The following is a 68,289-nucleotide window of genomic DNA, read 5'->3' as shown; positions in this document are numbered from 1 at the left end:
AACACAGACCCGCGCGGCCGAATGCGGGAGCGGCCCAAGTCCGGGGCGGGGCGGGGTGGGGTGGGGAGGGACAGACCGCGCCGAGCAGCAGTCACCACCGAGCCGTGCAGGCCACGGACTCCGGCTGGAAACCAGACCAGCAGCCACGCCGAGAGGCATTTGCGTCCCTGTGTTGGACGAGGCAGTGGCATTAAGACGCCCGGACGTCACCATGAAGCCGCAGGCGAAAGACCCGAGACACACGGCCACGCCGTGTCTGAGTCCGCGCAGGGAAAGCCCGCCGCAGGCCGCCGAGGGCGGCTGCCCCAGGTGCGGCCGGGGGTGGGGCGGGTCTGGAGGGGTCAGCCCCAGGGGCAGGTGGAGCCCAGAGCAGGACACGGGACTCCGTGGCGTGGCGGTCTCACGGACGCGGCCCGGACTGCGCACAGATGACTTCTGCCCCTCCCCGTAGGTGTCACACGTCACAATAAAATAAGAACGAAAAAATTAGAAGAACGTACCTTGTCCTGTCATTTGGTTTATCCTGCTTAACTCAAGGCACAAATCAGCGGCCACTGTCACCTCTCCGGGTCCCAGCCTTGGGCATCTCCGGGCGTTTCTGGGTGAGGGGGCCAGCCAGCCACAGCCTCCGGGGCCCATGCCAAGGCTGTCACGCCGCACGGCAGGGCCTCGCTGGGCGTGGGCCGCGGCCACCCAGCCAGCGGGGGTTGGGCTCTGTGGCGGGGAGAGCGCCGGTGCCCCGGGGGGCCTGCCACCCCGCGCATGACGACCACCATGTCGGCGCCCTCACCGTGTGTCTGGGCGCCCCTCCCACACACGCAGAGAGGGGCTGACTAATGGGGTGTCACTGTCACCCCAGGAGGCCCCCTGCTCTGCTGGCGCCCGCAGCGGGAACCCCTTGTTGGCCGACAGGAAGCAGCAATCAGGCCCGTGCTGAGCTGATCAATAATTAATCTGAACATTAAAAAGCATTTTCTTTGCCCGACAGGGGCCGACTGCTGATGTCGTCCCAGAGTCGCCTGTCATTTTTCTTCCCCTCCCTCCCACGAACACACACGGTGCCCCCAGCCGCGGGGAGACCCCGGCCTGCAGCGTGGGTGGGGGTCCTCACGCGGCAGGGGCCACCGGCATCGGGGTCAGCATCCCCCCACACACAGCCTGGTGCTGGGCACCCCCAGCCCCTCCGACCTCACACCCCTCAGGCCCCCTCCCTCGCAGGGGCTCGGTCCACACCCCGAGCAGGGAGCTAAGAGGCCAGGGTGGCCGCTCCTCACAGGCTTCTTCTAGACCAGTCCAGCAGACACCAAGCCCCACAAGGCCTGGGGGAGGCTGGCTGGGGGAACCCATGGGCTCCCCTGGACCTGCCTTAACGAAGCAGACCACACACGCTCCGGGGAGCAGCCGTGGACCGAACAGCCTGCCAGACCAAAACCCACACCTCCCAAGGGAAAACCACGGACTCCAGTTTCTACAAAGTTCACTCTGCACTAAAAAATTACTAGGTAAACCAAAGGATGGAAAAATTACCTTCGAAATAGACATTACAAATATGTCCAGGGTTTAAGTAAAAATATCAAGTGATTAGTTACGGAATCTCAGTTGAAAAACGAAAACTATAAACAAAAACGAGATGGTAATTCCAAGACTCAAAAATACATCTGAATTTTTTTTAATCACTGGACAGGTTTAATAGCAGATGGAGATTACAGAAGAGTCAGTGAACTTAAAGGTGGATCAATAGAGATTATTCAATCTGAAGGGTGAGGAGATCAAAGATGTTTCGAATGGGAAAAGCATCTGCATGAAACGTGTCTTTTTATTCTGATGCTTTGATGTCCGGGCTCTCGCAGGCCCAGGAGAGACCCCGCCCAGGGCTGGCCGCAGCGGGGGGACAAGAAGTGACTCAAGCATATCTTTCACATTCGAACCAGCCCACGAGAGTGATCAGGCTTTCGCACCCTGATTGGGCCACTCTCCGTCTGCCCCAGCCATGCCAGCGCCAGGTCCCAGGGACCAGGCACAGTGCCTGCCGAGGTGGCCCAAACGAGCCAAGCCTCGGCCCGCGGAGCCTGCCCGGCCTTCCTCACGGACACCACACTGAAGGCTCTTCCCAGGCCGCGCCCCTCCCTGCCTGCTGAGCGCCCCGGTGCCTCCCCGGGTGGCCCTGCATGCCACCCCATGGCCCCTCCTTTCGGGAACTGCATGTTACAAACCCCCTCTTCACTGGTGCCGTCTCCTGACCTGGTGGCCTCGCCGTGCCACACTTTAAAACAGAGCTCCAATGTCCTGAGGTGCACGGGGATGTGCACGTGGAATCAGGAAGGAAGGAGAGCGGAAAGCGACAGAGGAAAGCTCGTGAAGGCCCGGGGCCCCGACGCGTGTCGAAGCGCCGCCCGGCGCACCTCAGCCAACCCCGGGCGGGATGAACGTGCACGCACACGGCTCAGCACGTTGCGTCGGACCCCCGAGACCAAAGGACGGGGAGGAAGTCGTAAACAGGGCGAAAAACACAAGCACGTTGCTCCTGCACCTCGGCCGCTCCCTCCCGCGGTTCCTCCCGCGATGCGTTCATCTCACTGACCAACCGGCATGTGCTCGCGTTTTCCTCCTTCCTACCTGTGCACCTCATCGGTGTCGCCCCATTTCTCCACTCGCCTTCCTTGAAAGGGGTCACCTTCCGAGACGGTGACAATGATGACGATGACGTCCATGAGGGCAGTGACCACAGCAATGACAATGATGGTGGCGATGGTGGTGATGGTTATGGTGGTGGTGATGATGATGGTGATGATGATGGTGATGGAGATGGTGATGGTGATGGTGATGGTGATGGTGGTGATGATGGTGACTGTGGTGACAGTGATGCTGATGACGAGGACAAAGCTGATGATGAAGATAATGACAGTCGTCTTTGATTGGCATCAACCGCTTACTAGTACTTACTATACATCAACTTATTTGATTCCTTTAACCATTCAGAAAGGTGAGCGGCATTTCCTGCTTCTGATAGCACCAAAGTGGACAGAACCGGAGCCGCGGCCAAGCTCGCGGCCATGCCAAGCCCTGTGATGAGCACCGGGTGTACAAAGTACCTTCCCCGTTCTCTCACTCTGAGATTTCTCTTGGCCAGTCTGTTGCAGGTCCATTTTACAGACGAGGGGAGTGGGTCCCGGGGGCTGAGCGACCCAGCAAGGATCGGTGCTCCCTCAGTGAGCGGCAGGTGTGAGAGGCAGGTATGAGAGGCAGGCGGAGGCCGAGACACTTGACAGCTGCGAGCCGCAGAATTGCAGTCAGGGCCACCCTTGCCCATGTGCAGGTGGCTGGGGGTGCTCGGTCAGTCATGGCTCTGCCTCCGGCCATGGGCACCAGGTTCCCAGCCCGGTGCCCCTGTCCCTTCTGCCAGACCTCCGGGTACGTGGATGGACCCAGGCCGGAGCATCAGCATAGTCCTGGGAGGAAGGGACGAGGGTGGCCTCCTTCGTCTCCCGCCTGGGACAGCCCAGCTCGCCCTGAAATGGTTAAGACCTCCCAGCCCCACAGAGTCAGCTCATTATCATTTCTAATAGGATCAATACTCGCCAGGCATCCGACAAAGCCAGCTCTCCCTGCCCTCCACAACATGAAAGCCCGCCACGCCTCCGCCGCCCCCTCCCGGGCCTCATATCCATACCGCTCTGAGTCAGATGAGGGGAAAGATGCGAATCGATAGACCCCCATTGATCACCCCTTCTCCCCTCTGTCCCACTGACATTTCGCGACCCCTCCCCCACAGCCGGCCAGGCGACGGGGTCCCTGCCTCCCATGGAGGTGGGAGCCTCTTGAAAGGCCTTGATGGCTGGGGCCCTGGGCGGGCGCAGCGAGCGGCTGCGGACAGGAGTACGCTGCCCGCCGGCCGGCTTTGTCTGCGATGCTGGGAACAGGCTTCCTCTTCCATTTCCGCCCGGTGCCCAATTCATCAAGCCTGGTGCTGCTCGCCCGCTTCCCCCGCCGGCGGCCGGACCTGGGGGACGAACAGAGACGCATCAACGCAGAATGACTGCGATCGGATCTCTGGGCCGGGAGCACAAGCCGCGCTAGGCTCTCACGATGCGTCTCCATCGCCGCAGAGGTACCAACGGCAGGAAGGCAGGGGCGGCCGAGTCGCCACGCTGCAGTCCTGTCGCCGTGGGAGATGGAGCGGCGTGCAGCACGGCGTCCCAGGCCGGGTCCGCTCCGGCCAGCCGCCCGCCACCCCGTGCCTCAGTTTCCCTTCAGCGACTCCTGCCTCACAGGCTGCTGTGGGCGCTCAGAGCGAGGGCACGGGGCTCTGTGACCGGCCTGGGCCGTGGCAACTGCTGCATAAGTGGCGGCCCGCGTGGCTGCGCTGCACGTCTCGTCCCAGCGCAGACGTCACGCTGATGCGAAGCACAGGCAACGCTGGCGGGGGGCGGGGCGCTCCACGAGCAGCCCGTGCGCATGCGCCCCGCCCACGCGCCCCGCCGGGAGGCGCCCTGCAAACTGGTGGCCGCGTCCGTGCAAGCTGCCATGCATGCCAGGCAGACGCCCGCGTCGGGAGTCCCCGGCGGCGTCCTGGAGCACCCCAACAAACACTCCAGGACAGGCGGACTGCACGGACAGCTGGACGCCAGTCACGTATCGTAAACACTGCGCGGCCAAGGCCAGGGCGACACCACCGCCTGGTATAAGCAGCCTCGCCAGACCGGCAGCCAGCGTTTCATGCCCCCTCCCCGCCCCCCCCCGCCCCCCGAGACTCGGCCAGACCCGCCTGGTGACACCATGCACCGTGGATTAGCAGGTGGCCTCGGAGAGAAAGCAGAGGGAGCGGGCTCACGGTGCAGGGGGACGTGGCCCCTTGGGAAGGGACAGGGGCTTGTCCCCCGTTGGCACGCAGCGGGAGGCTCTCCCCGCAGGCCACTCCCAGGGCCCGAATGGCCCGCCGTGGACGGCCCCTGGCCCCATGGTTCCTCCTCAGAGGGACAGAGGGACAGGCCTCCCTGCGCAGTCCGGTCTGAATGTAGATGCTGGTCCCGCAGGAGCCCGAGTCAGCACCTTATCGCCGTATGCGCCCTGCTCCAGCCGCAAGGATGAAGGAGCCAGGCTGGGGCAGCGGGGGTCCCGCCCAGGAGGGAGGACCCCTCCTCACGCCCCTGCCCCGTGGGGCACCCTGTAGCTGCTGCTCCCTGCCTCCTCGCAGGGTGCCGGTCCGTGTGGGCCCCGCCCTGCCCCCTGCCTTCCCGGTGGGGGAGGGACTCTCGGATGATGGCTGGAGAGTCAGGAGCACGGCCACCCCCTCCAGCCCGCAGGCCGCCTCGGGCAAGGCGCTCGGCCCCTCGGGGCCTCGGTGGGCATCCCCGTAGCATCCTCTCAGCGCTGCCCGGGCCCTACCTCGTCACCCTGCTCAGCCCCCGCGGGGGCTCCAGACCGAAGTCCGAGGCTGCGCGGCCCAGCGCCTGGCCTCCTCCCAGACTGCCCGCTACCCCGTGGCCCGGGGTCCACGGTCCACCGGCCCGCTCTGCCCGAGCCAATCCAGGTCTCCATGCGGCTCTCAGCGTCGCTGGCTCCGGCCCTGCCGGGCGAACTCCTGCTGTCGCTGCAAGGCCCGGGGCAAATGCATGTTTTATTGTTATGTCTTCTTCCTTCAGGCCCCCGGGGACTCCGGGCTGGTGTCCTTCATCAGGCTGGGGCCCAGCAGACAGGAGGCACGCAGGGGTGCGGACAGGACCCCGGCCGAGTCCCCAGGGGCCTGCGGGCTGTCACTCACCCTGCACTTCCGGCCCGGCCCCTCTAGGACACCAGCTAACGAGCGAGCGGCGTGGGGACCCCGCGGCTGCAGCTCATCCTGCGGCCTCGTTCGAACAGAGGAGCCGGTCGTGCTCTCCCTGGGCTGGCCGGTTCCTGGTGGCGCGGTGGTGTCCGAGCCAGCCCTATAGGTGGCCCTTTCGTCAGACCACTGGCCCCAGCAGCCTGGGTGTCCCCGGAGGAGCCCCTGCAGACGCCCCCCCACTCCCTCACCCCCTGAACGTGAGGGAGCCAAGGACCCCCTCCCCGTCCTCCGGCGCCACTGGAGCTAAACCGTCACGCTCACCAGGGTTCCAGCCACTAAATCAAACACCAATAAGCTCCCCTAATTTCTCTAAGACAACATTAGCCGTACAAAATGAAACGTAAATGTTCATAAGACACGCTGTCTGGGAGCCCAGGGGAGGCGGACTGCGAAATGGTAATTTACTGAGGGTTTGCCAGGCCGGCTGCGCCGGGCACACGCCCCAGGGAGAAGCCGCGTCCCCAAATTAACCGACGTCCCCTTAAAGGCACAGCGGCCTCGTGAAGGGGGAGAATGAACCGGCCCCCACAGCTGGCGGAAGGCACCGCGCGGACATGTGGATGGACGAGGTATCCGGGGCCGCGGGCCAGGGCGAAGTGCCGGGGGAGGGGTCACGTCACCGACGCAGCTCGAGGGGGCGGGCCCGGCACTCAGCGCGTCTGACCCCAGAGCCAGAGGCCGGCGGCCGCCCCGAGCTACCCGCGCCGGAGCGGCCGGAGCGGCTGGCCCGCCGCGTTTGCTGCGACTGCTCTGACCCCACCGCGGCTCCATGTCACCGGCACAGTCACTCAGTTCACGGTGAGGAGGCTGAGGCTCCAGAGTGTGAGCACAGCCCCAGGGCTGTGTCAGGGGCCAATCCGGCACCAGCCGGCCTGACAGCCCCATCGCCTACAAGCCCCTGGTCCCGGGAGGAGACACAGCAGGCGGACGGCCGGCGGAGGGGCCCCAGGGCCCTGGCACGCTGGCACCCGTTGGCAGTGGTCAGGTGGTGCCCCCCACCGCCCCACCTCCGCTTAGCCGTACTTGGTCAAGAAAAGCCAGGAGCGTCGCCCAAGGTCACACAGCGAGATAGAGCTGCCCCCAGCCTCAGCCTGGTGCCCCTTCCTCATCCCCAGGCTGAGGGGCTGGTCTGGGAGGGTGACTTCGTCCCGGGATTTCCCCCGGCCATCTGCAGAACCCTCCAGCTTCCCGGACGCGTCCTCTACCCCGTGCGTCCACAGCTCTGCGGCTCAGCACGCCCGTGACGTCCAGCCCTGCGGTCCCGAGCTGGCCCCATGGGGAAGGGGCAGGAGGATGCTCAGGCCAGTGTCTGCCCCTCCCCCTGCCTGGCTGGCACCCGCAGCGTCCCCAGGCCAGGCGCACGCCTGGCAGGCAGGACTTGGTCACCCGGCCAGCAGGGTGGCCGCTGCAGAGAGCCGCCGCTGCCCACAGCCCCGACTTCCCCAGCCCGCTGCAGGGGCCCCTGGAGCAGGCCCTGCCTGACCTGAGCAAGGTCTTGTCGTCCCTGAGCCCCTCCCTCCCTGGGGCTGGCGTGAGGGTGGGTGAGGCCTGGTCCGTGCAGGGTCAGCCATGCTCTCCGGCCCCATCCCAAGGATGTGACCTTTAGGGGGCAGGTCCTTCCGTACCCCGGAGCCCGTGTGCCCCAGGAGCCCAGCCCCCAGGAAGAGAGCCTCAGCCAGCACCAGCTGGGGGCCAGCGACCCTGACGACAGTCCCTCCCAGCCCTGCCTGCCCGCAGGCCCTGCCCTGGGAGGCTGCTCCTGGCCCCCCGGCCTCCCCCCAGCACCCCCTTCTTGGGCGGGTCACAGCGAGCTTTCCCACCCAGGAGTCTGCGTACTGCTGGTCACACCTGCCCCGTCCCCTGCCCAGACCGCTGGGCCGACGCCTCACAGCCAGACCACCTGAGGCAGTGGACCGAGCCTGGGGCCTAGACCCTGGAGGACCCAGGCCTGATCTGGAGACCCTAGACCGGAGGCCGGCCGTCATGGTGTGACTGGGCGGGTCTGAGGCAGGGCACCCCTCAACCACGACATGGGGGTAGAAAGCCATCTCGTCAGTTAGCAGGGCTCGGCAGAGGGTGCACAGCCAAGCGGCGGTGTCGGTGGACAGCCTGGGTCCCAGCCATGCATCTCGCTGTCCCGGGGTCACCCCAGGCCGCACGCCCCTCTAGTCAGCAAGGCGTCCCCTTCTGCAGCTGACATCCTCCTCTGAGTCCTGCCGGCCCAGACACCCCTTCCCCCAGACTCCGCTCCAAAGACTAGACAAAGCCACGCCCATGGGCCTTCCTGAGGGCAGAGGGCCAGGGCAGGGTGGGCTCCATGACGGGAGACCCCCAAGTCCCATCACCTCAAGTCGCAGGAAGGAAATGGAAAACGGGCTGCAGAGCAGGGCCAAGCCGGGCAGAGGCCACGCCCCCGGCACGGAGCGGCCACGGGGTGTCCCAGGCTCTGTTCCCCTTAACCGCAGCTTAGCCGTGAAATGGCCCCACATCCTTCCAGGTGAGACGAGGTGAGGACGTCCAGCCCGCTGCGGGGCCCCTTGGGGTGGGCACAGCGCCCCGTGGAGTCCCAGGAGGCAAGACCAGGTGTGGGGAGCGAGCATTGCGTGTGGGTGGCCGCAGGCCGGGGACCCTGCCGCCTCCGCGGCCCTCGGCCGGCACCAGCCCCCCGCCCGTGAATCCCGTGTGGTCTAATGAGCACGCTGACCTGCTCCCCCTGGTCCCCCCGAGAACCACGGGGACCGTCCAGGTTCCACGCCACGGCCCACCCACGCAGAGCCTTGGGGACCCCACTTGTGAGCCGGCCTGTGTGCTCGCTGCACTCACGTGGACCCTCACCCCACGCTCGCTCCGGCTGACAGGTGTGGCCCAAACGTAAGCTCTGCCGCCACGCGCCCCCAGGCCTGCTCGCGGGACCCTGGCCCCAGCCCCCCAACACCTTGGCGGCAGCTGCTCCCAGGCATGGCCATCTCCACCGGCGGAGGTGAGCTTGGGGTGCCCCCGCGCCCCCAGGGGACGAGACTGCATCGGCCACGTGTCACCATTTCTGCCTCTTCCCTGTGGGCGCGAGGAGGCAGCTCTGGGGGGCCCCACCCACCTCCGGGGAGGCAGACGCAGCAAAGCAGGGACCCAAGTGTCCAGGTGCCTGGGCAGGGGCGTCGCGGGCGCCAGGCCTGACCCTGACGGCTCTTCCCAAATTCAAACCCGCAGCAGCCGCCCACAGCCCGGGGCCTGCAGACGGCCCTCTCTCGCCTGCAGGGCGGCGCCCGCCTCTGCCCCTGGCATCCCTTGGCGCCCCCCCCGCCCGCCCCCCCACCCAGGGCCACCGTGCTGTTCCGTCCCCCGGGTTGGCCCACAAGGTGCCCCCACACGCTGCTGCGGGGAGTGTGCCTCAGGGGCCCAGCTGCCTGAGGTCTCTAAGTCGGCCCCAGATGGGAACAGTGGGGGGGGGCGGGGGGCAGGCAGTGAGCTCAGTCATGACCCCGCTGCAGCCTTGGACTTGCACCTGCCTCGAAGTGCAGCCAGCTCCCCGGCCGACGCCCTCCCCCTGCACGGCACCCCACAGAGCAAGGATCTTGCAGCAGAGGCCCCTGGCCCTCCCTGGGGGCGGGGAGCCTGGCCGGAAGGGGCACGGCAGCATCCGCCCCTCGCACGGGACCCTAGCCTGAGCCGATTAGCGTGGAATGGACTTCCTGTCATCAGCCTGGGCCGCTTCCCCCTGTGGTCCTCCCGTGTCCTGGAAGATGAACGCAGCTGGCCGGAGAAGGCCCCCGGAGGCCTTGGGGCCGCCTGCCTGCGAGGGAATGTGCCCAGGTTCCCCTCAGCCCCCTCAGAGGGGCAGTCCAGGCCTGCTCAGCGCGCCTGGCCCCGAAGCCAGCACCCCACGGGGCTGAGTCAGTGGGCCCTGCCCTCTGGAGGGCCATGTGTCCCAGCTGGAATGATCTCGTGTATCAGAGGACCCGCTGCTACCCCTGCTGCCACCCCCCAGCCCCGGGCCCTCTGGCCCCTACGCGAGCAGAGGGCACAGGGCCTGACAGGTCACCAGCCTGCCAGGAGCCGTTATTTATTTACAAACCCAGAACCCAGACCCAGAGACAGCCACAAGTTCACTCCCTCCTGCCCGCCCGCCTCGTCACCCCGTTTATCCAGGGCGAGGCAGGAAGCTGACTCGGCACGTGCGTCTCGGGGCTGGAAGCTGGCACCGTGCCGCCTTGGTCACGGCGGCACCAGGTCTCCAGCCCCTCGGGCTCAGCAGCTCTGTGGATGCGGTGGGATGAGCTGCTCCCCCCGAGGCTGGGCCTTCCGGGGGAACCGGGGGGGGGGGGAGCAGCCACCTGTGTTCTAGCTGTGTGGGGGTGGCGGCAGGGCGGTCCCCATTCAGCGACACCAGCAGAGCAAGCCTGCGTGCCAGGGCCCTGGCGTGTGTCTGTCTGTGGGGCGGGCTGTTTCTGGGCCGCTGCTGAACCAAAAAAAACGCACCTTCCTGCCGAGTCCGAGAGGCGACCTGCTGCCGTCGCGGGACAGCCCCGCACGCAGCTGCCCGCCCCCCGGAGGGGCCCCTCCCCCGTCCGCGCTCGGCCCCCCAGCCCTGCGGCCCTCCCCACCATCAGCCCCTAACTGCGCAGCAGCCAGCGAGGGCTTTGTTAGAATTCGTTGCCACACTCCCCAGTGCCCGGGCTCCAGGCCAATCGCCGGCCACCGTGGCTGCAGCGAGGAGGCGACCTGTGAGCTCAGGCACCTGCAGAAGCCTCTGCTGCTGTCACGTTAGAAGGGGCCGCAGAAGGATTTGCCACCGATAGCATCCTGCGGCCTGTCATTAAATATTGATAAAAGCTGAGAGGGGACAGCGCTATGCAAATTCGGTATTGACCTTTCCAGGCAGGGCTGGGATAATGAGGGCCCCAGGAGAGCCGGGCGACCCCGCGCCAGCCTGCCACAGACGGGGCCCGGGGCGGCCGGCGCGGGGTCCGGGCCCCGCAGGAAGGGCGGGAGGGGCAGGGCCCGCAGCAGACTGTCCAGCTGTCCAGCATCCGCGTTTCGGCTGAAGGCGGGCGCCGCGGCCCCGGCCGCCCGGGGACAGAGCCTCCCACACACGGGCCTGGTCCTGGCTCTGCGGCCCACGTGTCTCTTACTATGTTTCTAATAGAAGCATTTGACCTTTTTTTAACCTTAAAACAATTTGCATAGTAAATGTCTAAAAATTAGTGGCAACATACATATTCTCGAAAATCCCCTTTGGCAAAAAAAAAAAAAAAAAATCTCAAAGAACTGAATTATCCATGTGCTTTAACGGACGGCAATGCTCGACTTCTCCAGGAGGAGCAAGAGCTTCTCCGGTCCCGGCTGGAAAGGCGCAGCTGTCGGGAAGGAACGGCGGGGAAGGGTGGGAGCTGCCGGTGCAGCTTCCCCGACACTTCCCACCCTTCCCAGAGAAGGGCGTGCTTCCGGAACATTCCGATGGCCCAGCAGCGTTGCCTCGAGGTGGCACTGGGCACCTCCACGCTTGCGTCATGCAGGGGGACCCCTAAGGTGCAGTGCCTTCTGCTAAAGAAACGCGGGTCCATCCTTCATTCTAGAGAGATTCTGATGCGAAATGGTGTCCTCTGGAAAGGAGGACCCGCCCCTCCATCCGGGGCTGCGGGTGCCTCCCGCCTGCTGGCCATGTCACGCACCTGGAGACCCAGCTGGTGCGTGTGGAGGCTCCGTGTCCCGTGCACCGTGGGGCAGGGGACCCACTCTGCAGAGAGTCCTTTGCTGGCTCGAGGCTCAGTGGCCGGAGTGACAGGTGGCAGGTAGCACCGCCAGCCCCCAGCACACCCAGCAGGGCCAGCTCGGGTCCCCGCACCCTCCCAGCCTGTGGCCCCCAGCTGATGGCAGTACCTCTCCCAAGTCATTACTGACCCGCCACGCCCTAAAACCCAGCCAGCCCCTTCCTGCCACCCTCCCGTCCCTCTGGCCCCCAGCCCTGGTTGGCGGGGGCGGGGTGCCCTCCGAGGAGGAGCTGGGGTTGAGAACAGTGGCCCCTGAGCCGCACCCCAGGACAGTAACGGGGGTGCTGTGTGTGGCCCAGTTTTGCTCCCCTTCCCCTGGTCCCCACACTGGGGTTAGCTGCCTGCAGGTCTGGCCGGCAGCTGCTCCGCTCGCATTGGCTCATTCCGAGGTGTTAAGAGGCAGCTCAGCCGGGGAGTGTGAAAGGCTGTCCCCTCCATTAGCCCCCTCCCCCACGCCCCCCCAACGGCTCCCCCAGCCTTTGTCCCCTTCCAGGTCCTACTGCAGAAATGATTAACTCACAATAGCACTGACAACACCGGAAACCCCTGTGGAAAAGGGGGCTCCGGGAACAGCCTGACCAAAGCCTTCGGCTCCAGGCTCACCCTCCAGTCACACTCACCGAGGAATGTGCTGGAAAGTCACGACCAGGAAGACTTCCGGGACTCACAATGCAATGTGTGCACAGGTACACGTGTGCATGCGCACACTGACATGCATGTGCACACATAGATACAGACATACACATTAGTGTGCATGCACACATGTACACTTACATGTGCATCTGTGTACACACATGAACATGTGTGCACTGCTACATACAGAGGCATGTGCACACTCACGTGCACAAATGCGCACATGCACATACAGAGCTGGCATTCCCCAGTGGACAGACTGTGGTCCCAGGGTGCACAAGGGACAGCCCCACCCCCCGACCTGACCCATGTGACCTGTAGGCGCCCCCTCCTCAAGGGTCTCCACGTGGGGGTGGGGGCCGGCAGCTGAGCACCCCGAGCACCCCCGCCTTGCCCCGCGGGTGGGAGGCAGCGTCCCTGGCGCTCCCCTAGGAAGCCGCCCCTGCGGCGGCCGACGATGCCGGGGCAGGCGGGGGGCACGGGGGGCAGGGCGGGGGGTCAAGCTGTCACTGCACCGCCCGCCCCGGACAGCCCGCACAGTGAGACGGGGCCCCGCGTCCCCGTCGCCCGCGTGATTTCCGGCGCGTTCCACCCCTTCGGTGCGCTCCGCCTGGGCTGCCAGCGTGAGGAGGGGGGGCCCGCCCGGCCTGACCATTTCAGCCTCCGCGTAACACTCATCCGCGCGGGAGCACGAGAGCATTGGGAGCCTAACACCATCTTTAGGCGACAGGCCCGGCCCACGCCATTCGCTTCCCCGATGCAAATGTCCCGTTTTTATCTGCGGCTTACAGGCATGTCCAAATGGCATTAGAAAGCCATTTCGTGAAATGGAAACGAACCAGATTTAATGGAAAAACTGAAGACAACCCAAGACCCATTTTTCTTTCATGATATTCCTGGCAAGGAGATACTCCTGAATCACCGTCCGGGTCGCACCCCTGCAGGGGCTCCTCCCCGCCCCCCGTCTCCCCCCAACCGTGGGCCAAAGCCAGACAGAGCGCAGGGGCCCCGGTGGGGGCAGCATGGAGAGAAGACAGGGCCGGCCGCCAGCCAGCCCGGAAGCCATCGCGCAATTGATCCGCCCGTAAAAGTCACTTAACGGCTCTGCTGGGCCTTGGTTGCCATGAAAGCCTTAGTCCTAGCCCTGGAAGTCCGTCTGGGGCCGTCTGGGGACCGAGCCAGGCATGCTGGAGCTGCCCCGTGGGACGTGGAAGCTGGCACGTGCCCAGAAGGGGGGCCCGTGGCGTGAGGGCCGGCCCCGTCCGCCCTCCGTCCAGTGCCCTGGCGCCCCCAGGCCCTCACCACGCACCTGCAGCCGGCCCCGCTGCCTTTCCCCCTTCCTCCTGTGGTGCAAAGGGAGGAGACGGAGAACCCCAGAATCTTTCACTGTGGCTTTGAGGGAACCCCCAGCTCACCCTGCCTGTGGCCAGGCTCTCCCGCCCTCAGGCCCCTGACCCCCAGCTCCACTGCCTCCAGGCCATCTGTCCCCTCAGGCTCCACAGCCACCCCCAGTCCAATGCATCCTCATGGAGCCCGTCGGTCCCCTGTTCCCTAGATCTCCACTCTGGAGAACCCCCTGTCTTCCCCCCAGACCCAGGAATGGCACTCAGCTCCCTCTTTCCCCACATCGCCAGGACAGGTTGGGCTAGGTGACCCCCGGCCCCGCACCGGGGCCACCCAGGAGTCAGGCGGCTTCCAACCCAGGCAGCCTTTTCACACCTAAAATAAACACTTCCTCAAAGTATTTGTGCCCCCAGCAAACGGCCGGAGGGCGGCAGGAGCCTGGCTCCTGTGCCGCCCCTTCATTGGGGACACGGGACGGCTCCCCCATCGTTGTGGGCTGCCATCCACGGAGCGGCGGAGTGAACGGGCAAAGGGCTGGGCGTCCAGAGCACGGCCGCCCGCTGCCCCCGCGTCCCCCCCACTCCCCACCCCCGCCCCCCCGTCAGCGGCCAGAGCTCCGCGCTGGGGCTTCCATGTCTGGTCGGAGACGACAAGTCCCCGTCACCGGGCCCCACGGCCTTTCGAGTCACGGACACGCCTGGGTGGACAGGGCGGGCGGGGCGGGGGCAGCCCAGCCCCTGGGGGTGAGCCGGACGCCCCACAGTGTTCTGGTCAGAGGCGGCCGAACAGGCTGAAGGCTGGGAGGGGCCAGCAGATGTCGGACGCCGAAGGCCGCCTAAGGCCGAGCTGGCCACGAGGAGGCCGCTAGGACCTGAACTGTGACCCCCATGGTCACACGTTGAAGCTCTGACCCCCAGGCCCTCAGAATGTGACTGTATTAGGGACAGGCCTTCAAAGAGGTGACTGGGTTAAAAGGAGCCCTTTAAATTACATCCTAATCCAGGCTCACTGGTGACCCCGTAAGGAGAGACTGGACACAGAGACACACTCCAGGCCACGCGCAGATAGAAGGCCACTCAATGGCATGGTGGGAGGGCGGCCGGTCTAAAGGCCAAGGCGCGAGGCCTCCGGAGAGCAGCCCTGAGCACCCCTCGGTCTCGGCTGCCAGCCTCCAGGACCTCGAGAACGTGAGTGTGTGTCTGAGCTGTGCAGTCTAGGAAGCCTCATGCAGCCCAGCATACTGACGCGGACCCCTGCTGAGCAGAAAGGCCGGGCCGGGCCTGGCCGGGTGGCAGCCCTCAGCTCCTCGGCCTGGCCCGGGCCCTGCCCCCACCCCACCGCCCCCGCCCAGAGCAGCCGCCACCAGCCGGGACCAAGCCCCTCCCTTCCCCAGCCCACCCCAAAACAGCCTTTTGCCAAACACAGTCGATAAATTATTCAGTTTGCAAAATGCCATTATGTGTGAGTTTACTTAATTGAATAGAATAATTTATGGGAAAACCTGGGGAAAGAAAGATCGATGAGGAGAAGCGCGGAGGAATGATTGAGTTTCGGTGAAGGCAATTTGGTTTTTAACCCTCATTATAATAATGTTAGGGGCAGCATCAGCTCGGGTCGGAATCAAGACTGGCAGAGCGGCGGGAGCGCGGACTGAACTGGAGGCGGCCGGTGCGCCCAGAACTGCCGCCTCCGCAGCGGGGGGTGTGGCCGCGGATGTCCCCGCCCACGGAGTCGGAGTCTGGGGCACGTGCGTAACGCCACCGTCACGTCGGCTTCCCCGCAAGTCACCCCGGAGACAGATGGCACCAGGTCCCCGTGACGCTTCCTCGGGGCCCTGCGATAGCGACTCTCGGAGCCCACGCCAGGCCAGGCTCTCAGGCCACGGCCTCCTGACCGCCCTGCACCCCTGACTGGCCGGCCCGGCCCGTGGCAGACGCCTCGGGGGGGACCGCGGAGGCTCGGCCCCCTGCCAGGCCTGGGACCCCCGGCACGCCGCCTCTGCTGGGAAGCTCGGTGTCCTCACAGGGAGCAGAGCTGAGGCCCTGGTGGCTCCGTGCTCTGTGGGGACCCAGTGGCCGGTGCTGGCGCCCCCTTACCGAAAGCGCCCAGACGCCCGCCCTGTGCGCGTCCGTGGGCTCGGGTGCACACACACTCGTGCCCCGCCGTCTGCAGGCCCCGGGAGGAGGGGGCGCGCCTGAGGCCCCCAGAGCAGCTCACCGAGCCTGGTCCCCAAGCTTGCTGCCCCTCAGCCCAGGAGCCCCCCTCCACGTCCCCCCCGCACTCACCCATGCTGCCGGCGTCATGCTGGGGCTACGTGCACGTGTGGTCAGCATCGCCGCCCCCGCTCGATCGACGAGGAGACCGAGGCTCGGGGAGGTGGCGGGACCTGCCCAAGGTCACACGCCCGGCGGCGGAGTCAGGCCCGGGTCTGCCCACGCCTTTCCCGCTCTCCGGACGACTCAGCCAGCTCTGGGTCCGGCCTCGGTGCAGGGAAGGCAGACGCCACACTGCAGCCGGAGGCCTCGCGGGAGCCGGGCCACAGCCACCACGTGCCACCACGTGAGGCCCCGCTGGGGACCAGGGACGCCGCTCTGAATGGGGAGTGGCAGCCAGCTACTGGCCTTGGGGGCAGAGGGTGCTGGTCCAGGGGCCTGGTTCGTGGGGTGACCTTGGGCACGGCCCTCCCCTCTTTGGCCTGACTCCCAGTTTCTAGGACCCTTCTGGACCCTCCTGTCCCATGGGCTGGGAAGCAAGGGCGTGGACTGTGGGCCAGGACCCACCTTCTCAAATGCCGCCTCAACCGACGAGCAGGAAACCAGAGTCACTGCCCAGTGGGGAAGCCGTGCCCCCCGCGGCACCCCCTGCTTGCCAGCTCCTGCTCCCTCGAGACCCAGGTGGCCTGAGCACTCAGATCTGCACAGACCCCACGGCATCCTTCCCGCTGACGCGTCCCCTGCGGGCTGAGGGGTCCCACGTCTGCCTCGCGTCTGAGCCCCGCCCCAGCCCCGAGTCCAGCGGCCAGTAGCTCTAATTACCGCGGGTGTGGACGGGAAGATGGACGGCAGACGGCTGGACACGTACCTGGGTGCTCAGCGCGGAGGAAACGGCAGAGGCAGATGGGGGCTTGCGAGGACGGAAGAGGCCGGGTGGAGGGTGGGCGCGCACACGGAGGCGGCCCCAGGAGCGCAGGGGCCACCTGCGCCAGTTCCAGTGAGTGAGGAGTGAAGGAACGCGTGGGCGGGCGGACGGCGGTCGCGGGCCGGCAGCTCCGCCCCCTCGCCGCGTTCAGAGGGCAGGTCCCTGAGGCCCGGTTCTCCCGGCATCACAGAGGCCAGGCCGCGGCAGATGTCGGGGACCGCGAGGCCCCAACACGAAGGGTCTTGCTGGGCCCCACGCTGGCCCCTGGCCCAGCCCCGCCTCTGTCCATACTGCGCGGCTCCTGGGGTCGGCCAGAGGCGGCGACCCCTCCCCACCCTCCTCACCCTCCAGGTCTCCGGGGCGAGGAGCGGCTGCCCCCCCCCCAAGCACCGCCAACCCCCACCGCCCACTGACCAGCGCTTCAGAATGTCGGCGAGGCTGAGACCCTCACCACACGGCCTGTCCCCGTGGGGTGCTCGGCGGGGGTGCCTGTCACACACAGAAGGGTGAAGGCCTGTCTGGGGGCGGGTGCCGACAAAGGGGGCCCGGTGGCTGCTGCCTGTCACACGGGAGGAGGAGGGCCAGACATAAACGCCCAGAGAGAAGTTGGGTGGAGCTCGGGGTGGAGCGAGCCACCCTCGGTCTCCCGAAGGCGCTGTAACCCACCAGACCAGAGGCTCCCGCGCTGGACGCCAGATCTGCTGGGCGGGGCTCCTGGCTGGGTGTCCACGCCACTCAGTGTCGTCCACGGAGAGACACGGAGCCACAGAGCCACGGAGCCACGGAAGCCACTCCAGGATCACGCAGCTGGTCCACACCGGGAAGACACTCAGCAGACAGGCTCGACCCCGAACGGGCTCAACCGTGGCCGGGTCATGAGCAACAGCACCTGTGTCTTTTTAAGTGAAATCTGCGTTGTGAGCCGAGGACCCTCTGGCCTGGGGGTCGCTGAGCGGCACCTGCCCCCTCCACTCCGCCCTCCCCAGAGGCCTGAGGGAGGGGGGGCCGGGGTGGCTGTGGTCTGGGTGGCGGCGTGGGGGAGGGGGGCCCAGGGCACACCCAGGTTCTGGGGGGAAGGAGCTCAGGGGCGGGCAGGGGCCACACAGTGGGAGCCGGTTTGAAAGGAAGAAGGGGCACGGTTCCGGGGGCCCACAGGCCAGATGGGGGGCCCAACATCCAGAGGGCATTCCAAGCCACGTGGCGGAGTGAGGGGGCGCAGGGGGAATGCGGGAGAAGTGTCACGAAAGGAAGGGGCGAGGACACCCGGGGGGCGAGGGGCTTCCAGGGAGGGGGGAAGCAGGAGGGGGGGCGCCACCTCCAGCCACCTCCAGCAGCAGACAAACCCGCTGCGACTCGGGGTGGGGGAGGGGCGGGCTGGGCTGCTCCAGGCGAGGGCCCCCCAGCCCCCCCCACTGGGTGCCGCCTCTGCAGGCCAGGCTGTGGGTCCATTTGCAAGTCTAATGGCTCTGCCCCAGCACAGCCGTTCACAGCCCATACATTGGCACCTGCAGCCCGTGGCTGCCGCCTGGGTGAACTGCTGATAAGCTCACACGTATGGGGCCCCCATCCTGCCTGCTCACAGCACAGGGGGGCCTCCCAGCTCTGGGGGACACCCTCAGGGGACAGAACCAGCAGCCCCATGGGGTTAGGCAGGGGGGCGGGGAAAGGGCCTAGGCCAGGCCGAGGCCCGGGGGCTGCCTGGAGGAGGGGGCTGGGAACACGTGGGGTCAGAGCTCTCTGCCCACTCACGCAGCCCCTGAGGGGGCACTGTGGGGGACCCTGCCCAATGTGGGGCCAGGCTCGGCACCTCCTCTGTCCCCTGTTGACGCCCGCAGGGCACACGCAGACACGTACCCCACACTGACGTGTCTGTGACCCACTGAGGCGGGTGTGGACATGGGTCCCCATTCTCCAGAGGAGCCAGCGGGGCTCAGACGGTCAGCGGCGGGCCTGGCAGGATTTGCACCCAGACGGTCCAGCCGGGCCGGCCGCTGGGGCCAGTCCCTGCCTGACCCTGTGTCCCTGTGACCTGCACCTGGAGGCAGAGCCCGTGGGCTCTGGGCAGTGGGTCCCGCCTGTGAGCGCGTCCCCAGACAGAGGCCCCGCCTGTCACTCCTGCTCCGTGACAGGTCCACCCAACCCAAGGTCAGCGCTCATGGCCACGCCGCCCACACTTGCACTAAAGAGCGGCCCTTTGCCCTCCCATGAGGCCAAGCACGGGGCAAGTCCTCTGACCTCCGAGGGGACCCCCAGAGTGGGGGCAGAGGAGGCCCGGCCCAGGGCTGTCCCGCTGGGTAGAGGTTCCCCATGCATCCACCCACCTTGGGCCCTCACCTGCCCAGCCTCCCATACCCGAAGCCCTCCTCCGCTCCGACTGTCCCGGGGGCCCAGCCCCCTGAGGCAACATGAGGGCCAGCTTTGAGATCAAGGGTCAGTGTCCTCGCCTCGCCAGGGAGGATGGTGATGAACAGGGAGGTCAAAGGGCTTTTCTAGGCCACATTTCAGTTCCCACCGCCACGAGCCCCCAGCGTCCGGTCTGTCGGCCTCTGGGCCTGGCCGGGGGGCAGGGGGAGAAGAGGGGAAATGGAGGCCCGGGGTTCAGCGCCCAACTCCACAGCAGCCGGCTGCCGGTGGGGCAGGGAGCAGCTGGGGCCCGAGTCCCCGGGGCTAGTGGTGGAGATGTTCCAGGTGGCCACACCAGTGGGGGTCCCGAGCACGGCCTGGGACTGCACAGGCATCCGCCTGCCTGCTCCCCTCCACTGGCCCCTCAGCCCCAGCCTCAGCCCGCCCTCGCTGCCACCCACAGCCTACACCTGCCGCCTCCCCCCAGGGCCCCTCCGGGGTCTGGGCCAGTCTGCTGAAGACTCTAGACGTGGACCACTGGTCACTAGAGGCCCGCCCTCCCCTGGCAGGCCTGGCCAGGCCCCAGCCCGTGGAGAGTGCTGCAGCAGCCCACGGCCCCGAGCCAGACCCTCCACCCCCAGACTCTCAGAGTCCTACAGCCTCTCACTTCAGGTCAGGGGTGCTGAGACCCCTGGAGCCTGACCACCGCAAGCCCCCAGGCTCCCAGCCCCCAGGCCCCCACCCAGGGAGCGGGAGGCCTCACTACTGCAGGCGGTGCCCAGACCCCCAGGGCCCCCAGAGGAGCAGCTGCGAAGCTTAGAGTGAAGGCTGGGAGCAGATGAAAAGCCTCTGGAAGCTTCCGTCACCCACCCAAAGGAACAGGCCCCTCACTCATGCTTCGCTCAGACCTCACCCACTGCCTCTCCCATGAGGCGGCCTGTGCTGACCGCAGCCCTGGAGCAGGGGACACAGCAGCCTTCCTGGTGCGGACAGGAGGCCCTCCCCAGCCGCCGAGCCCCCACTTCAGGAGGGGGGTCTGACGAGGGTCCAGACGCTGCCAGAGCTGCCGTGACTGCCTCCCCGGCCCCCTCCCCCACTCAGTGCTCAGGGCTGGAAAGGCGTCTCCCGGGGAGAAGCAGCCACGTGATGCGAATGCCAGACCAGGCCCCCAACCAGAGGCCGTCGCCTCCCTGGTCCTCGCCCACGGCACCCAGGGAGGGCCCAGCCCCTTGTTGGGGGGCAGGACAAGAAAGGGTGGTGATGGATACCACCCCTCAAACTGCCTGCGAGGACTCGGCAGTGACCCCCATCACATCCCAGCCATTTGTTTACTTAGTTTCTGTCTCCTGCCCCCACCCCACTGTGCCCGCGGCCCTGACCAGGTCCCCCGGGGCCAGCCACAGGGGCCAGCGCTCTGCGGTTGTGGCAGAGGCCACTGCCGAGAAGGGCTGTGGTTTCCCCCAGACCTGAAACAAGGCAGATCCGGCACCGCCCTGTGGAGGGCTGACCCCGGGGGGCGTGAGCCCCGGCCCGCCCAGGACTGGCCCGAGCCTGGGCCCAGCTGGCGCTGCCGACCCCAGCAGCGGGACCCCTCTGCCTGTGCAGCCACAGGAACTCTGGAGAGGGACATTTCTGGAGAAACAAACCCGGAGAAGGGATGACAAACTCGTTTTTTAAAAGACGAAGTGCTCCTAAAACGGCACCCACCCCACCCACCAGATCGCAGCCTGGCCCTGGACGGTGCTCGGCCCAAGCTCACCTCCCAAGCCCCATCTCCCACAGCCCTGCCGACCCCTGTCCCCCCAGCCCCGGCCCTCAACCCTGGGGCTCCCTGCAGAGCCTCAGCAACCCAGCTTGGACGTCCAGGCACCTGAACGGCCACGCCTGCCCAGGAAAGGCGGGCTTCTGGGACTGGCCCTGTGGTGACCTCTGAAGCCCGTGACGCCATTGCCCTGCGTGGCCCAGAACTGGCTAGGGTGCCGTCAGCCTGAGTGGCCGTGTGGGGGGCCTGTTACATCGCATAGGCACCAGCGTGCCCAGCAAGGGGGCTGGTGAGGGGGCAGCTGGGCCACTGGCCCCCAGAGGCCAAGGTGCCTACCAGCCCCTGCTCCCCCAGAATCCCTGGGGGCCCCTTTCCGACACACGAGCCCTTGCCCCCACCTCACTCTGCCCCCGGCCCTTCTACAGCCCCGCTCTGGGATCTGGCTCTTTGTCCCCACAGCCCCAGGAGTCCGGCAGGGCTGAGTTTGGGACGCCCAGCCCACCCAGCCTCTCCTCACGTGACACATGCTTGCTGCTCAGAAAGTCACCACCCCTGCCACTGGGACCCGAAGTGGGCTGTCCCAGCAGGACCAGAGAGGGGAGGAGAGAGGCTGGGACCAGGGCTCTGTCCAGCTCGGTGTCCCGTCTGAGCAGCAGGGAGCCCTCCCGCCTCTGTACCCCAGGGCTTGGGGAGCAGACGGGCTCATTAAGCCCCAATCTGTGGGAACCGAGGCCAGGGCCCTCTACTCCCACAGACTTGCCAGAAAGAACCGGGACTGGGCACTGTGGACAAGCGCTCCAGCTGGGACTCTAGGACATGACAAGCACAGAGCCCAACCACAACCCCCACGTGTGTGTGTGCACGTGTGCGTGTGTGCACATGTGTATGTGCACGTGTGCATGTTTGTCCATGTGTGCAGCCTACATGGGTTGCATCTGTACATGTGTGTATGTGTGCACATGCATGTGTGCATCATTTGTGTGCATGCGCACATGTGTGTGCACACGTGTTCACATGCGGCCTGCATGGGTGTGCATCTGTACATATGCACGTGTGTATCTGTGTGCGTATGTGTGCATGTGTGCGGCCTACATGGGTGTGCGTCTGTTCTGTACATGTGTGTATGTGTGCACATGCATGTGTGCATCATTTGTATGCATGTGTGTGCACACGTGTTCACATGCGGCCTGCATGGGTGTGCATCTGTACATATGCATGTGTGTATCTGTGTGTGTATGTGTGCATGTGTGCGGCCTACATGGGTGTGCATCTGTTCTGTACATGTGTGTATGTGTGCACATGCATGTGTGCATCATTTGTATGCATGTGTGTGCGCGCATGTGTGTGCACACGTGTTCACTTGCGGCCTGCATGGGTGTGCATCTGTACATATGCACGTGTGTATCTGTGTGTGTGTATGTGTGCATGTGTGCGGCCTACATGGGTGTGTGTCTGTTCTGTGCATGTGTGCATTTGCTTGCATGTATGTGTGCATGTGTGTGCGCATGTGTGCAGCCTGCGTGGGTGTGCATCTGTTCTGTGCATGTGTGTGCATGTGTATGTGTCACACACGCCACTCAGAAAGCGGGCCTTGGTGGGGAGGGTGCTTCTCACCAAACTCTGTTCTTTTATTAAGGAGCCGCGTGGCCCAGCGCGGTCCCCGGGACCAAACCTCCCCATCAGGTCAGCGAGCAGGGAAATGAGTGAGCTCTGGGGCCAGCTGTACACATGGCCGGCCGGCCACCTCTTCCCCTGACCCTGTGCCCCCACGCCCACCTCGGGACTGGCTGAGCCTTGACCCCGACAGCTGGGAGCCATGTCAGGTTCACAGCCCGCCCTGCCTGGGGCTCTGAGGCCCTGGGAAGCCCTGTGGCTGTCCCAAGGACTGCCTGGTGGCCCTCGCCAGGCCCTCAGCCGCTCCCCTGGGGACAGCTTATGGGGCTCCCAGGGCAGGCCCTTGGGGCCACCATGGTGTTTGTAAGGAAACAGTGAACTGTGTGTGGAAGGGTCACCTTGGGGTCACATAGGGACCCCAAGGCTAAGCAGGGCACCCACCGCTGGTCCCAGACTGTCCTCCCGCCACCTCCGTGTCCCTCTTCTGTTGGAGAAGGTGCCTTCTCCCCAAAAGCCAGAGCACAGCAGTCCACACGGTCACTGATGTGCGGTGACCAAGGGGGACGCGACGACCAGGTGTGAGCCCCGGGTGACCCCAGCGTGACCCCAGCCTGGTCTGCCATCCCAGGGTGGCCTGGGGGACCCGCAGGCCTCCCACCCACCCCCGTGGGAGCTCCAGGCTCGCACCGAATCCCTGGACACAAGCCGCCAGACTGAGGAGCCCCCGGGAAGGAGCGGCAGGTCCCGGTGGCTGGGGTGACAGACCTGCTCCCCAGCCTTGCTTCCAGCCGCCGTGCTGACGGGGCGGAGGCAGGGCGCAGGGGCAGGTCTGGAGTCGGCTCGGTGTCGGAGCAGACGCAGGGCTCCGCACGCACGCATGCGCACTGCGGGACCCTGAGGACCTGCGCACACAGCCCGGGTCCCTCCCTGCCGCGCCTGCCGGGCGCTCCAGGTGGCGAACGCTGAACCCGCGGGCAGAGTCGGGATCCGAACCCAGGCCGGGTTGGTGCCGGGGCCCAGCTGGCCGCTGTGGCCGCTCTCCGAAGCACAGTGCGGGACGTCCTGCCTGCGGGCCGACCCCCGAGCCCCGCCTGCCGCATCTGTCACGCGTCACCTCTCCGTGTCTGGGAAGCCTGGGTCCCCCGCGTCTGTCCCCCCTGGCTCAGCCCGGCCCAGGGCTGGACACACGGGACTCGGAAAGTTCCCCCTGATGACTGTCCCATAAAGATCCCTTCCTGAAGCTAAATGTCAAGGCTCCTGGAGCAGCAGCAGCCTTGTCCCCAGCGCCAGGCCTGGGTCACAGTTGACACGGGCCCAGCTCAGGGGCCCTGGTGTGAACGGCGAGTGTGGACCACCGCCCCTCCTGTCCCGGGTCCTCGCTGAGGCTCATCCTGCCTCATAAAGATGCCAGCGAGCCGCGCGCCAGCAGGGCAGCCCCACAAATCAGCGCGGGGAGCTGGAGTCAGCGCGTCACCCCTCTGCCAGGCAGATCGGCCGCGGAGGCCGCAAGAAATACGACACCGTCTCTGCAGCTGCGAACAGGAGAGATTTATTCCCGCGCACAGGAGCAGCAGCCGGGGCTGCCTCAGACACAGCCAGGCCCCGCCTCCTCCAACAGGAAGGGGGTCAAGGCGCGAGGGAGGGGGCCCGCCCAAGACCCGATGTGCGGCTGCCACTCCCAGGGGTCCAGACCGCCCCCTGCACCCTGCTGCCCTGCTCCCTGCCCCAGCTGTGCGGGGCTCCTGGGAGGGGCCTTCAGAAGCGCTAGAGCTGGTTCATTAACTGGGATCGTTTTTCCCAAGTGGCTGGGAGACTCAGGAGCCAACATGGGGAGCAGCCCGCCCTCCCAGGTGCGGTGGGGGCAGATGGCTGGGAGGCAGAGAGGGCAGGGAAGGCCTGTCCCAAGGTGGGAGGGGCAGGAATCACATCCCAGCTGACCTCACAGTGTGAAGGTAAGTATGGGGTGACCGCACCCTGGAGCCGCCCCGTGGGTGCTCAGGATGTCACTGCCCCTTTCCAGGCCTGGGGCCAGACCATGAGGTCACACTGCGGAGTGGCTGCAGCCCCGTGCCAGCCGGCTGGCAGGCCACCTCCTGCACACCAGCCCTCCACAGCCAGCCACCAGGATCTGTGGCCTCAGAGGGGACCCACCCAGCCCAGGGGAGTCCCCAAGGACTCCATCACCACCCCAGCCGCCCAGTCTCCAGGGTTGCTCAGAGGTGGAGCCCGGGGCCACCTCCCCAGGCACAATCCCTCTCCAGGAGAGGCCTAGGATACTGTGCTCCCCACCCCCGACACCCTGGGACTGCACCCCGGGCCTCAGCCCTCAGACTTAGGGCCCCCACCACTGATGGCCCAGGCCTAGGGACATGAGATGTCACAGGGAGTCTGGTGAGGACGGGGTGCGGCCCCTGATACAGTCAGCAGGAAGCCCGAGCCAGGCGGGGCGGGGACTCCGTGGGGGGACAGGTAGTGGGACACCCATTCTGGACTGGGCCACCCTGCAGGGCACAGGGGCCTCCTCCGCGCAACCGACGAGAACTTTGAAAAGGACTCTGGCCGACTGTGAGGGCTCCCAGTGGCCGAAACTGGGACGATTTTAGTAACAAGATCAAGTGGTATTGGATTATAGCCCCAAGAATAAAATGACCACCCACAAGTCCCTGCTGATGGGGGCAGTGATGGGACGGTCCACCTCTGGGGTGGAATTCCAAGCAACTTACGCAGGGCCCCACCCTGCCAAGCAGCACCCTGGGCAGGGCGCTGGGCCAGGCGAGGACATGGGGGGGGGGGCAGGGGACCAGGTGACGCACAAGCTGCAGTCGACGACCCGCCCCCCACACTCACGCACCATGTCAGCGTGGGGGGCCCGGCTGCTGGGGGGACGGGACGCCCCGCGGTCTTCGTCTTCAGGCTCTCTGAAAATCTCGACAAAGTTTATTTTTGAAAAATGATTCTGAAACACACACAGTATGGCAAGTGGTTGGATGCGGCTGGGTGGCGGGCACCCCGTGAAACGCTGTGCTCGTCTCTGCGGGAGTCATTCCAGAAGGTGAAGGGGCAGACGGAGGGGAGGGCAGGGGAGGGAGACACAGTCTGAGAGGCTTCCAGGGCTAAGGGCCACCTGTTTAGAAGGCTGGGCTTTGTCCATGGGCTTTGGTCCAGGAGGGTGGCCTGGTCAAGAGGGCATGTGGGGGGGACCCCTGCCCCCCAGCTGGAATGGGCAGTGCACATGGGGTACAGAGGCTCCTGTGGAGACCCAGCCCCACTCCTCTGAGACCTCAAATGGCCCTGGGCCCCACCTGCCCCCCGTGCCAGACCAGGGGAGGGAGAGACACAGTGCCCTCCACCTGGTGGGGAGGTAGTCCCTAGGCCTGGGCCTCAGTGTCCCCAACCACAAGGGGACGGAGCAAGGACTTCCAGGGCCACCCACCCTGGGTTCTGAGTGTGGAGGGGCCCCTCTGGGGTCCTAGCTGCCCCCACCTCAACTCCCACCCCCACCCACAGGAAGCTGGGCTCCTCGGCCAGCCCAGGGAATTCCTTCCCGGCCTCTCCCAGCCTCCCAGGTTTCCGGTGTGGAAATGGGCCCTGGACCCGCCTGGTAAACACAATGTCAGGAGAGAGAAATCATCCTTCGAGCTTCCTGTTTGCTGGGCGCAGACTGTAGGGCCAGGCCCAGCCCCCCACGGCTCCCAGGCCCCCTGCGGGTGCGGTGAGCAGGCTGCCTATCCCAGCTGCTGTCCCAGAAGTGGGGTGTCCACCCCTGAGGCGAGCCCCCTCCCCCAGGGCTGCAGGGAGGTCCCATCAGAGGCCTCAGACTCCCCTGGGACTGTGGGCTGGGGCCCTCCAGACCATGCTGTGCACCCGCAGGCAAGCCGCACGCCCCAGACACCAGGCAGCTGGAGGCGGAGCAGGGGCCGGCATCAGGGTGGGGTGGACGCCCAGTGGTGAGCACTCCCTCAAGCCACAGCTCCACCATGGGACAGAGGGGCTGAGGCCCCCGCTCCCCAGGGCTCTCACTCAGCGGCCTGGACACCAGGCCCTGGGCGGGGGGTCGCTGGTGCAGACCGTCTGCTCATTTAGGACTCATCGCCCCAGCTGGAGCCAGCCACCCCTGCCCGTGGCAGGGCTCAGGCCCAGTGGGAGCCCCACAGAGGCCGCTGCTGTGACCTCGCCCCCATTTCCAGGGGGACACAGGCCAGGAGGGGACAAGGGCTCCCATCTGGCTTCGCTGGTGCCGGAGCCCAGAAGACTGACGGCCCCACGTGGAGAAGGGCCTGAGGCCAGCAGGAGCGTGGACCCGGGCTCCAGGGGACATCGGGCTGTCTGCTCGCTCACCCATCTCTGCCGTCCCCATCTCCAGTACCACTGCTGCCACCGAGATGACCCCACCTGCCACCATCCCCACCGCGGCCACCGTTCCACACCGTTCCACACCGTTCCCCAGGGCCACTGCTGTGGGCCACTTTCAGCACCTGCGTGACCACAAGGGGAGGCTCAGACGACCACACGTGCACTCCGCACGCTCCAGGCCGCTCCCCTGGACCCTGGAAACCTGCGGGGGGCGCCGTGCTCCTCCGCAGGTCAGGCCCAGGCCCAGGCAGGCGGGCAGCTCCGGGCCTGCAGGTGAGCAGCTCAGCTCCCTGTCGCTGGCTGGCCTGCCCCTCCCCCTCCTCACGCTGGCCTGTTCCCAGACACTCCGGGCCCCGTAAGTCCCGGTCACTGGTTGCCCAAACCACCCTGACACCCCCCAGCCCCGCCTCCCCGTGTGGCCTCCGGGTGCCCAGGGCCGGGGCAGGCAGGCCTGGACTCACAGAATGCGTCAAGAGGGTGGTTCCCCGCCGAGGAGCGGGCTGGCCTCGGAGGCTGCGGACGCCTCCCAGATGGGCTCACGGCCCTGTGCCAGGGCCCAGGCACGCACCCCCTCTCCCCCGGAACCCCACAAGCTCTGGGTGTGCCCCTGTGCCAGAAGGGGCGCAGAAGAGGGCTAGAGCAGCCCCCGCCCACTCCGGGCCTCAGCGTCCCTGAACATCCAACTGCAGGGCCCAGACCCCACAGCATCGCATGGGGGGCTCGGCTGTGGCCAGGAGCGGGGCCCCGAGCAGTACACTTCCCAGCCATGAGATCGGCCTCCTGGGCCTCCTGGGCCGCAACTGGCTCAGGCTGTAATGACAGGGCTGGGCCCTTTGATCTCCCGGATCAAAGGCTGCCCAGACTCCCCGCTGGCCCAGGACGGTTCAGTCCAGAGAAGACGACTCCGCCCTCCCAGAGCCTCCCTGGACTGTGGGAAGTGGGCTGCACTGGCCAGCCCCGCCTGGGCCTGCTCCACAGAGACCTCAGCCAGATGACGCTGGGGTGAGGGCTGGAGACAGCCAGGAGGGGCCCCCCAGCAAGAAACGGGCTCTGGGCCCCTCCAGTGCCTGGGGGAAGGGGACCAGGGGGCGTTCTCTGCAGAAGGAAAGGACCCAGCCAGCATGGTCAAGCACCGCCCACCCCACACAGCCCAGGGGAACCAGTGTGGGGCATGCAGGGAGCCGGCGCGGGGCATGCAGGGAGCCGGCGCGGGGCATGCTGGGAGCCGGCGCGGGGCATGCTGGGAGCCGGTGCGGGGCATGCAGGGAGCCGGTGCGGGGCATGCTGGGAGCCGGCGCGGGGCATGCAGGGAGCCGGTGCGGGGCATGCTGGGAGCCGGTGCGGGGCATGCTGGGAGCCGGTGCGGGGCATGCTGGGAGCCGGTGCGGGGCATGCAGGGAGTCGGGCTCAGAGGTAGGCCTCCTCCAGGCTCCAGTGTGACCCCACCCTCACACAGAGGAGGATCCCCGGGTCAGACTCCTGGGTCACAGCCAGCTGGACCAGGTGGGCAACTCAGCCTGTCCCCTCAGATATCAGCTCCAGAAAGCCTCTCTCCCCATCCTACCCCGAGTCCCCTCGCAGCCCCCGGAACCCGGGGACGGAGGAGCAGGCACGTGTTGGACCTGGCCTCAGAACAGGACGGGAGAACCTGGGAGCAGGGGTCTGGCCCGAAGGCTCACAGCCGACACGCGACCCAATCCCAGCACTGGGCCCGAGTGCCACTGGCCACAGAGAGCGAGGAGGCAGCTGGGGCAGGGGGCTCTGTGCCCGACCGCGGGGCCACACGGCCACCCGGGACCCGGGCTGTCTCAGGCTGCTGGGAGGGTCTAGGGAGGCACTTGGCGCGTTAGGCGGGGCCCACCCGGACCCACCTCTGCTCCCAGCTGGAGCCCTCTTTAAGGAACAGCTTCCTTCCCTGTTGTTCACTCATCCACTCCCTCCCTTCCTTCCTCAAGCACCCCCAAGACCCGCTGGGGTATAGACCTGCGCCCCACATGGGGTGCAGTGATGAGTCAGCCCCCACGCCCCCCGAGGGCCTGTCGAGGTAGGAGACAGGCAGAGACCACACAAGGTGTGACGTGCGGGTGGAGGGGGCCACCAAGGAGGCACCCCACACTCACTGCCTGGCGGGTGAGTCCCAGACATAGGGGCCGGGGGAGGGGCACTCAGGTGCCTGCCCTGGTGTGGGGCGGGGCAGCCAGGGCCCAGGGCCAGGCCCGTGGTTAGAGCATGGGGTAGGGGGCGGCCAGCCCAAGGACGGGGGCAGGACAGGGAGGGTGCCCCAATGTGGCCTTCGGAGGGTGGGGGGCTAAGGAGCAGGCTTGGGGACAAGCTAATTCGTTCAACTGGACAGGCTGAGCACAGGGCCATGGGAGGCTGACAGAGACCAAGAGGCCACCAACACCAGGTAAGGGACACGGGGGACAGCGAGCCCAGTGGGGCCCGTCTTCCCCCAAGGGCCTAAGTGGACGGAGCAGGGCCCAGTGCTCCGGGAGGCACTGGCTGGGGCCCCTGCGCCCCGGCTGTGTCCATTGTCTGCTGCTGTCTCCCCGAGAACAGCAGTCGGGGCAAGGAGACGCCTGCCTCGGTTTCCTCAGCTAACAAAAGCCTGGGAAGGGAGCCAGGGCCCCCTCTGGAAAATGCAGTCTCCCGGGGGGACTCCCGGGCGGGCGGGCGGGGGGAGTCTGGACCTGGGCCCTGCAAGAGGCGCCCCGCCCACAGCTGGCCCCCGTCGCCTGCAGGGCCAACCCCACACGGGGGCTGCGGGGCTCGTGGGCCCAGGAAGCATGTCCAGGCGCCTTCGGACCCCATGACGCCCGCGGGCCCCTCGGCTGGGGCCCCCAGGGCAGCGGGCCAGTGGACTCAGGAGCCACGTGAACAATTGATGCGTCTTTTATTCACAAATAAAGCCGTGGCAAGAGGTGATGTACATAGTTGTACAAAGGTGCGGGCACCCCTAGAAAACGCAGGACGGTCAGCAAACGGCCGGCCGCGTCGGGGCTGCCACACGTCAGCAGGCTCGGCCCCAACCCGCGTTGGGCAGAAGTGCCTCTAGGGGACCCCGCCCTGGCCACAGTGACCCCCGGAAAACGCTCGGCCTGAGGGATACCTTCCATAGAAAGCCATAAAAACATAGATCATTTGTCTTCAAATTCTCACTGCAAATTCCTCATTTGTAGGCAAAATGATATAAAAATACGCACCTGACGACCTTTACAAAACCCTCATCCCCCCTTTTTTCTGTGTGGGTTTTTGCTTTTTGCTTGTGGTCTTGGTAAGAATTCCTGCCGTGGAAGAAGGTGGCTTGGGCACAGCCGTGGGGCGCTGCCCTCCCGAGTCCTTAGGACAGGGCGGGTCCCCAGAGCAGGAGGACCCTCTGGCCCGGCCCGCAGAGGGAGCTACATGCAGCCCGAGGGTCCAGGCCGAGGAGGTGGTAAACGAGAAGGCATCCTGAACCCTGGCGGGGCCCAGGCGCTGCTGCCTGAGCCTGCACGGCCCCAAGGAAGGCGAGACCCCGAGCCCCCTCCCGCGCAGCGGGGCCGCCCAGCTCCCCAGGGACGAGGCCACGCCCGGACCGTGGGCCCAGCACACCGGATGCTGGTATCTTGAGTCCTTAGCACCAAACGCAAAACAAAGTCCAGCTCCTGGATCAAGGCACTTGCGCTGCTGTCTGGGTGGTGACGGGCACCTGTCTGCCGCACGCCCCCCTCCATCCACGCCCCTCCCCCGCCCCGCGCCCCCTCGCCGACTGCCCCTCCGCGTCCTCATCCTCCGACCCCCACCACATCCTCGCTCCATCCCAAGCCCCCTCCTCGTGCCCCCGCACGTCCCCTGCCCCGAGTCCTGGTGCCCGGCCTCAGACGTCCACCTCCTGCGGCCCCGGGGTGGCGGCGGGCGTGGTGACGGCGATGTCGAAACAGGTGACCATCATGACGTGGGCCTTGCACAGGTTCACGTGCTGCTCCAGGGCGGCCGTGGCACGCTCGAGGGCCAGCAGGTACTCAGCCGACTCGGGCTCCAGCGCGGGGTCCACCTCGACTGCGTGGGACAGCAAACAGCTGCTCAGGCCTGGGTCCGGCCAGGCCGAGGACGCTGCCCCCCATCCCAGCGTCCAGGTCCCGCCCAGGCAGGGGCAACGGGGAGCCCTGCGCACGTCACATGTCACGGGGAGCACCGGGGCTCCGGGAGGGATCAGGCTGGGCCGGGGGTCGGGGGTGGCGGGCACTCACACTGCTCCGGCCAGCGGCTGGGCTGTACCATCAGCCGGCCCTGCGTCTCGGCCAGCTCCGCGCACAGCAGCTCACGCCTGGCCCGCAGGTCCCGCAGCCGCTGCTGCCTGCGCTCCCCCAGCCGCGGCTTCACGCTGACGCACACCAGGCCCTGGTGGCAGGGGCCGGCACGGCGGGCTCCGTCATGGAGGCGCCCGCTCCCCAGGGGCTCCCCATGGGTGGGGCTCAGGGAACCCCCACTCCGTGCAACTCCAGGGAACAAGTGGTGACCTCGGAAGGCCTCTAGCCACCCACTCTCAGCCCAAGGGCACCTGGGGGCCACCGAGGGCTCGGGGCCAGCTCCTACCTTCTCCACGTCCTGGGAGAGCTGTGGACAAGAGGGAGAGGCGAGGTCGGCACACTGCCCGGCCACACCCCCAGCGGCCAACCCGCCCTGCCGGGGCCTCCTGTGCCCTGCCCGCCCCTGACCTCGGCGGCGTCCTCCCTGGGGGGCGGGCGGTGCCCCTGCAGCCGCTCCACATCATCGATCTCGTACACCTTGATCTCAAAGGGCTCCTTCCGGGACCCAGCCAGGGGCGGGGGCAGGTCCACCCACTGCCCGGGCTTGTGGCCCAGGGCCACAGTGTCCGGCAGTGGGGCGGGGATCAGCCGTCTCCGCTGCAGGCCTGGACGGTGGGGGGAGGGGGGTGCCACTTGAGCAGAGCACAGCGCCCAGCACAGGCCCTGGCCCGGGGTCCTGGGGAGAGGACACGGGGCCCCACGCCAGAAGCCCTCTGCCCAGTTCTGGCCCAGGCCCAGCCAGCCCTGGCTCCCTCAGGCCCTGACAGGCGGCCAAGCCCTGACTCACAATCCTCCCCTGCTCCTGCCGCCCCCGGGACAGACACCTTCCCTGCCCCCGCTCAGGCCTCCCACCGTCCCGCCCCTGCTTGGTGCCCCAACTGTGCCTGCCCCGCCTGTCAGCGAATGGCCGAATCCCAACCACGCACTGCGCGAGGGCCAGGCTGCCCACCCGGGTCTGCAGGGGTGGAAGGTGCAGGGGACGGAGGCGGGAACGGCTGATGGGGGGTGTCCAGGCAGCTGGGCACCAGCTCAGGAGAGGCCCAGGCTGGACCCCCAAACTCAGGCCCCCGGCTGGTCGCCCACGCCCATCACGGTGGCCCGTGTGGGCCCACTCTGACAGGGATGGGGACCGGCCTCTGTGGCAGAGGACACGCCCCGGGCCTGTTTATAAACTGGCAAGGGCTGTGCACGCCGCTGCGCCGAGAAGCCCCAGGCTCGTCTGTCACCCTGTCAAGGGCTGCGCACAGCTGGGGTGGACGGCCCCGAAGGCTGCAGAGGGCTGTGCCCAGTGGTGGGGGGCGCCGCACCCACCTGTGGCCCTCTTCTTGGGGGACTTGAGGCTGCGGGCGCGGGAGCCCGGGGAGGCGGCCCCGCCATCGCTCATGGAGTCGGGGGCGGAGGACGCGCTGCCGGTGGCCTCGCTGTCGCGCATCATGCTCTCGTAGCCGCTGCTGCCGCCGCTGTGGTAGAAGAGCGCCGTGCGGCCCATGGCGGGCGGCAGCTCGCCGCTCAGCACGCTGCTGTTGTCGCTGCCGTGGCCGCTGCTGCAGCGCTGCGGCCGCCGCGGGGCCGTCACCTTGCTGTAGGGCGAGGGCAGCGCAGGGCCCGCGGCCGGCCGCTCCCCGCCCACCGCCACGCCGCCGTCCGGGTCAGCCGGGCCCCAGGAGGGGACGCCCCTGTTGCAGGCCCCGCTGGCCGCCAGCTCGTTGACACGGCTGTGGGCGGCCCGGAGGGCTTGCTTGGTGCCCATGATGGTGCCCCGGCTGGCCTTGGCCGCCATGCTGGGTGTCGCCCGCGGGGCCAGCCTGGGACCTGTCCCAGGGCCAGCCGGGGTCCTGCCTGCCACAGGGGCCAGCGGCTTCACAGAAGCGCCCAGAGCCCTTGACCCTCCCGTGGCCAGGCTGCGGCCCTTGCCCCCACCAGCTGGGGGCTTGGGGGCCCCCACGCACTTGGCTGGGCTGCCCCTACAGGCAGGCGCAGGGCCGGCGGGTGGCACGCCCAACCTGGGCACGGCCCGGGCTGGCTTCCCGGCTGCCTCCCTGGCCTTGGCGCTGCTGTGCGCCAGGCCCTCACACCGCTCCAGTGACCCGTGGGGGGCAGGCCGGCATGTGGCCTCTGCCTTGCCAGCTCGGGCCTTCAGGCTGGACGTGGCCCTGGACACGGAGTGGTCGGCCCGGCCACTGGGCCTGGCCTCCTCGTCCCCCCGGGGAGGAGGAGCAGCTCCAGCCGGCAGAGCCACCAGAGCCGGGCTGGTCCTGTGCTCCAGGCTAGACCTGCGCACGGGAGGGGCCGGGGGGGATGCCCCGGCAGGCCTGGGGAAGAGGCCCCCCTTGGGAGCCACACTCTTCTTGCCGCTGCTGGTGGCCTTTGAGCTGCCTGGGCAGACCGCCGCTTCGGCCGCGGTGTCCCTGCAGGCCGTGGCGGGCGTGGTCACACCCAGCGTGGTAGCCCCCCGCCGCAACAACGGGGTCTGAGCCACGGCCTCCGGCCTGGGGGCCGCCCTGGCTGCTACCTCGCAGCCGTCCACCACCCTCCGGCCACAAGCCAGCACCGGGGCTGGGCTGGGCACCCTGGCCGCAGAAGCCCCCTGGAGTGGGCCACACGCGTCTCCCCGGAGCAGCCAGGGGTCCTCAAACAGGCCTCTAGGGCCAGGGGGGCTCAGCGCCAGACAACGGCAGGCCGCCTGAGCGGCCACTGAGGTAGTCCTGGGTCTCCGGGGAAGGCTGGAGTGGATGGTCTGGGCTGCGGCTGCCCCCCGCGGAGATGCGGCTCGGGGCTCCCTGCCAGGGCGGGTGGGGGCTGCTCTGGCCACGGGGACAGGACTGGCCCATGCATCCTGCTCTGACGCCCCGAGGCTGCGGTGCTCCGGGGAGTGGTCGAGCATAGGGGGGCCTGAAGGCGCGGGCCCAGCGGGGCAGTCGGGGCTGGGAGGGTCCAAGCTAGCCCCGGAGGGTGCAGGGCCAAGGCCATCAGACGTGCAGATGCTGACCTCGCTGAGCCAGGAGCTGACGGAGGAGCCGGGGCTGCCGCGGGGAGCCTGTGCGGGGCATGCGTCCAACTCGTCGGTGACGCTGCTGATGATGCTCACCGGCCTCGAACCCGAGGCCAGAGCCTGCAGGGAGCAGTCGCTGCCGAAGCTGGCCAGGCTGGCGGGGCGCCCGGGGCCGGCAAGCCCCCCCAGGGACAGCTCCTCCACCACCGTGAACACCAGCTCGTCCTCCCCGTTGAGCTCCACGGGCTGCTGCAGCGTCACGGTGGTGGTCAGCAGGCCCCGCTCCAGACGGCCACGTGCAGGCGAGCGGGGGCAGCCCCCCTGCCCGCTCATGCCCACCGGGGGCGTCCGGACCAGTCCATTGGCGCCCCCTCCCCTGGGCTCGTCTGGGGCTCTGCCGGCTTCGGACTGCCCAGGCGGTGGGGCCGGGCTGGGCAGCGGCCTTCTGCCTCCAGCCCCTGTGGCCTTGTTCGGCGCGGACGGCACAGACCCGGGGCTGTCGGCCTCCGTCTGCTCGCTCGTCGCCTTGGAGGGCTCCAGGGCTCCCCGGAGGCTGTCTGGGCTGGGGCTGCCGTGAGCTGCGCTGGCAGCCAGCGGGGCGCCCGCAGCTGTCCTGGGGGCCGGGGCCTCGGGCAGGGAGGGCTTCCTGCTGGCCGGGGCGCCCGAGGGGCCCTCGCTGCCGTCCATGCCCCCCAGCCGCTCCTGCAGCTCCGCGAAGGTGCTGCAGCGGAAGTGGTCGGCCTCCCGGGGGCCCCGGGGGGGCGGGCGGCGGCTCAGCGCAGGGATGATGGGCACGAAGTCGGGCGGGCCCTCGCCGTCCGTGAGCTCGCGGTCCGACAGCGCCGCCCCGCCCGGCCCCACGTAGATGACCGTGTCGCAGGACTGCTCACTGCCAGACGAGTAGTCGGGGTCTCCGGGCGCGCCGGAGGCCAGGCGGTTGGGGTCCGGGGCCCCAGAGCGCGGGTGGAAGGGTCGCAGGGGACGACGGACGTGACCTTCCTCGCAGGAGCTGTCCCCACCCGAGGAGCTGGACGCGTACTGGGGGCAGAGCAGGCCGTGTGGTGAGCGCCGGCCCTGCCCCGCCCCCTCGGGCACCAGCCGCGGCCACCAGGCGCAGCGATGGTGCTAAAGGTTAGGCGCGGCATCGCGGACGCCTGAGACTTGCGAGGGAACGGCAAGAACCCAGCCACAGGGGGCGAGAACGGCGCCCCTCTGCCAGGCCGAGATCCAGGCCCAGGTCCCCCCGGCACCGCCCAGGGAGCGCCCTGCCGCTGGGTGCTGGGGGGACCAGGCCGGGACGGGCACAGGACGTGCGATCCCGCCAGGCTGCCCTCCGCACCCGCCCATCCCCCGGCCAGGCGCACAGGGGCCAGGAAACCGCCCAGGCCCCCCCCACCCCGAAAGCAGCTCCGCTGTGCTCAGGCCTCTGGGCCACCCTGGGTGTGGCTCTGGGCCAGCCTGGGTGCGGCTCTGGGCCACCCCCGGGCAGGGCCGGGGGGGTGGGGGGGGTGCAGCCCACGACCCCAGGGCTCACAGGGAGTGCGAGCAGGGCTGGGTGCCCGGCTCCCCCACCACGCAGGGCATCGGCCCTTGGAGGTCACAAGGCCTCGGGGACCCTTGGGCTGGGAGGGGCGGGCGTGGGGAGGGGCCAACCTTGACCTTCTTCCTGCGCAGGCGGTGGATGCGGGCGGCCAGCTGCGCGGTGCTGAGCGTCTCGGCCTGCCGGGCCGGCTCGTCGGACACGTGGGCGATCATGGTGGTGTGGCAGTTGCTGGTGGCCAGGGACTCCCGCAGCAGCATGGTGAGCCTGTGCTCCCTGCAGCACAGGGGGGCTCAGACGCGGGCACCCAGGGAGGGCAGGCCATGGCGGGAGGCTGGGCATGGAGGCCACAGGGCTGGCGGGAGGGAGGCAGGCCTCTCGCCACAACAGGGCCGGTGAAGGGCCTGCCATCCACCTGTCCCCACCCGTGGGGCGCCAGGTCCACCCCCCAGGCCTCGTGCAGCGAGGCCCCATCAGGTGCTGGAGAAACAGAGCTCGCGAGCTCGGGGCAGACACACAGGCCAGGACTGACCCTCACGCAGCTGGTGCCCAGGAACACCCCGGCCATGCCCACCAAGGAGCCCTCCGCTCACCTGTAGGGCACGTGCTTGGCTCCACTGACCAGGGCCAAGATGACACTGCCCAGGGCTGACAGGGACAGGCACAGAGGGCCCCCGGCGGCCTCCCCGCCCCTGCCGGGCGCCCCCTCACAGCTGCCCAGGTCGATGAGGTGCAGGCGGCTGCGGCCTCCAGACACTGAAACCATGGGGGCGCAGCGTGAGGGGGCGGGCCTGACCCCTGACCCCAGCCTGCGGGGCGCCCGGCCGCGGGGACACCTACTCGCCCCCTTGCCGCCCTTCTCCATGCGGTACTGGTAGACGTGCAGCGTGAACAGCATGTGCGAGGTGTGCCGGGCGTCCTCACCGCAGCCGGCCCGGCTGCTGCTGCGGGCGGCCAGGGCCGCGTCCAGGAAGAAGGCCGCCTTCTCGGCCGTGGGTGCCCGCAGCTCGCTCTGGTTCTGCAGCTGGCCGGGCGGAGGGGGCAGGGCCTCAGTGGCTCGGGCGCAGCCACAGCCCCCCACCCAGCCGCCCCAGGCCGCCCTCGCAGCCCCGGGGTCGGCGGCAGTGCAGCGGTACCTGCGTCCCACAGACGGGGTCCTCCCGCAGGTACACGCCCGGGGACTGAGCGTCCTGGAGGCTGGCGGAGGCCACGTCGGCCAGCAGGTCCCGCAGGCTCTGGTCCCGGCCGCACACCTCCACGGCAGAGACGCGGACGGAGAAGCGGGCGCCTGTCCTCTCCCTGCGAGCCTCGATGAGCCTGAAGAGCCAGGAGATGGCGCAGGGCACGACGCCCAGGCTCTGGGGTGAGCTGTCCCTCCCGATCATGGTGTAGGACGTGCCTGCAGGCCACACCGACGGTCAGGGCCCCCGCGCTCGCCACCTGGCCCTGCCCGGGCCCCAGGACCCATCTGGGGCCACTGAGGCCCCAGGGCCTCGTCTGGCCAGCTCCGGGGCCCCCCACCTTCCAGGCCTGAGGGTTTCGGCTTCCTCTACATGAGCACCCCAGCCCGCGTGCCCACCCACTGCTGATAAAATGCACCCGATCCCCCCACAGACGGCAAAGTGGGTGATGGGGGGCTCATACCAAGGCTGGTGTGGCCAAAGGAAAAGATGCAGCCGTCTGCCCCACTGACCACTGACTGGAGCACGTCGGCCACTGTCCCTGAGCAGACCTCCGCCTAGGGAAAGGGGCAGAGTCAGGCAGGCTCCAGGATCTACTGGGCCTGGCACGCACAGGACCAGGGCGTGGAGCGGTCTCCATGCTCACAAGACACGGGCACACAGGGCACACGGCGCGAGTCCGCCAGCCGCACGGCGGGCAGACAGGCGCGCGCATGCGCACGGCCAGCGGCCTGGACGACACAGGCGCGCGCATGCGCGCTCCAGTCACACTGCCGCCGCGGACACCGCCACACGCGGGACATGCAGGGAGTGCTCCCGGAGCCACCCAAACCCGGGGCGAGGCCCGCGGCTGGTCGGGGGGCTCCCGCAGACGTGGGGTCCTCCCTGAGACCCCCCGCCTGGGGCCGGAGGTGACGAGGGAGAGACAGCGCCGCCGCTGCCCAGGCCGCTGGACCTGGCGGGCGCCCGCCTGCGCCCTGGCACGGGGCTGACCCCGGCGCCCCGGGCTGGCGGCCCCATCCCCTCACCTGCTCCGAGTCCTGGGGGAAGACGGCATCGAAGGCAAACATCTTGGGCACCACGGCTGTGGCGGTGCGGCGAGGACCCGCGCTGCCGGGGGGCCCGGCGGCCAGGTCATACAGGGTCACCTGCTTCTTCCGCGGCTCCACCTTCAGGAAGGACGCGGACTCGGCAGAGCGCTGGGCTCCCCGAGAGGGCCAGACCCGCAGCACGACCTTCACCTACGAGGCCAGCGGGAGCGCGCATCTGAGCAGCCGCCCGCCAGCCCCGCCAGCCCGGCCAGCCGCTAATTACAGGGCAGGGGGAGCCCCGCGCAAGTCAGGACGGCAGGCCAGGCCTCAGCTCGGGGATCCCCACCGCAGGAATGCCAGCGCCCCCACCCCTGCTCCGGGCCACAGTGGGTCCCGTATGAGGTCAGCAAGACAGGAAGAAGGCTGCCTGGCACAGAGCAAGTTAGCACCGGATGGGACAGGGCCGCAGGACAGAGGACAGGCAGGGCAGGGTGCAGAGTGCTCCTCAGCCCAGACGGGGAGCCGGGTGTCCAGGGGTCTGGCCCCAGAGACACAGGAGGTGTGAGAGCCAATCACCCCCCACAAGCACCCACAGTTCTGCCAGCTTCCCGGGTGGGGCAGCCACATGGCGGCCCCCCGACCCCAGGCTTGAGGAGGTCGAAACCTGCTCAGAGTCACACGGCCTGAGAGCGAGCTCTCAAAATCTCAAACCCCTAGTCCAAGGGCTGAGGACCGAAAGGAGAGAGAGGCCTGCAGAAGGGCAGAGGACCCGGCCCCACTGCCCCTCCCAGCAGGGAGGGAGCTCAGAGCCCAGCTGCCCAGGGCCCCGGGGGCCAGCTCAGGGGGCTGTAAGTGCAGCTCTGGGGGCCGACATGGCCGAGGGCCCAGACCACAATGGCAGAGGGGCACTCAGGCCCCCACAGTGCACTTCACTCCTGGCTAAGAGGAGGGGTCCCCACAGCCCTGTCCCCCCAGCTCCCAGTGCAGCCTCACCTCCTCCAGGGGCCCCCTCCCAGCTCCTAGCCCTGCGCCGGAAGGGAGACTGAGAAGGCGTATGCAAACAAGTGCCCCGGAGTGGGGACAGGCCCAAGAAGAGGGACAGGCCGGGGCCGCTCTGCAAACCCCACATGCTGGCGGGGTTCCGGCGTGCAGAAAGCAGAGGAGCCCTACCGGGGCGACAGGCCAGGGCAGGGGGAGACGGGGTGCTGCGAGGAGAGGGCCCTAATGCCCAGCGCCGCAGGAGGCCAAGGCCGGGATGGGGGGCCAGTGGGGAGCAAGGCAAGTGCTCTCGGCTCAGCTGGCAGGTGACCTGGGAGCCTCTGCCTGTGTGTCCCCGAAGCACGAAACCAGACACAAAGATGTGTCCCACCCACGCAGGAGACCCAGCTCCCTGGAGGCTAGTGTAGCCCCGCCCCCACCCATGAGGTGACAGCAGGCTCAGCAGGAAGGGGACCCCGGGATCCAAAACACCCCCAAACCTGCACCAAAACAAACGCCCTGGACTGCGCCTCCTGTGTGCGGCCCCAGGGGCCTCGGGGCAGGTAGTGGTGGGCACCTGAATCACCCCACCCCTAGGGAGCAGGCACAGACTCAGGTTCTGCGTGAGGACACCTCTGCCCGCCCCCCTCGGGTGATCCCCCGAGCCCCCACTGCAGTGTAAACCAAATTACCAGACTCATCTCAGAGCCAAGATTTTTCACAGATGTAATTGTAAGTGACAGGTACATAATGCCGGCAAAATCGGTTTACCGTGGGCAGCTCGCAGGAGGCGTCACCCCCACGAAGGCCGGGGGGTTGAGCAGCAGAACCTCGCGGGTCAGAGATTGTCGGTGGTATAGAGCATCCTCTGACTGTGTCGCGCCTCTGCCCGGCTCCACTGGCAGCCACGCTCTTGTTCCCGGATGACGCGGACTAAACTATTTCCCAGCGCCACTGCCCGGCACGCGAGATGGCCGCTTGCCGGTCACGTCTGCCAGTGTTTTTCAGCGTGGACTCCTGGCCACTCCCGGAGCCAAATGGGCTCCGCAGACGGGCAAGGATTCCTCAGCAGGGAGGGGACAGAGGGGGCCCACTAGGGGACATCGGCTGCCCGGCCTGGCACACACGGGCCCTGCAAACACAGGGGCCATGGTCTGCGAGAATCCTGTCACCGCCCCCAGAAGGACGAGCAGCAGAGACTCTCCCCTAACTGGGCAGATATTACAATGCCCCGCAGGATGGCTGCTGTGTAGGAAAAATCACACTCCGCATAAAAACGGCCTCCGGTCCTGGAGAGGGGGAGGGGCGCCCACCGTGGGGACCTTGTTTAACCCCAAGAAATGATGAATCACCCTAAATAGCGCATTAGCGTCAGGCGTGGAGCATAATCTAACTTCTTTCCGCGACAACGTTAAGTGCCTTTCAGGACGCGTTTCTGACTACGGGACGTTTGTGCGAGTGACAGGCGGGACGGGACACGGGCCAGTGGCGAGGGGCTGGCGGCCGGGGCTGGGCCTCGAGAACAGAGGGGCAGAGCCAGCCCGAGAGGGGAGGAGCCCCCGCCTGGGGCTTCCCAGGAGGGGCCTGCTGGCACCCCGGGTAACAGAGGGGTGCGCTCTAGTGCTGAGCGCCATGCCCACCTGAGACACCCCACAGCCCCACCCCACGCGCCTGCAGCCCGCGAAGCCCAGACGCTACAGACAGGCCAAGTGACCAGGCCAAGGTCCGGGCCCCTGCGGCATGGCCACTTTCCTCTGTCCATTGGGCAGGGTCCTCCCACTGGCCTGGGCGGGGCTGAGTCCCCACTCCAGCAAGCTCCTGGGGACCCCAAGGAAATGCCTGCGTGGACGTTAAGAGCCCGTCTTGCTGCGTGGGCTCACGGCCACACGTGGGCCACGGTGCACACGGGTCCTGCACACACGGGTCCCGACCGGGTGTAGGCACCGTGACCAGCAACCCAGACAGCCAGGATGCAAACCAGCCCCGGGGAAGGACTGCAGAGGCCAGGGTCAGAGCTGGGGGTGGCCAGGAGCCAGCCGGCCTATCCCGTAACCGGGCAGAGCCTTTCTGCCCCATGGGCCTCGGTTTCCCCATCTGAACCAAGGCAGCCTAAATCAACCAACACACGTGCCCTTTCCCATGGCGGGCGGCAGCTGGCATCGGCCTGGACTCCAGCCCCACCCTGGAGGCCAGCAGAGGCGAGTAAGGGGGTTCCTGGGGTCGGGCCCCAACCCCTGGTCGCATGGCGCTGAGACCCCCACCCATTTCCTGTGTCCCCACCACAGTCTCCGGGGCCCCCTGCCACCACCGTGAGCCGACGAGGGGGGCATGGGCCTCAGTCTCCCAATCTGCACCCCTGCTACCCCTCCCCCCACCACTGGCACCTGGGAAGGAAGCAAGGGCCATCCACCTCGCCTCACACCCCGGCCTTGCCCCTGCCCCGGAGGCCACCCCCAAATCAGGGTTGGGCCTACCTTTCCAACACTGCTCGGGTTGTCCTTGGCCTTGGAGCTGGCCCTGAGCAAGCAGGGGGGCGCAGGGGGCGGCCACAGCTGCAGGACCCCGCTGAAGTCCGTGGGGTAGGTGGAGGTGCCGCGGGCAGCGGGGGCCGGGGGCGGGTGGGGCTTCTTTCGCTTGGCGGCCAGGCTGAGCTTCTGGGCAGCCCTGCAGAGGACAGGTGGGCGGCACTTGGAGCTGTCCCCGTCCCCCCTGCCGCCCTACATGCAGCCGCAAGGCCCACACTTTTCTCCCTAGCAAGGTGGGCCGCGGGGCTGGTCCCCGGAGGTCAACCCGGCACAGGCCAGGCCAGGCGACAGGCAGAGCAGGCCCCGGCGCGCCCCCGGCACTGAGCATGTCCTCTCCCCACAAACCTCAGCCACTCCGTGTCCCCAACCCAGCAGCTGCTGCGGGGGGCAGAGCATGCCAGCCACTCGCGGGCTGTGTGACAGGCGAGCAGACTTGGTCTCTCTGCGCCTCAGTTTCTCCACCTCTAACGCAGGATGACGGAGCCACCAGAGGCCCTTGGGTGTGACTGACACATCAGTGCGTTCACGGCTCGGAGCACAGTGCCAGACACGGGGGGCACGGTGCTGGCGAGACCCCTGGCCCCGGCGCGGCCCGAGGCCCCAGAACCCACTGGGGGCGTCGCCCTGCTCCTCAGCAACACTCGCCCACACTCGCCCACCAGCTCCCCAGGGACCTTGCAGAGGGAAAACCGCCCAGACGCCCGGGTCTGAACCCACCCTCAAGGGGACGCTGGTGGGCATTTGAGAATGGCTCTCCTGGACTCCCAGGGGACCCTCCACACACACAGACACGCGCACACACGGCACCCCCAGAGCCCCTCCCCCACACTGTGCACCACCCCAGGCCTTCAGCACAGGCGATGCCAGGGGACAGGGATCGGCTCGGGGCCCTGGGAGCCTGCCCAGCAGGCATGCGGGCGGCCCCGCCTGCTCCGTCTCTGCACCTGCGGTGCCCGCCCAGCCGCCTCCCACAGCCCCGGCCCTCGGCCCGCTCTGCCCTGCTAGGTAGGACCGCCTGCCCCGCCTGGCAGCCCCGCCTGGCAGCCCCGCCTGGCAGCCCCGCCGCTCGGCAGATCTACCGCCGCAATTGGCTTAACTCCCCTCATCTTTAACAGGAGTTGTCTTTTAAGAGGCCCCAGGGACGGCTTTCCTCCTGGCGAGGTGTCATCACAGAAAATAAAAGTAATCTACGACGCCTGGCGGATCCTCACAGAGCCAGTGGGGGCAGGAGTGCTCAGGGACGCCAGGCGGGGCTGGGGCGAGGTCCCAGGGGCAGGGGGGCGGACCCCACGAGCGACCCAGACCTCACGGGGCCCTCAGCCACAAGCAGACACTGACCCAACTCCTGCCTGAGCCCACGTGTTTATAAACCTCGAAAACTCCTGCACGGAAAAGCCCCTCGTCCCCCTGTCCCCCCAACTCTCTCATCCCACTCGCCTTCCTCAACCCCTTTGTCCCCCTCTGCCCAAGGGTCACACAGGCCGGGTGGATCGGGGGCCACCAGCATCCCCTGGGCACAGGGTGCCGCGGGGCAGGGGGCTCTGAGAAGGGCAGGGCCGGGCCGCACCCCGACTGCAGTGACAGTCACAGGAGGCGGCGGCTGGGCAGGGGCCAGGGGAGTCCAGGCCGTTGCCTCAGAGCCTCAGCTCGCAGGCTCCCCCGTGCCCCCCAATCCCCAGCTCGGCCCCACGTCTGGGTCCCCCAACTACGGCGCGCTCCACCGCAGCTTCCCGCCAACCACGTGCGAAGAAGCCGCAGCCCGCCTGGCTCTGCCCCGGGCGGCTGCTGGGGAGACGGAGCAGGGACGGCCAGGCAGGGGGGCCGGGGCCTGGACCCGACTCCGGCCTGGAACGGCCGAGGAGCCCCATGGATGCACCCCTGTCTGGGATGGGGTGGCAGTGCCCGTCGCTGGGGCTTCAGGGAGGGCAGCACACAGGACCCGCCGGGCACCAGCCCAGGCTGAGGGGCGTCGGCCGAGCCCTCAGGGACACGCGACAGGGCCACAGACAGCCCTGAGGAGATGTGCCCCCCACCCCACAGCCAGCTCCCCCGAGGCCGTGTGGTGTGGAGCATCCTGAGCCCACACCCCCACACCTCAAGGGGACGTGGAGGCCGGGGAGGGGCCCTGGGGGCACTGGGGGAGGCTGGAGAGACAATGGGCTGGAGTCTCCAGGCTGCACACGCCAAGACCAGGGGGCGGGGCTTGGCCCTGTGGGATACGTGCGAGGCCCGAGGGTCCGGCAGCCCCCGTGACCCTCGGGGACCAGAGGTTGGTGGCACGGACCTCAGCTGCAACCAGGCCACCTGCAGAGCCCCAAGCGGGAACACAGGGAGGTGCCCTTCCCCGCCGGACACGCCTGAGTCCCCTGTGGCCAGAGGCAGGGCCCGCCAGCCCCCGGGGTCCGCTCTCAGCCAGGCGTCTCGGCCCCACATCTGACCTAACCCGGGCAGCCCCGCCCCATCGGTGGCCAGGCCTGAGGGCTGGGCCAGGAAGCTGCCCTGGACCACTGGCCCTGTCCCTGCCCTCGCCAGCGTGACTCAAGGCCATGTCACCACACTGACAAGGCCCCCAGACGGGCACTCCCTCCCGAGACGAAACCCAGGCCCGGGCAGACTGGGACCAACCGGCAGCCGCGGCTAGTGCTCCGGGCTGGCACGGCCTGCAGGGGCGGGCCCGGGGGGCCAGGCCGGCTCTGCCCTCGAGGGCCCCAGCCTTTGGGGGGCACACAGACCTGGGCAGTGGGGGTGGAGACAGCAGGGGTGCGACCCGGGCCTCACAGAGACTAAGGACAGGGGGTGCCGCGCCCAGGCCCGTGGGGGCCCATGGCACAGCTGGGGAGTCCGGGGCCAAGGTGGGCCCTGCAGGGGTGAGGCACGCTGGGAGGGACACGCGGGGAGCGGGGGCGAGTGTGAGTGGCCTGAGCCCCCCTCGTCCTCGGAGGACGCCTCCAGAAAGCCTGCCGATGCCCCGGGCTGGGCCTCTCAGCCCTGCGCACCCAGATCCCACCGGTTCACAGGCTGCTCCCCTGCTCGGCAGGGGCCCTGCAGGACGGGGGTTCGCCAGGCCCAGAGCCGGTCCGAGGGCGAGCGAGGGGCTGGGGGAGCGGGGGGCTCTGGACCGTCCCCCAGCCCCTCGCCGCCATCCCCCCAGCCTCCTGGGCTCGCTGGCCCTGGTCATTGACTCGCGTAAACAAGAAAAGAAATATTTTGCTTTTTTACAAAAAAAATTGCCTCTTCCAAACGAGAAGGTAATTTCCCAGGCAGTTGGCCTTGACAGCCCTCCATTACCCCGAGGAGACACACGGCCGCCCAGACGTGCGGGACCCATTCTGGCCAAGCCAGAGTTTCCACAGCAGCGAGGAGCACCCCGCGCCCCCCGCCCCCGTCAGCCTGGGGCAGCTGCCAAGGGGACCGTAGACCGGAGGCCAGGGACCATGGCCCCAGCACCCCCGACCCCACGCTGCGGGGGAGGGGCAGCCCTCCAGGCAGACACTGAGGAGGGGGCCCCAAGAGAGTGAGGGGGTGTGCTGGCAGTCCCCCCACCCCTACCTGCTGAGGAGACTCCCAGCAGCTCTTCCCACGGCGTCTGGATTCAGGGGTGAAGGGGTGAGCCCCAGGAAGGCCCAGAGGGCCGAGCAGGAGAGAGAGAGAACGCGGCATCTTACGGAGGCAGGAAGGCGGATGTTACAGCTGTGTGTGGGGGGGTCTCTGGGTGGGGAGTTGGGGTCACCAGAGCCTCCGGAGGAAACATAATTACAGGGCCGGCCCCGGGGCTCAGCCTCCCCAGAACGTGGGCGGGGTGGCACGTGGCACACCGAGCTCCGGTCACAGCCGCGGCCGGGCACACCGGCCAGCCCCGACCAGCTGGGGGTGCGCCGCGCCCCACGGGGGCGAACCAAAGCCTGGGTGTGCAGGTGTCGCCGGAGCACCCCACCCGGCTGCCCGCACGGAGGTCAGGAGCTGAGGTCCCGGAGAGGACCCGAGGCCAGTGCGGGCCGCAGGGGGTGCATGGAGGGAGCCCTCGAAAGCTCAGCCCCACCCCCGCCCTGCCGCCCCAGCGATGCCAGGCCCCGCCCACCCTTGGAGCCCGCCCAGTCTGTGGCAGCACTCCGCCCCGCCCCGCGGCCACCAACGCTGCCTCCACAGATGCCCGCCCCCCCCACCCCATGGCGGGGTCGGCTTTGCTTCTGCAGGTCCCGGGAGGCTGGCGGTGGGAGCACAGAGCACGGTTGTGTGCCTGAGCCTCCCGGGGCAGGGTCCCGCAGCGCCACGTCTCCTGGGGACTCTTCCTCTCTGAGCCACGGCACCCCAAAAATAAAGGGAGGCTGTCCAGCCCAGGGCACCTGGTCTCATTCAATGGTTAAGGGTGCTGTAGCCCCAAAAGGCAGAGGGTCTCAGAAGGAGCTTGGGACGCGTTCCCAGCTGGGACACCACCCCAAACCTGGCCCACAGCCCTTCGAGAGGCCACTGTGATTTGGGGCATCCTGCAGGCTGGATGTCACGGCAGCCGCAGGGCCCCCCAAGACCCTGGGAGACACGGCTCCCCTGTCCCAGCCCAAGTGCCTGTTTCTATGGTAACTTCCCAAGGTCCGTGGCAGCCTTGCCGGGCTCCAGACGAAAGGGGCGTGGCACGCGCCCTGCGGGGGCCAGAGGGTCACCGACGAGCCCGTGTGGCCCCCAGACCGGAACCGCTGGGGCGGCTCGGCGTCGTGGGGTCGCAGGCTTAGATGCGCCCGAAACCGCAGCCTGATGCAGAGTGGTGGCTGCGCACAGCCCAGGCAGAGACGGACCAGACAGGACACTCAGCGGCCCCAACACGGGGCCCGAGCCCCCCAGGCAGACGCCGCCCCCGCCCCGGGCCCCGCAGAGGGACGGTCCCAGCTGGGCCCTGCGCCTCGCGCTGGGACATGGTGACGTGCTCGGCAGCCGGGTGCCCTGACAGCACCCCCATCGCACACCCCACCCACCGCTCCCCAGTCAGGCGAGCGGCCCCCACCTGCTGACCGGGGGCCTGTCCTGCGCCCGGGCATGATTCGTGGCCAGGCCGACCGGCGGCCACAGGGCTGCTGGTGGGACAGTGACCTGTGGCTGGGCCAGCCGCCGCCGCTCATTACCACCATCACATGCTGAACGAACGCGGGCCCTGGGTCTGCGGAACCCCAGCCCTTTGGGGGAGGGTGGGGGGGAGCTGAGGCAGAAACTGCTCCCTGCCCCTGAGCCCGCCTTCCTACCTCAGCTCACGGAGTCCCCCCATTCCGACCCCCAACACCAGCCGACACCCTCAGAGCCTGCAGCCTGCAAAGCCACAGCCAGACATCCCCGGCACCCAGGCAGCAAACCCCGGCTCCAGTCACCCCCAAACACCAGAGCTCAGGCCTGCAACGGGGACCCACTTGGCTCCTGGCTGACGGTGGGCCAGACCCAACTGCCGCGGGCACACTAGCTGTGGAGAGTGCCCCCGGGAGGGGGAGGGGACGGGGGGCCCAGGCGCAGCCTGTCCTCGAGGACCCCTCCCTAGTTCACCCCAAACTCCTCTGCCGCTTGGAGATGCCGCCTTGGACCCTGTCCCCTCTCTGGCGCCCCGGCGACCAGGAGGTGCCTCGGGCCCCCGTCGGCCTTCCCTGCAGCCCCGGCCCGCGCTGGCCCAGGACGCCCCAGCAGAGCCCGCGCCCGTCCCGCCCTGTGCAGTGCTCTCTCCGCCTCCCGAAACTCTGAAGAACGCGCCATCCGACAGGTGAGTAAACTGAGGCACAGAGAGGCTGTGTGACTTGCCCAGGGCTGCACAGCTTGGAAGGGGTGGAGACTGGGTTTGAACTTGGCTGTATCCCACACTTGGAACGAGAGGCCCCTCTAGACCGTGCCGGGGTGCCCTGAGAGGCCAGCAGGGGTGGCTGGCACAGGCGTCCAGCCACGGGACGCCACAGCGAGGCCGCGGTCCCCCGGGGCGGCCGCAGATCGAGGGAGCAGGAGCCACAGCCCAGCCCGGAGGACGTACCTGACAAAGAAGGAGGCTGCGGCCGACGGGCCCGGGGCTGCTGCGCAGGCCCCGCCGCGGCCCCACAGCTCCGGCGTGCCGCCAGGGCCCACGGGGGGGACGCCGTCTCGGACTGTGTCTGCCACCGCCACCGCGGCCACGGCCGCCTCGGCCTGCAGGGAAGGAGGGGGCGCGTGAGCAGACGGCCCCGGCCCCTGCACCCCGCCCCTGCCAGCTTGGGGCGCGGGGCGGCCCGCCCACAGGGCCCCGTGGAGTCACGGTGGACACAGAGGCCGCCCTGGGCCTGAGTCCCCAGCCCCTCCCCCATTAGGAACGCCATGCTCAGAACAGAGGGGCGGGACCCCCAGCCCTCGGCCCTGCACCCAGAGGCCTGATTAGAGAAGAAACCACAATAAACATTTGCCACAAGTTGCTAATTGCCCCGTGTGTGATATAACATACAACGTCCCCATGATCTGAAATACAACCCTGGCATTTCCCGCTAATTAGCTAAAATAAATCCCGGAGAGGACAGCCTCCCAACAAAGCTCAGATGTAATTGCGAGCTCCCGGGATGGCGCCGGCCAAGTGACCCAGCCACCGCGCGTCGCCAGTCCCACAGGGGGTGGCCGTGGCCAGGGCAGCAGGGGGCGGCCTGTCCCAGCCAGCCACGGCACGGCCCCGTTCCCTGTGCCCAGCCCTCCGGGCCCCCCGGGCACCACGGCCGTCGGCAGCCACGGCTGTGGCTCCCTCTGCGAGGTGGCAGCCACACTCTGGAGGGCCCGGCGTCCTCGGGGTCTCCCAAGTGACACCAGCAGAATAAGCCGCACAGGCCCCAGGAAGAATGTTCTGGAAGGAGGTCCTGCCACCTCAGGGCGGCGCTGCTCCTCACAGGGCCAAGGGTCTCAGCCCACCCGGCCGTGGTTGGCACTGGCTTGTTAACCCCTCTTGGGACACAGAGAAAACATGTCTGCAAAGGAAGTTCACAGACAGCCCCGAGCCTCAGGCTGGACAGAAGCCGAGCACCCCGCCTGGCCCCGGGGCACTGGCTGTGCCCCCAGGGCTGTGAGGTCCACGGCGGAGCAGGGCACACCCGGAACGGCCCAGGCCCTCGCCGGGCCCTGCGCAGCACACCGGGCCCTGCCGCCCGCCTTGCCTTTGCCCGCAGGGCAGGGACTACGCACCCCTCAGAGCTCAGCCCGCTCATCTCCGAGCCATTCCCTGCCCTGGCCACCCCTGCCGGCCCCTTCCCCCCGCCCGTCCAGTGCTTCTCACCCGGAGTGGCAGGGCCGCACTCAACGGTGCCGGCTTTCCCGAGTACCCGGCGCACGCCGGGACAGGGGTCCCCGCAAGGGACCCGCTCCGCCTCACCGGCTGGCACTCGGTCTGTCCTCCAGGCGCACACAGCCTGGGGGACACACAGACCAGGCAGACCCAGCCCGCGGCCAGGCGGGCCCCCAGCTCACGGGGAACGTTCTGCAAGGAGGGCCGGCCAGGCCTGGACCCGGGCAGTGAGAAAGCTGCTTCTTTGGGGGCGATGAGGGCCGCCCACGCCCGCCGTCCGCCTTACACGCCCACGACATGTCACTCCCTGACCTCGCGTGAGAATTCCTTGCCCGTCACTAACACGTGTGCGCCCCGCAAACGCGCTAACCTCCGTTGTCGGGCAGAGTGGCGCAGGAAGAACTAACTTTAAAGTTATGTCCCGTCGATGTCACCACGGGGGCAGGGCTGGGCGCGCTGAGACCCCGGGGTGCGCGGCCCGCGGCTGGGGCCACCCGGTCCCCCGCGGCAGCTGACAGCGTCCGTCACCGAGGCTCCCCGACGGCTCCGCGCCCCGCCCAGGGCCCCAGCCACCCCAGTCAGGCCAGCACCCGCGCCTCCCGCCGGCGACGGCGCGGCCCCCGCGGGCGCCTGGCCTGGCCGAGCGCCCACACTGACCTGCCTGGGGCGTCCCGCACACATCTCGGCTCCGCCGTCCCACGAGCTGCCGAGACACGGCTCCGACCGCCAGGACGGCCGCTGCCGACTCCTGCCAGAAGCAGAACCCGGGCGTGCCAAAAGAAGCCGGGGTGGGGAACGGGGGGCCGGGGGGGAGACCACAACACGGGGCGGAGACAGGGGTGAGCGGCAGGCGGGCAGCCAACGAAACGTGATGGAGGCGCCAGGACAGCAACAAAACAAAAGCGAGGAGAGGAGAGCGTGAGGCCACCTGCCCGGGGACACCGCCTGGCGCGAGCCCACCTGCCTGGGGACACCGCCTGGCGCGAGCCCACCTGCCCGGGGACAACCGAATGGAGAGAAGAAATAAAGGAAAGCGGCGTACGCGTGCGACTGGAGAAAGAAAACCTGACCCAGTGGGAAGATAGACTGTAGAGCGAGACAAAATGTAACGGGGACAACCGCATGGCGCAGAGGAGCACACCTGACAAGGGGACGCACCGCCCATGCGCGCTGAGCCCAACCTGCCCGGGGACGCCCGCCTGGCGCGAGCCCACCTGCCCGGGGACGCCCGCCTGGCAGAGGGCTCGTGCGGCCACCACGAGGGGCCAAGTCCCAGGCGGTGCCCATGGCGGGGCAGCGGGGTTCCACGGAGCACAGTTTGGGAAACACGACACTAACCCATTTCCTAGGGAGCCATGAGGACTCCACATGGGTCAGGGTCTGGCACGGGACGGACGGCGTGAACCAGTGCCTTGGGACGGAGCCCTCCCTGGGGACCATTTCGTGCCGAGAGGCGGGGAGAGCAGAGGGGGCAGAGGGCGAAGAGGTGGCCGGGCTGACCTTGCAGAAACAGACTCAGCTGTGCAAGGGGCGTGGGTGGCACTGTCCGGTGGGTGTGCGCCGGGCACCGGGGCCCCACTGGGGCAGACCCACTGCCCCTCAAAACCGCTTGGTCACCCAGGGGGCTGAGAATGTCCCACCCCCTGCAGGGGGCTCGTCCCACCTCCATGTCTCAGAGCCAGCTTTGCGGCAGCCTCATGGGAGAGGGGATCACCCTGTCCAACCTCCACTCCACAGTGGGTGAACTGAGGTCCGGAGGGAGGCACTGGCAACGGGTCGGGTTCAAGAGACAGGCCAGAACCCAAACAGAGCTCCGTCCATACCTCACCGCCCAGCCACGTCCCTAAGGACAGGCGGGCACTGGCCAGGGGCCCTGCCAGGGCTCATGCAGGGCGAGGAGGCAAGCAGGCTGGCATGGGGGGCAGCAGGAGCAGTGTCCCCCAACGTCTGTGAGTGGAGGAAACCCCGGCCCCTCCCAGACCCCCACCAGAATGACTTCACCTCCCATTCTGCACACCAAAGTGGCCTGCAACACCTCCTCCAGGAAGCCCTTCGCCCTCCCCATCCAGGCCAGGCCTCCACTGTCCCAGCCCCCATGGCTGGCCGGGAACCCTCTGCTCCAAGTCCTCCCTGGTCTGTGAGCCCTGGGACCCTGGGTGGGGCCTGGCCGGTGTCCACAGGGCTCGGGCAGGTCTGCGCAGGCCCAGCTGGCCTGGACCTGAGGCAGCAGGTGTCACCCAGCCCCGCTCCTGCGTCCCAGCCTGTGCCACCACCAGCCCACTGTGGGGTCAGGAGGCCGAAGCCTCCGCCTCCGGCCATCTGACTGTGAGCGCACATGCCTTGGGAGTGTGGTTGGCAGCTGTGTCCCGGCGGAGCAGGCCAGGACAGGGGTCTGGGGTGGCCCCAGGGCCACTGTCCAGCAGTGCAGCTGGGCTGGGCGACAGGCCAGAGTCTGGCTCTGGAGGGCCCCTGACGCAGTCCGGAAAGCAGCCGCCGGACTGACCCACTGGGTGGCCCCAGAGCCAGAAGCCTCAGTGGGCATGGCAGGAGGAACAGCCCAGCAAGGGCGGAGCTCTGCGCTCCCGGCCCAGGGAGCGGGCCGCGGTGCTGACGGCTGCCCCGCTCCACGCAGGGCTCTCCCGGGGGCACGGCCACAGCATGGCCCCTGCAGGCCCCCGGGCCGGCTCCCAGCCACAGCGCTCAGGACACTCCAGGCCAGAACGTCCCTCCACGTCCAAAGACCACCCCCCTGGCCAGGGCCGGCATCCTCCTCCAGCCTCCCCTGCCTCGTCCTGCCCATCTTGATCCCTCCTCTCCACGCCATGGGACAGGTGAGCTGCAGCCCCAGCCGCCCCGCTGGCCAGACCCAGGGCCCGACCGGCCAGATCCGCGTTTGCGCCCAGGGGCCGCGGTGGGCTGTCGTCGGCGAGGCGCAGCACGTCCCCACAGAAGCGCATGACCCCGGAGCCTCACGCGAGACGTTCTGACATTCTAGGGCCACGGCCAAGGACCGACGCCGGGGCGGGGAAGTGGCCTCGTCTGCGTCCTCATGTCTGTTTGTGCTTCTGATGATGTCCCTATCGATCTCCAGGACTGCCGTCTGATTACAAGTCCATCTCCGCCCGCCGGAATGAGACCATCGCGCCCACGAAATGGAGACGGGCTCGAAGGCCGGTTTTACGGTGCACAGGTGACCAGCAGGGCCCCTGGCCGGAGCACGGTGAGCCCACCGGGCACGGACACCAGGGCCTCCGACCCTGCCGCTCCTGCTGCCAGCTGCCCCCAGGGGCCTCCAGGGGCCTCCGAGCGAGGGCCAGCCCGCTCCCCACCTGGTGCACGCGGCTCCCTCCCCAGGTTAGGCGGCCTCCGCTGTCCCCGCCACACCGCACCCTGGGCCCACCATCTCTGGCACTTCCCTCCGGGCCCAGCTTGATGCCACCTCCTCCAGGAAGCCGCCCAGCTCTCCTGAGCTGCCTCCCCACCTCAGTTCTGCCAGGCAGCCCTGTCCTTGGGCCAGGAAGGACCGAGGGGTGCACAGTGGGGGCTGGTGTCCCCCTCCTGGCCTCGCCCAGGGCGCATCTTCACCCCAAGTAGAGGCAAGCTCAGGTCCCGAGTCCTTCCCAGAGCCCTCCGTGCACCGAGCCCCAAGGACAGGACAGCCTCACAAGAGCCAGCATCAGCAGCAGGGGCGAAGGCCACAGTGGCAGTGGCAATGCCCAGCCCATCTCGCTGACCTCAAGGGGCCAACAAGCCCAGAGTGGGGGCAGGGCAGGGGTCTGTCACCCACGGAGACGGAATAGGACCTCGCTCCAGCACCTAGGGCCCTTCCGCCGTGTTCTGCAGCCGCACCAGGCACAGAGACACCTGCTGGGCGAGCCTATGCAGCCGGCTCACTGGTGCCCAGCCACTCGCTGACGGCTCCGTCCCCAGCACACGGGGGGAGGGGCTTTCCATGCACCTGCATGCACCTGCTCGGCCACAGCCTGGCCTGGTCCATGCCCCTCCGCCCTCCCCTCCCTCATCCCCAGCCCTGTCTCCTGGCCAGGCCTCCAGCTTCACACCTCGGGGAGCCCTCCGGCGTCACGCCTCTGGCCCCCACACAGCCCGCTCCCTCTGACTGGATGGTTCCCTCCCACTTGGCTCTGGCGAACCCTCTGCCCTCCACCAAGGCGACGGGGACAGCCGAAGGCACCACCCCCCGGAGAAAGTCCCCCCAAGTCACGCAGGGCTCAGGCAGAGCAGCCAGGTGCCTTCTGAGGAAAGACCCCCCCCCCCCGAGACAGCCGCCCAGCCCCAACCCCAAACCAACTCCCTCCAGTGTCCCTGGAGCCTCCTGATCCGATAACACGCCCTCTCCTGACCCTCCATCCTGGTGCCCCTCCCAGACCGAAGACACCTGGGAGACACCCCCCAACAAAGCTCTGAGGCTGATGCAACAGCGGCCAGCCCCCAGCCCCCCAGCCCCCCTCCATCTGACTGTGGAGCCGATGCCTGCCCAGAGCTCTCCCGGACACCGGCCGGGTCCGTGACACCCACAGCACCCACGGGTGCCCGAGCCTGGCTCCATGGAGGGCGCGCCCACTGCTGGGTGACACTTTGATGGGCAGGGGCCATTCCGCAGTCGATCGAGAAGAGTGGCTCATGATTACGGGCCACGGCGGGCCCCCTGACACCCCGACACGGTGTCGCCTGTCTGTGGGGCAAGTCTGTGTCACCCTGGCCACAGCCCTGGGGCTGGCCTGGCACGGCAGGAGAGCCTGGGGGGGGCGGGACCACTGGGGACCTTCCTCACATGGTGTCCCCCCCGCCCGAACACCTGAGGATGGGGGGGGTCTCGCTGCAGGAGCCCAGGGGCCCTCTCGTCAGCCCGCAGTGCCACACACGGTCTAGGAAGCAAGGCCAGGCTCGCCGACTGGAAGCTGGCGCGTTCCGGGGACGTGCAGGACACTGACCCCCAGTGACCTGCAGGTGGACCTGACATGGGCCGTGGGACTATTGGGGAGCACCCCCCAACGTCCACAGGAGAAGCTGCGCCGCAGGCGGGATGTGGACCGCGGCCCCCGGGACGGGTCCCGCGCGGCCGCCCACGGCCCTGCCCCGGGGCCCCAGGAGGCCGGCACTCACCAGGCACGTCGGTGGCAGGAAGCTGTTGACCCTCGAGACACTCCACACGCCCTCGAGGCACTGCTGGGCCTGGATGGTGACGGTGCTCAGCGCCCCGCCCCGGCCGGCAGGCGCCACCGACACCTGGACGCTGGGCCCGGATGGCCAGGCCAGCGCCTTGCCCCTGTCCGGCCCCGCCTGGCCCGGCGGCACCGGGGCATCCCGCGGGCCGGGCGCGGCGGCGGGGCCGGGCGGCATGAGGCCCGGGCCTCCGGGGCGGGTGTCGAGGTCCTCGAGGCTGGTGGGGGCCTGCAGCAGCCGCAGGGCGTCCCGCGTGAGCTGGGTCAGGTGGGCAGCGCAGACGTCACAGGGGCGCTCGGCCTCCGGGCGGCACAGTGGCGGGACCCCCGGCGCCGGGAGCTTGTCAAGCAGCAGAGCAGAGAGGCATGGGTCCTGGGGAGCAGGAGACGACGGTGGTCAGAGCACAGGTGCCAGGGCCCACCTCCCGCGCCCCGCGCCCCACGGCGCCCAGCCGGCCCCCGCCGTGGCCGCCGCGTAATCCGCAGCTGGTTAATAAGCCCCGACCGGGTCCATCTGCACCTGCGCAGCAGGGAGACAATTATCGGAGCCGCACGGTGAGGCCGCAGCGCCCAAGACACCGGCCCCTCCTCCCATCAACGCCGCCGGGCCGGCTCACGGCCTCCGAGGCGTCTGCACGCGCCCCGACACCCAGGCAGCAAGTGGCCAAGGCCGCCGGCTGGAGGGGTATGCAGGGGCCGCAGAGGCAGGGCCAGACCCCGCCCCAGCCCGGGGCCTCCACGGCTCAGCCAGGCGACTCCGCACCCCAGGGCACCCGCTTACTCCAGACCGGGGAGGGCCACCCTGGCTCACTGGTCAAGGCGGGGCTGGGGGCTGCTTTCCAAGTCTCCAGCCCCAGGGGTGGGGGGATCGAGAGGCAGACAACATACCAAGGGGGGCCACGGGATTACACTCTGCAGGGGGAGCGGGCCACCCCAGGTCCCCGAGCCGGCCATCAGGGAGCGGGAGGCAAGGCTCAAGGCATGGACTTGGCCCCCAGGGCCCACACTGATTAGAGGCTGTCCCTGAAGGCCCGTGCCCCGTCCCACACTAGGGGTACACACAGGTCTCCCTAACCATCACGGAGACCTGTGTGTCCAGAGAGGACTAAGAACAGGAGCCAGGGGAGCCCGGAGGAGGCCCTCATCTAGCCTGGAGGTCTGGGAGGGCTTCCTGGAGGAGGGGATGACTGGCAGGAACAGGAGGAGGAGGGCGCCAGTTCTCGCGAGGAACCTCGCTGCCACCCCGTTCCCCTACTTACTACCAGGCTCTGCCTCGGCGCCTCCCTGGGCAGCCCTGCGGGCACCAGGGGCCAGCCCCTCGGCAGCCTCGCCTCTCCTCCAGGGCTGGGCTTCAACCCCGGGAGCCTGGCCAGGGCGGCCTCTCGGCGGAGCATCAGCCCAGCCTGGCCGCGGCCATGACCACCTGGGCCTCTCGCAGGGCACCCCGATAGGGCGAGGCCCAAACGCATCTCCACTTTGGCCAGCTGGACTTGCTGCCTGCGTCCTTCCTCTCGGTCCCAGCCGGGACCCGGGGCATGTCGGATGGGTCAAGGCCTGCCTCCCCTCTCCCCGGCCACGCTGCCCCCGAGGGGTGGCCTGGCTCTGGTCTGGCTGCCCGTTGCCCACAAATGGGGGTACGGGTTCCCCAGACACGTCTATGTCTCAGCTGAGGCTAGCATGCAACAGGGGTGCCTCGTCCACCTCACTGGGACTCCCCAAACCTGTCCTGTGGCCGGCCTGGGAGGGCTCAAGCGGTGACAGTTGTGGCAGGGTGGCCTCGCTGTGAGGGGACCGGCTGCCCGTCCAGCACAGGCAGGAACTCACTCTGCTCCCTGCAGGGAAAGCCACAGAGCTCCCTCCCTCGCCCCCCTCCCCTGAGAAGCAGGTGGGGGGGCGGGGTGACCGGCCAAGCCAAGCCTCCAGCTGCCTGACCGACGGGCCACTCCGGAGGCCTGAGTCCTCTCTGGCCGGGGGTTGGGGGGCCCCAGAGCCTCTGAAGTGCCCGGGTCCCTGGTCCCCATCAGCGGACACCCTCTCTCCTTCCTACACCCTGGCAGGAACCTCGCTGAGGTGGCCACAGTCCGGCAGAGGCGGGGGAGGCCCAGGAGAGGCTGCGGAAGCCCCGCCTGGGTGGGCACGTGGGCCGCAGATGGAATCCAGACGCCCCGTGCCCCGGGCTCGGCGCTCCCGCCGGCGTCCAGGTCCCCACTCTGATTACTCCGCTTTTCCACTCAGCGGGAGGCCGCTAATGGCGGGCTGGGCCGGGAGGGGAAGGAAGTGCCGCCTGCCAGGGCCATTAACCAGACTTGAAAGGCGGCCCAGACCCCGCCAGCCCCCAGCCCTAGCGGCCCATTGTTCCACGGCTGTCTTAGGGACCTCAGACCTCTGGGGGGGGGGGGGCCTGGCACACCCTCCAGCCTGCACAGGAGGCAGGAAGGAAAGCCAGAGGCAGGAAGCAGGGCTAACTGACCTGAGCATGCACCAGGCCCCCCAGCACCCCACCACAGCCAGCCAGGCACAGAGGCTGGGGGGCGGGGGGAGGAAGCCAGAGCAGCACCCCAGTCACTCCCGCCCAAGCCCCACCCCCAGCTATGTCGTCAGGAATGCAGACAGCAGCTGTCGGCGAGGCCCCAGTGACCGGGCCTGGGATGCTGAGCACCAAAGTCCTGGGTGAGAACCACAGGGTCTGCTGGGGGGCGCCACACCCAAGCTCCCTGTCCCAGGGAGACCAGCCAGGGCGCCCGGTCACCTGCCCGGTGAGCCCGCAGCAGGGGCTTATGTGCCCCCAGCCCCACGCCCGCTCAACCTTCTCCCCGAGAGCCTCCTGAGTGCCCAAGTCCTGCTGCTCAACCCCCAGGAGGCCCGCCCGGGCACTGGGGGTCCCGCGCCAGGATCAGGCCCACCCAGCCCTGGCAGCCACACCCACCTCCCCAGGGACTCTCCCCAGCATGGCTGCAGAGCCTGGCTGCCACCGCAGGGCACAGGGGGCCCCTGGCGGGGGTCAGGCTCATCTCTCCAGCCCTCATCTCCTGAGACACGCAAGGGGTGGCCGAGGCTGGAGAGGGAGAGGCCCGCCCGCCTGGAGCGCCCCCCCCCCCCCCCCGCTGAGACCCCAGGGGGGCGGAAGCCGGTGCAAGAGGGTCACGCAGAAGCACACGCCCCACCCTGGAAGAACGCAAGACCTCTCCAGTCCCCGAGAACGCTGGCCCAGTGCTTGTGGGGGCCCCTGTGGGCGGCTGAGCGGGCCACTCCCAGGACGGGCGAGGGGCAGGCAGCACCTCCCGCGGCACCGGCTGCACAGCCCCCTCGGCCCGGGCCAACGTCAGACCTCGGCACCTGGGGCTGACGTCCCCAGGGGCGGCCCGCCCTTCCCTCACCCACTCTGCAGCCCGGCACCTTCGGACAGACGGTAACTACCCCACTGCGAAATGTTACTTTAAATTTCCTCTTATGCTCTAATTAGACAGATACTTTACTCACATTTGGAAACATTCTTCTTAACCTGATTGCATTTAGCATTGTGCACCACCAGCCCGACGTGCCACCTGAGTTTTAGGGAGCACCCCCTTCCTCGAATGGTGACTTTCCATGCAGTCACGTTTCTGGGGTGTCCGAGCTGCTTTAAGCCATCTTTCCACTTTCTCCTGTGCACAGGGCCCAGGTCGGACCTCACCAGGGTCGAGCTGCCCCAGCAGCTGCAGGAACACACCGCCCCCGCGGGGCAGGCGGGAGCTGCCCAGAGCCCCGGCTGAGGGCGGGAACAGTCCCCAATTCACAGAAGCCCCAGACCTTAGGGCTGTAAGACAACCGTCTCCAAGTCTTTAAAATGGGGCCCCAGGACCAGGGGAGGTCACACTGGCGCAGAGGCCCCGCCCGGAGGAGCGCCCCAGCCCAGGGCTCCCCACCGGACCCCACACTGCGAGGCTTCCGTGCGGGAACGGAGCGTGGGGCCTCACTGGCTGGCCACGGACCCCCTGCCCCCCTCACCCACGACTGAGCGTGCGGGCTGCGAGCCTGCCCAGCCCCCACTTCCGGAGCTGACGACGGGTCCAGGAGAGGGACCCCCGGCGGCCGGGCCGGGCGGGGCTCCCGGGCTCTGCTGCCAGGACGTTTGGAGTTGCCACGTGCAGCCTGGTGGCACCGGGGACAGGGCGGCTCGGTTTTCCAGCCTGGAAGCCGCGCTGTGGCCCGCCACACCCGGGCCCCCCCGGGCGCCTCCCCGCAGGCCGGACCCCCAGCCCGAGACCCGCCCACCGCGTCTGCTCTGTCCACAGGGAGCCCTGGTGGCCCCACGCCGGGCCCCCCCTCGCCCACCAGCCAGACCCCTGGAAACTACTCGGGCCCCAGGGGTCTCAGTGCCGAGGGCCCTTGCGCTGACCCTGGCCGCCCTCCTCTGCTGGGGGAGGGCTGAAGGGACTGGAGGGCACGGCCGGGCCCGCCCAGCACTGACTGGCACCCGTCCCCAGGGCCCCGTGCCAGGCGCCAGGCAGCTGGGCATCTCGGGGACACACTAGCTCATTGACACCTCCTGCCCTCAATGGCCTCCCCTGTCCCCTGCCTGATGCCACGCAAGGGGGTGGGGCTCCTAGAGGCCTTCGGCTTCCGCGGTCCCTGGTCCCCTCCTCTGCAGTACCCACCCGGCCAGCGTGGGGACCGCGGGCCCTGCAGGCTGTCCTCGCCAATCGCCAGGCAGGGAAGACAGGCACGGGGCAGGGTGGGCCGCGGCCCCAGCTCGAGGTCCGACACCCGACACAGTGCTGCCAGGCTCCCCCAGGCTCCCAATGCCCCGCTGTGCCGGCCGGTTGAGCCCCCTCGGAATTCCAGGGCAACTGCCCCCCCCAGACACGCACCCCGCCAGGCACAGCCTTCCTGTTGGCTGCCACGAGCGAACTGAGGCCCAGGGAGGCTAAGACACTGGGCTCAGGCCACACGGCTTGGGCAGCAGAGCTGGGGCTCGAGGTGCAGGGGCCGTGGGAAGGGATGGGGGCTGAGGAGAGGGGGCCCCAGGGACAAGACCAGGAGAGTCCGTGGCTGAGCTGAGGGTGGCTGCTTTCCAACAGCCTTTGGGGTTTTGGACGGGCCAGGTGTGCGGGGCTGGTGGGGGTCCAGGAGGCAGAGCTGCGCTGTGGCCTTGCACCCAGGCCGCGAGCGGAGGACGCGGACAGAGCGGCCCGGGACAGGACATCCAGGCCAGGGCCAACCCCGCGGCACGGCATGAGACAGGGCCAGCGCCGGGCACGCTCCAGCCGGAAACAGAGGTGGCCGTGCGGGCCGGCGTCCATCGCACGGGCAGCGGTCAACACGGGCAGCGGTCCAGGGACGTGTGTCTGAGACCGGACACCGCGGCCTGGTGCTGAGCTGTGCGGACTGTAAATCCGTCAGCCCCACTCACCCCGGCCTGGAGCTGAACCTGCGATGCTGCCGGGGCCCGGACCAGACCAGCGAGGCCAGGCCGCCCCCCCCACAGACACCCCTCAGGCCGCCCTAGCCCCACGGGGGACCCCAGCCACCAACACTACCAGCAGCGAAGCCCCTTAACCCGGGCGTGGGGGCAGGCACGGCGACTCAGCCCAAGGACTCGTCCAGGAGGGGAGCCGAGGCCCTGCCAAGATGTGACCGGACCACGGAGGACGGCACCCCACGCTCCTGCCCCCGGCAGTGAGGGCCATGCCTGGGCGCCCCTCTTCCCCAGGAGAGAGCCTCGTCCACACCGTGGCCACCCAGGGGAAGAGAGGACCCAGAGCTCAGAGCTCAGGAGCAGGCAAGGAGGAAGCAGCTCCCAGAGGCCCAGCCACCCGGCCGGGCTGCCACCAGGGATCCGACAGGGCACAGCCTGGGCCTAACTGCCACTCGCCTCCACAACGCAGCTCCCTGGTTCCTGGGACAGGCCAGGCTCGCGGAGGGAGCACTCCACCCATTTCCACTCCATTACCTTACTGTGCCCACGCCTGCTCACGCGAAAACCGTGGCGGCTTCCAGAAGCGCACAGCGTCAGTTAGAGACAGAGCTCTGCAGCTGAAGATGGTCGCGTCAGAGCCAACGGGAGTGACCGGTTCCCACGAGATATCTGAGGAAGGGCCCATGTGGCCAGTGGGAGCTGAAGAGCTGTGAGCTTCCCAGCAGGCAGAGGAAGATGGAAACTAGACCTTCCTTGCTATTTCAGACAAGACCCAGCTCTTCCGAGTCTCAAACATAAAGTCCCTTCAGGACACTCCAGGAGGCTTCAGAAAGGCCCGAGGCTCCTTCCCTTAACCCATTCCAAAGCATTGCAAGCCCCCGGCCCATCTCGGACAAGGTGCAGGGGCGGCTGGCAGCCTCCCTCCCTCCCTGACTCCGCCTCTCAGCAGAGGGGCAGCAAGGCCAGTCACACTCAGGTCCCTGCTCGACTGGAGTTCTTGAGCAAGACGCAAAGCTCCCACATCATGAACGCCAGCCGCTCCCGATGCCCACCCCATGCCGGCCGGTGCTCGGAGGACAGAGGACAGCGGCTCGGTCCCACCCTCGCTCCCTGAAACCCTGGACCAGCACGGAGACGAGATGGCACAGGACGAGGAGCCTGTCACTCCATCGCTGGACCAAAGGAAGTCACGGGGGACAGCAGGGGATACCAGCTGGACCACAGTCCATCCAGGGAGGAGGGAGCCAGCCCAGGGCGGGAGGGGTCGGCTGAGGTCTCGCAGAGGCCAGAGCGGGAGGCGAGGCCTGACCCGTTTGCCAGGCTCAGTCCCCCAGCCCGCAACCGATCCCTTCCCCGCTGAGTCATGCGGTCCCCAGCCAGCTGGGAGAATGCCCACAGCCAGCCCCAGGGAGCACCCGCCCCTGTCACACCTCCCTGGCTGCCTCAGGGCCTGCGAACACCCGGCTCAGCCGAGGAGCACCGCCGGCCAGGCACCTGGCCCCCTGCAGCCCCAGAGCGGACACCACGGGCCTGGCCTGGCACCGGGTGCTCCCAGAAGCCAGGGGAGCTCCGGCAGCCTCCCGACGCATGGTGACTGGCAACACATGGCCTGCTGGGCTCAGCCCCGTCCTGCCCAGGGACAAAGGACCCAGGGCTCCACCGTCACACACCGGCGGTGGAGACGGCACATGCTCCCACAGGCAGGGCCCCGGCAGGCCTCCTAGGGGAGTGACCGGGGAGCAGAGAGCAGGCAGGACCACCATCCCCAAGCCAGGCCTCCAGCCCTAGGAGCCCGGATGTTGCCCCGAGCTGTGCACAGGACGAGGCCCGCGGCCTCCCAGCAGGCCTGACTCCTTGCCCAGCTTGGTGGAAAATGTGAATACCTGCTCCCACGGGATGGGCAGGGGCCTTCGGCTGGGGTCTGGAGCTCGCAGGGAGGGGGTCAGAGAGGATGAGACCCTTGCCGGGGTGAGTGAGAGATCTGCGAGGGCTAAATGAGAATTGATCGCCCTCTCCCATGGGGGCGCTCGTCAATCCAGCGCTGGTATTGACACCTCTCACGTCAAATGTCGTGTGTCTCCAGGGGCGTCCACCTCCGCCTGCCACGGGGCAGCTGGGCCAGCTCTCCCACCGCTGTGAGGAGGCGGGGCCGTCGCCTCGGTGGGGGTGGGGGTCCAGCCCAGCAGTCCTGGGGCGACACGACACGGTGGGTGTGAGAGGAAAGGCCTGGTCACTCGGTTGTCTGACAAACGTTGCTGGGTGACCAGAGCCCCCGGCCTGGGGGTGGCACGCTGGGCAGTCCACACAGTGGCCAAGGGGTGCGGAAAGGGCTGAGACGGGGCGGGCCGGGGCCGTGGGGGCGGGGCGCCTGCGTGCACTCAGAGGGCCCCAGGGCAGCGTGGTCCGAGTCCCCTGCCGGTCAGCGGCATGGGTGCCAGGACACGAGGTGCCAGCTGACCCAGGCTGCGGCTCTGCCAAGTGAGCACGGGAGGGCCGGGGGGCTGGGGTCTGCAGAAGGGGTGCTTGTGGGGTGAAGCCATAGGATGGGGCCTTCGGCGGCAAGGGCCCCTGTGCCCAGGGGTGGTGGCTTTTAGATGACCTCTGTCTGGCAGGGCAGCAGGACAGGGGACTGGCCAGAGCCCCTCCTGACCGGTCCGCAGCTTGGCGAGTCCACTCAGCTGCCTCAGGGTGGTGGCTGGCGGTGGGCAGCACTGTGCTGGGCCGAGGTCTGTGGGGACCTGGTGACAGTTTGCCACGTGGGTGAAGACACAGACGGAAGGGCCCGAGGGCCTCAGGTTCTGGGCGGCCCGTGCTAAGCTGGGGTGCTCAGGTGTGGCCGACGAAGGCCTGGCTCTGGGCCGCCATGTGCGTGGGGCGTGAGCCCCCAGCAGACTTCTCGTAGGTGGGAGACTGGGGGGGACACGGAGCAGAGAGCAGGGACCTGGCAGGGCCACCTGGGGGCTGGCGCGGAGGACGGCGTCTGTGTCAGGGCCCATGAGGGGCCCACAGAGGCCACGTGCGGGCAGTCGGGAGGCCGTGGCTCCAGGCCACGTAGGGGTCCTGAAGGGGTCACCTGGAGACGAGGCCTGGGGGCCCTGATGAGAGCAGAGGGTGGTGCGGTGGGGGGCCCACTGAGAGGCACCGGGCCCAGAGCCCAGGCCTGCTCAGCTGAGGGGTCCTGGGCCCCTACCCGGGTAGGCAGAGCACCGGCCTCCCCCAAACCCCATGGGCATCGGGGTTCAGAAAGGCCATATCCACTCCATGTGGATGGGGCCCTTGGGAGATGACACGGTCCCCTTCACTGCCCCGGTGGGGAAACTGAGGCAGGCACAGGGAGAAGAGAGCACACGGCAGCCGGGGAGAGGCAGGCCTGGCACCCCGGCCAGCCGATGGCTGGGCAGGCCACACCCAGCACCAGGCACTGAAGGCCGGACGTGGCGGGCCTGTGTGTCCCAGCAAAGCAGCAGGCGACGGTGTGCCAGCCACCCGTGCCGGGCACCGCCTGACACTCCCAGGGAATGTGGAGCTGTCCCTGCTACAGAGGGGACACTGAGGCTCGAGCTCTCAAAACACCCGCCCAGGTCCCACGGCGGGTGGGCAAGGATCAGCAAGTGTAGGGCAGGGACCCAGGGCTGGTTGGAGAATCGACTGTCCCTCGACCTCCAGACTCCTCTACACCTGAGACCAGGCAGGGGCCCCGGAGGCCAGGGCAGTGCTCAGCTCTACGCCCACCCAGCAGTGGGAGCCCAGCGCGCCCAGGTCTGGGGGGCCCCACACGCCAACGTGAGGCTCAGCGAGCCAATGCAGGCCACGTAAACTGTAAAGTGCCACCCTCAGGGAGCGTGGCTGGCGACAAAAAACCAGAAGAGGCCCCCGGGGAAAAGTCCTAGGACGCCAGCCCTGCCCTCCGGCACCTGGTCCGCCTCAGGGACTCCAAGGGGGCCCCACGTGGTCCCTGCTGCCCCGCGGAACTCTCCCTCCCAAACCAAAGCAGAAGCAGCCGCAGGACACACAGGACACCACCGCTCGACCCCAGGGAGAGCCCGGGTCACAAGAGACAGTGACACACGCCAAGGTCTCCAGGTTGCAGGCCCAACCCCCCGTGACCTGTGGCCGGGGGGCTGAGCCCAAGGGCCTGAAGCCACATGGCCCTGTGTCCATCCTTTCGAACCCAATGGGCCTTCCCTCCCTCGGCACAGCACCCCACAGGTTGGCCAGCACCCCAGACCGGCCCCTGGAGGCAACCCCATGTGACAGAGGAGGAAACACAGCGGGGGAGGGGGCCGCAGAGCAGGAACAAAGCCTGGAACCCTGGTCTGCTGAGTGAGCGAGCCGCTGTGCGCCAGGGGCTGTGGGGAGAGGGGGTGAACCCCCGCCTGGCACTGCGGGGTGCCTAGTGTCAAATACCAAACGGGGGGAAGCCGAGGGAGGTGGGAAGTAAGTGCTCTGGGGGGCGGGGGGCTTCCCTGATGAGCCACCTGCAGGAAGAGATCACTGAGATGCCCCCAGAGGAACCCTGAAGCCACCAGAGACCGGTGTGACCTGCAGCTCTCTCCTCAAGGATCCCCCACCCACCTGTGACCAGCTGGCCACACGCCCAGAGCCACCAGGCAAAAAGCCCAACTCAGCTGCTAAAGGTCCTCATCTCTCTGGCCTGAGTTTCCCCTAACAGGGAAAGACTCGGTCCTGTAGCTGTGACAGGCCCCTAGGACTCTGTCCCAAACCACAGCTTGCTGAAGCCCCGAAGGTCCTGTGATGTCCTTCCGACCAGATTCAAGCCAGCTGGGCACAGAGCCTGGCGAGGCTGCACTCTGCTTGGAGCAGATGGAGGAAGGTCCGGCCCCACCCCAGAACAGGCTTCGAGTCCTCGCCCTCTGCCACAGAGAGTGCCCAGGGCAGAAACCAGACTCACGCCACCCTCGCTCGCCCTGGACAGGGAACCCATGGGACCCCAGGAGCCAGGGTCTCGGCCCTGCCGCCCGGCCGCACGGCCCCCTGGAGCGCTGCAAGGAGCCTGCCTCAGACTTCCCAGGGACGCCTTCCAAAAGGCTGAAGGTCGGGCGGGAAGGGCTTCCTCTGGGGACCTCCACCTTCCCAGGCTTCACAGACTTCCAGGGCTCATTGTTCCTTGAACAATGGTCCCAGCTCCTTCCAAGACCAGGGCCAGCCCATTGGCCGGAGGACTCCGCGGAGCCCCCTCCCCTGACAAAAACACCTTGGTGGCTGGGGGTGCAGCCTGGGGGACCCGGATGAGTGGCCGCTGCCTAGGGTGACAGAGCCCCAAGCTGCATCCCCCACACGACTCTTCCGTGTCGTGATGCTAGGCGGGGACAGGGAGCACCCCCCCACAGCAGCGGGCCCACCCTCCGGTGGTCCAAGCCCTCCTGCTCCAGATGTGCAATTTCCAGACGCCTGGCTGAGGGCCCAGGTGCCCCAAGGGCAAGAACGTACCAAGTAACCTCTTGCTGCTGGCGGAGCACCAGCTGTCCCACCCTGGGTGGAGTCCCTGCCATCCAGCTCCCTCCTTCCCCTCCCCCTTCCCCTCCCCAACCCAGGCCGCGGTTCCAGCTGTGCCGCATCTGCAGCTCCAGGAGAAACGCCTGCCCAGCCCCCTCGGGTCCCACAGCAGGACCCCGTAGGGCGAACCGCCCCAACCCACACACACTTACAGACTGAGGAACGAGGCCCAGAGAGGAGTAGGGACTGGCCGGAAACACTCCCTCCGCGACCCAAAGTCTCCCAAGTTCCAGCACGGGCCCTGCCCGGAGGGGCCGACCCAAGGAAGGGCCACTTACCCGGAGGCGTGTCCCGGGCCCGCTGACCAGCTTCCATGCCTGTCGCTTGAGCTCGGCGAGCTTCGTGTGGCAGTGGCGGCACCAGCCGCCTCCGCCGGCCGAGTGGCCCTGCTCTGCGCCCGCCCCGGCGCCCTCGGGCGCAGGGCGGCTGCCACATGGGTCCTGCTCGGGCCCGGCGGGCAGCCTCTTGCGGGGGGACACCTCCAGCAGCTGCAGCGGCTCGCGGGCCGGGCCGCCCTCGGCCACCTGCGGGTAGTGGGTGCGGAAAGGGGGCAGTGAGCGAGGAACGCTGGGCCGCACCACCCCGGGACCCAGCACGGATGACCCCAGACCTCAGAGCGTCCCGGCCGCAGAGTAACACACTTGGCAAAGTTAGGAGCGCGGGACGCGAACGCGCCGCCCGCCGTCTCCTTCTTGCGGGAGGTCCGGAGTCCCTCCCCGCAGGAGACGCGGCGGCGCCCGCGCTCCGCTCCAGGCCCAGCCCCTAGGGGGCGCCGCGCACCCCCGCGACCCTCATCGGTGTCTGGGGCCCGTCCCGCGGCGCCCGCCGGCCGCGGCTGCCCGCCTCCCTCCAGGGGCCCGGCCGCGCGTACCGCCGGTTGCGCCGCGCTCGGGGGGACGCCGCGGCCGCCCATGGCCGGGACGTGGGGAGGGCCGGAGCGTCGGGGCCGCGCGGGCTGTCGAGGCCGCCGAGGCTACGTGATCCGGCCCGGGGACGCCCCCATGGCCCCGCCGGTCGCTCCGAAGTTGGCGGCGCGGGCAGGCGAGTGGCTCAGAGCTCGCGGCGGCGGCGGCGAGCGCGTTCAAGAGGCGAGGGCGGGGCCGCGGCCGGGGCGGGGCCAGCGGGGGCGGGGCGCCGGAGGACCGTCCGCCCCGCCCGAGCCCTCGGTCTGGCCGTGGGTGGGGGAGGGCGTCCTGTACCGCTGCGCGGCCCCTCCCACTCCAAGGACCCCAACTTGTTCGGCAAGTCCCAGCAGGAGCGAGAAGCGCTGGGGGCCCCGGCGAGACACGCGGTCCGCGCACGCGCATGCGCCTTCTTGCTTCTCTGCCGGGACACTGGAGTCTGCGCGTCTTTTGAGGAGGCACCAACCCACTCCTCACTTTACAGATGAGGAAACTGAGGCCGCGAAGGGGAAGATCTTTCCCAAAGTCACACAATGAGGTGGGAGGAGGGAGGGGCTGAGCCCCGACCCCCAGTCCCCCAAGTCGCTTTGTCCTGCAAATCCAGTGCACTCCGCTTGTCACTGGCCACCCTTTAGGTCTAACTGTCGCGCGTGGGTGAGTGATGCCGTGGTCTGCGCCTCTAAACATGCAGTGCCCGCGGAAGTGTATCTGTGCCTAGGCGTGTCTGCGAGCGGCCCGCGCGTATTTGCAGCGGCGCCTGTGCACGAAGGTGGGTGTGCGCGCTGTGCGCGGAGGGTGGCGCGGCTGGCCCTGGGGGTGTGCGCGGGACCTGTTGTCAGCGGGTCTGGCAGATGGGAACATAGCTCCGGAATTAATTGCCTGTTTGTCTCCGGCTGGGAGGTCGCCCCCCTCTCCGGCGACCAGTTGCTCCCGCTCTAGCCTGCCCTAAGAGTCGCCGCTATCTGAGGCGGCCTGCGGCTCCGGGTCCCTGCTCCGGGTCAGCCCGAAACCCCGAGTCAGGCTCGGCGGGAGCGGTCTCCAGGCTTCCCGTGACATGAGCTCCCCCTGCTGGTCACCGCGCATCCTCCCCCCACCCCCGCTCCCTGAGCCTGGAGAGGCTCCCGCGCCACGCGTCCCGGGCGAAGAGGTGCGCCCCGGGGACCAGAAAGCGGAGCCAGAGCAGGGCCGGCTGGAGGGCTGTAGCCCAGGCGGAGAGCCCGGCCCGCGGCTTCTGGCGCGCACAGTGAGGCTCTCACGCAGATTTGAGCCCTTGCCCACCTCTCCCGGGCCACTCGAAGCTACTGCGTTTTGCCCACGACCCTTTTACTTGGAAAGTCTTCCCCGCCCACGCACGCACTCCCCACAAAGGAGGGGTGGGTCATCCCCCCTGGCTTTCCAAGTCTTTTAGGACCTGCAGTGTGGCGCGAGTTGGGGAGGAACAAAGTGGGTAGGGGGCTCCCCACTCTCCCTCCCTCCGCGGTCCCACAGACTGCAATCACTCTTCTTATCTATCTAATTACAGCCTCCCAAGAGAAAACGGGCGTCAGCCCTCCGGGACCTCACTGCCACCGCCGCGTCCCCCTCCCCCAAAGCCTGCAGACAGCTTTGCCCCCCACCCCAACTGCCACACACACACCGGGCCCAGGAAGCGCGGCTCTACACAACGCGCGCGCGCGCACACACACATACACACAACCCACATGCGCCTCCAGAAACAAACCGACGCGGAGCCCGGGTCCTCCGCCCGGGGTCGGCCACACCCGCAACTTCGGTCGCCCACACCACTGCGTCTCTTCGGGAAGCACACGCTCACACCGCACACCCTGGATCCCAGAGGGGGCCTAGACACAGCCCCTTAGATCCTGGAGGTACACGCGGGACCTGGAGTCACACGAGGGCTCAGCCACGAGACCCTGCCTCGCCCTCCCCAGCTAGACGCGCGGTGGGACCCGGAGTCCCTGCGCTGCGCTCTCCGCCCTGGTTGACTGCCTCCCGCTCGGGATGCAATAACGGGGAAAGTGCGCCAGCGAGTCCCCGGCCCGGGCTTGCGGGACGCTGCTCCTGTTGCCTCCTTCCCTGCGCCGCACCCCGAGCCGCGGGACAGCGCCTCTGCCGCCAGCCGGTCCCCGCGCCCGCCCCTCACCTTGGCTCGCCGCCGCAGGAGGTGGCTGGTGAAGCCCAGGATGATCTCCGAGTCCAGGCAGAGCGCCCCCATCTCCAGCAGGCTGGGCGCCTTGCGGGACGCGCCGCGGGGCGACTCGGGCGGGCCGGGCAGCGCCATGAAGGAACGGGGAGCGGGGAGCGGCTCCAATCTCCTCCTGCCGCCACCGCCGCCGCCGCCTCCCAGCCCGCGCGCTCCCTGGCCGCGCGCCCGCCGCCGCCGCGCCCGGCACGGCGCAGGGCCGCCCGCCAGGCCCCCAATCCTCCGCGGCCCTCGCCCGCCCGCAGCCCCTGTGCTCGCGCCGCGCGCCCCCGTGCTCTGGCCCGGCCCGCCCGCGCCGACAGCGCCCCCTCCGCCCGGGCGGAGAGCCAGACACCCCAACACGCGGACTGGAGGAGGAGGGGCGGGAGGGGGCGAAGTCCTGGCTCGCTGTGGGTCCGCATCCTCCCGCCTCGGGAACCCCTGCCCGGTGCACTGATCCCGGAACATAGGGAGGGGCGGCGCCGCTGAGCTGAGCTCCACGAAACCTCTGCGGACAGGGGGAATATCGCAACC

The 68,289-nt window shown here is 68.4% G+C and overlaps 1 protein-coding gene across 2 annotated transcripts; it reads right to left on the bottom strand.

The window, feature by feature from the left end:
• Positions 1 to 29,655: 29,655 nt before the first annotated feature.
• On the bottom strand, positions 29,656 to 67,872 carry KIF26A (kinesin family member 26A). Of its 2 annotated transcripts, none has more exons than XM_016121394.2 (16): positions 67,717 to 67,872; positions 64,950 to 65,195; positions 53,698 to 54,129; positions 47,311 to 47,462; positions 41,265 to 41,454; positions 37,810 to 38,022; positions 37,245 to 37,338; positions 36,737 to 36,999; positions 36,441 to 36,624; positions 36,194 to 36,356; positions 35,714 to 35,876; positions 32,380 to 35,098; positions 31,477 to 31,673; positions 31,355 to 31,375; positions 31,009 to 31,159; positions 29,656 to 30,817 (listed from the first exon to the last, which is right to left on the bottom strand). In XM_016121394.2, exons 1-16 carry the CDS (start codon positions 67,852 to 67,854, stop codon positions 30,636 to 30,638), a joined length of 5,508 nt encoding a protein of 1,835 aa, XP_015976880.2. In that variant the 5' UTR covers positions 67,855 to 67,872; the 3' UTR covers positions 29,656 to 30,635. The 2 variants fall into 2 exon arrangements, with proteins under 2 accessions (XP_015976880.2, XP_036073740.1); XM_036217847.1 differs by lacking the exon at positions 67,717 to 67,872 and adding an exon at positions 65,543 to 65,711.
• Between the last annotated feature and the right edge of the window lie 417 nt (positions 67,873 to 68,289).

This window comes from Rousettus aegyptiacus, unplaced genomic scaffold (assembly GCF_014176215.1).
Source record: "Rousettus aegyptiacus isolate mRouAeg1 unplaced genomic scaffold, mRouAeg1.p scaffold_m13_p_3, whole genome shotgun sequence".
NCBI classification, from domain to species: Eukaryota; Metazoa; Chordata; class Mammalia; order Chiroptera; family Pteropodidae; genus Rousettus; species Rousettus aegyptiacus.
This window is presented reverse-complemented; position numbering and strand designations above follow the sequence as displayed.

Coding starts and splice junctions, on each gene's coding strand:
- KIF26A (XM_016121394.2), bottom strand. CDS start 67,854: ATGGCGCTGCCCGGCCCGCCCGAGTCGCCCCGCGGCGCGTCCCGCAAG. Junction 47,463..53,697: donor TCCTGCCACCGACGTGCCTG/GTGAGTGCCGGC, acceptor CCTTCCCTGCAG/GCCGAGGCGGCCGTGGCCGC. Junction 31,674..32,379: donor CCCCAAGAAGAGGGCCACAG/GTGGGTGCGGCG, acceptor CCCACCGTCCAG/GCCTGCAGCGGAGACGGCTG.